Source organism: Gossypium hirsutum, chromosome D03 (genome assembly GCF_007990345.1).
Source record: "Gossypium hirsutum isolate 1008001.06 chromosome D03, Gossypium_hirsutum_v2.1, whole genome shotgun sequence".
NCBI classification, from domain to species: Eukaryota; Viridiplantae; Streptophyta; class Magnoliopsida; order Malvales; family Malvaceae; genus Gossypium; species Gossypium hirsutum.
This window is the reverse complement of record NC_053439.1, coordinates 46,016,535-46,088,471: the sequence shown is the minus strand read 5'-3', so window position 1 is coordinate 46,088,471 and position 71,937 is coordinate 46,016,535. Positions and strand designations below refer to the sequence as shown.

The 71,937-nt window shown below is 32.9% G+C and overlaps 6 protein-coding genes, 1 non-coding gene and 2 pseudogenes across 7 annotated transcripts; 4 read left to right on the top strand and 5 right to left on the bottom strand.

Annotated features, from left to right (window-relative positions):
• Nucleotides 1–8,174: 8,174 nt before the first annotated feature.
• LOC107949961 (uncharacterized) lies at nucleotides 8,175–9,027 on the bottom strand. Its single transcript, XM_016884716.1, has 3 exons — nucleotides 8,769–9,027; nucleotides 8,614–8,666; nucleotides 8,175–8,465 (listed from the first exon to the last, which is right to left on the bottom strand). Exons 1-3 carry the CDS (start codon nucleotides 9,025–9,027, stop codon nucleotides 8,175–8,177), a joined length of 603 nt encoding a protein of 200 aa, XP_016740205.1.
• Nucleotides 9,028–27,043: 18,016 nt separating this feature from the next.
• On the top strand, nucleotides 27,044–27,125 carry TRNAS-AGA (transfer RNA serine (anticodon AGA)). Its single transcript has one exon. It is a non-coding gene; the product is annotated as a tRNA-Ser (tRNA).
• Nucleotides 27,126–27,820: 695 nt separating this feature from the next.
• Nucleotides 27,821–29,815, bottom strand: LOC107950236 (D-inositol 3-phosphate glycosyltransferase 1). The gene has a single exon (XM_041090267.1). It carries the CDS (start codon nucleotides 29,697–29,699, stop codon nucleotides 28,251–28,253), a length of 1,449 nt encoding a protein of 482 aa, XP_040946201.1. The 5' UTR covers nucleotides 29,700–29,815; the 3' UTR covers nucleotides 27,821–28,250.
• Nucleotides 29,816–30,442: 627 nt separating this feature from the next.
• Nucleotides 30,443–31,949, bottom strand: LOC107950872 (uncharacterized; annotated as a pseudogene).
• A 4,365-nt stretch (nucleotides 31,950–36,314) lies between these two features.
• LOC107950235 (glutathione S-transferase U7) lies at nucleotides 36,315–37,626 on the top strand. The gene is made up of 2 exons (XM_016885046.2): nucleotides 36,315–36,826; nucleotides 37,113–37,626. Exons 1-2 carry the CDS (start codon nucleotides 36,473–36,475, stop codon nucleotides 37,467–37,469), a joined length of 711 nt encoding a protein of 236 aa, XP_016740535.2. The 5' UTR covers nucleotides 36,315–36,472; the 3' UTR covers nucleotides 37,470–37,626.
• Nucleotides 37,627–40,422: 2,796 nt separating this feature from the next.
• Nucleotides 40,423–43,165, top strand: LOC107950232 (glutathione S-transferase U7). Its single transcript, XM_041090266.1, has 2 exons — nucleotides 40,423–40,989; nucleotides 41,491–43,165. The coding sequence occupies exons 1-2, from the start codon at nucleotides 40,954–40,956 to the stop codon at nucleotides 41,842–41,844; spliced, it is 390 nt and encodes a 129-aa protein (XP_040946200.1). The 5' UTR covers nucleotides 40,423–40,953; the 3' UTR covers nucleotides 41,845–43,165.
• LOC107950233 (universal stress protein PHOS32) lies at nucleotides 42,934–44,520 on the bottom strand. The gene is made up of 3 exons (XM_016885045.2): nucleotides 43,932–44,520; nucleotides 43,601–43,829; nucleotides 42,934–43,269 (listed from the first exon to the last, which is right to left on the bottom strand). Exons 1-3 carry the CDS (start codon nucleotides 44,104–44,106, stop codon nucleotides 43,194–43,196), a joined length of 480 nt encoding a protein of 159 aa, XP_016740534.1. The 5' UTR covers nucleotides 44,107–44,520; the 3' UTR covers nucleotides 42,934–43,193.
• A 1,945-nt stretch (nucleotides 44,521–46,465) lies between these two features.
• Nucleotides 46,466–47,896, bottom strand: LOC107950234 (universal stress protein PHOS34-like; annotated as a pseudogene).
• Nucleotides 47,897–58,979: 11,083 nt separating this feature from the next.
• Nucleotides 58,980–61,805, top strand: LOC107950231 (uncharacterized). Its single transcript, XM_016885044.2, has 4 exons — nucleotides 58,980–59,932; nucleotides 60,027–60,149; nucleotides 60,237–60,528; nucleotides 61,294–61,805. Exons 1-4 carry the CDS (start codon nucleotides 59,636–59,638, stop codon nucleotides 61,512–61,514), a joined length of 933 nt encoding a protein of 310 aa, XP_016740533.1. The 5' UTR covers nucleotides 58,980–59,635; the 3' UTR covers nucleotides 61,515–61,805.
• The last annotated feature ends 10,132 nt before the right edge of the window (nucleotides 61,806–71,937 follow it).

Here is a 71,937-nt window from a genome sequence, read left to right as displayed (position 1 = left end):
TTGCTTGATCCGGGCCACGACTCGTTGCTCACTAATCTTCGTGACGCTCGTTGGCTTCTCTTTTAAGAAAGTTCAGCGGTTCTCGAATAATCTTTGTCATCTCAAATTCTCAGACAACGGAGCAATGGTCGTGTAGTCCTTCATTAAACTATCATCCTTCTCTTATCACGTTTTCTTGGACCATATTTGGACAACCGTATTATTATCCTATTTATCAAGAAACTCATTTCCTTATGACAAGCTTTCTATTTAATAACCGAACGTGAATCAACACCTCTTTTTATGATGAAAGTGCAATGCAATCATAAAAAAAAAACAGGTTAGTACAAAACAAGCAAGAATAAATAGAACACCAATTCGAGTGAATACTAGGGGTTCGAAGTGGTTCTACCTAGAGTGGGCTCCTAAGGTTCACTACATGAGGTTTGGCTCTAAAGTAAGGGTACCCGAACCAGCAGATTCCTCGATCTTCACCCATTATAGGCTCATATAGACCGAGTTCGGTTTAGGGGAATACATTTTCCTATGGCTGTACGGAGATGAAAATCTCACGAAGACATAGGTACAGATGTATCTTGAAAGCAATCCACTATCCTGCACGGAGGTGAAAACCTCACGAAGGACTAGCTTCTCACTCCCACTTAAAAGGGTGTGACCAACGGTCATGCAATGCAATGTGCAGAAAGACACCAAAATTTAAACCAACACCGCAATTATAAAACATAATGACAATTGTAATGAATACGAATGAAATGCAATGAAAGGATCGTAAATTTAAACCAAATTTTCAACTTTCGACAAAAAGCAATCAACTCGTGGCTTAACTCTCTTATTTTGGAAATCTCCCCAGTGGAGTCGCTAAGCTGTTGACAAGACACCATTTTTTTGATTGAAAACGGGTTCGACTTGGGTTTTGAAAAATGAAAACGAAAACGGGAGTCGCCACCAATCCTTTTTGATGAGGTGTGATCGGATCACCTCAAAAAGTGGTTGTTTTTAATAAACGATTTAATTTTATTAAAACAACGATTTTGGTCCACGAAATTCAGAAAAACGGGTTCGGGAGTCGGTTACGCACAAGGAAGGATTAGCACCTTCGATACGCCCAAAATTGGTACCTAGTTGATTACTTAATGTCTTAGTGTCAAAAAACTGAAAACTTTAGAGAGATTTAAAATACGATCTTTAAAAAAAACTCGGATGACATGGATTGAAATTCGAGAGGATATTTGGCTATTTGGTTAAACGAGAAATCGAAGCCCAGCACCTTAGGGTACGTTCCTCAAATTTCCAAACGCAAAACATTACCTTATTTTAAAATTTTTAAAAGGATATTTAGCCATTTGGTTGAATGAGAAAAATCGACACCCAGCACCTTAAGGCATGTTTTCTCGAATTTCCCAAACGCAAAACATTGCCTTATTTTAAAAATTTTTAAAAGGATATTAAGCCGTTTGGTTGAACGAGAAAAATCGACACCCAGCACCTTAGGGCATGTTTTCTCGAATTTCCAAACGCAAAACATTGCCTTATTTTGAAATTTTTAAAAGGATATTTAGCCATTTGGTTGAATGAGAAAAACCGACACCCAGCACATTAGGGCACATTTTCTTGAATTTCCAGACGCAAAACATTGCCTTATTTTAAAATTTTTAAAAGGATATTAAGCCATTTGGTTGAACGAGAAAAATCGACACCCAGCACCTTAGGGCACGTTTTCTCGAATTTCCAAACGCAAAACATTGCCTTATTTTGAAAATTTTCCTTTTGAAGTATAGTGTTAATATGCATAATGGGATAATAAATATGATAATGTGAACAAAGATAACAAAAACGAATAATAAAATAAATCATGCATATACCATAGCAAATAAATAAATAAATGAACTAAAGCGTAAAAAATGGACATATAAATAAATACATAAATGAACATAAAAAAAAAACAATAAAGGGAAGTAGATGAAAATTATAACATATGGATATGTGTATGTACATATAAGGGAAATATATATGTATGTATATACATAAAATTATAAAAATATGAAAAATATATATGTTTTAAAGTTATTAAATATAAAGTTTATGTAAGTATATATATATGTATATTTATGAAAATGAAATATAGACATGTATGTTAATTAAAAATATAAGAAAAATATAATTATGTATATACATATACGAATATAAATAAGTTATAAAATATATCTATATATATGTATGTAAGCATTTATATAATGATAATAATAAGACACATATATCTAAAATTTCATAAGTAAATATAAATAAAAACATAACAATAATACTAATAGTAATACTTATAATAATAGTAATAATAAAAGATGATAACATATTAAAATAATGAAGAAAATAATAAAAATGCTGAAAAAGGGCTAAATCGAAATAAAAGCAAACAATACGGGGCGAAATCGAAATAAAAAAGACAAAAGGGACTAAATTATGACGCGCGCAAAAGAAGGGGGTCCAAAACTGCAAATAAACCAAAGCCCCCAAAACGCAGCGCCACTGTAGACTAAATAAAAACAAAAATAAAATTGCAGGGCTAAATTAAAAATAAGAGAAAATAACGAAAAAGGATCAAATTCTAATACGCTGCAAAAATCAGGGGGACTGCACGCGCAATTAATCCATTAGAAGAAAACACGCGGATCCTCCCCTTCGGGTCGGATCACCGCCCGGGTCAGGGCCAAAACGACGTCGTTTTGGTACTTGACCCCTAATGGTAAAACGGCGTCGTTTTGATATATTATAAAATCACAAATTTTTTACAAAAACCCTCATTTCTGTCAAAATAAAATAAAAAAACCCTAAACTCTCCTTTTCTTTCCCCTCCTTCATCCGGCCATGGATTCCAGCTAAAAGCTCCGGCGCGCCTCCGGCCATCGGCGCCGTCGCGCTGGCCACTGTACACGGTGGCCGGAAAATGTAAAAAAGGTATTTTTTGCTTTTTTTAATGTTTTATATTTCTATAGTTTTTAAAAATAAAAGAAAAATACAAATCAAAATAAAGAAAACAAACAGTTTTAAAAGGAAGAAAAAATAAAGGAAAAATAAAGAAATAAAAGGGAAAATAGAGCTTATACCGAAAAAGAGGTTTTTGAATCTGTTTTCTTTGCCTTTTTATTTCTTGAAATCATGAAATAGGGGCCGAACCCCATTGTTTTACAATCATCGATTTTTATAACCGAAAGCAAAGAGAAAGAAGAAGAAACCCCCCCCCCCCCGATTTTGTGGTCTGTTTCTGTCTTCCTTGGTTGTGTGTTTTCCAGGTGCAAGTGGCGACGTGACCATGGCGGTGGTAGGTCAGAGGCGGCGGTGGCAGGGCAAGTGGGCTAGGTGCGGTGGCTAGGGTTAGGGGGCTAGGGTTTTTCTTTTGTTTTTTTCTGTTATTGTTTTCTGATTTGGGCTGAAATTTTTTTATTGGGTTTGGGTTGGTTATTTGTTATTGGGCTGATTGGGTTTTGGGTTTAGTTTGTTGGTATGGGCCTGGGCAAAATGGGCTTGTACAATAATAATAATAATAATAATAATAATAATAATAATAATAATAATAATAATGGACGTGTAAATAAATAAATAAATGAACACCAAGTGAAGCAATTATAACAACAAAGAAAATAAATAAAAATTATAAATTATAAATATATATATGTACATATAAGAAAAATATATACGTATGTGAATTATAAAAAATAAAAAAAAAATATACATATAAAATATACATATTTTAAAATGTAAAATATATATATAAAAGTATGTATATAGAATTATGAAACATAGAAAATATATAAATGTATGTAGATATATATATTTATAAAAATTAAAAAATATGTTCGTACATGTATATATAATTAGATCTAAAATTAAAAAGTATAAATGAACAACCAATAATAATAATTATTATAACAACAACAACAACAACAACAACAACAACAACAACAACAACAACAACAACAACAATAATAATAATAATAATAAAATCTAATTTGCTTACAAAATAACTAAAATAATAACACAAACAGGCTAAATCGAATCTTGGAACAAAATTCGGGGTTCAAAACGCAAATAAACAAAAAAAAAGATCCCTAGGGACCAAAATATAATGCGCCCAAAGAACGGATGGCTGATTGAGCAAATATTCCCATCGTTATGCGCAGCGTTTTGGCGCGGGCTAAAATGAAAAGCATAGAAAATTACGTGGCCAAATTTAAAAAACAAAAAGGACACTATTGCATGACGACGCAAAAGTAAAGGGACCTTACGCGCAAATGTCCCAAAAGTCCAAAACGCGCGGATCCTCACGATCAGGTCGGGTCGACGCGCGAACCCTAGGGTGATACAACGCCGTTTTAGGGCTATAGTGACGAGCCTTAAACGACACCATTTAGCGGGTCCTTAAAAGTCAAGTTAAAAAAAACTTAATTTCCCATCACTTTTCAAAAAAAAAATGAGTGTTTCCTCTTTCAAACCCTCATCTCTCCGACCTTTGGTTCCAAACGACGGCCATCGTATCAACCACCAAGGCTCCGCTGTAGGCGGTGGTCAGAGCGAAAAAATGGGTTTTTTGAACCCCGCTTCAAAAATCGAATGAAGGCCGAGCCTTCATGGACCAAAGCCTAAAGGGAAAGATCCCCGCGCCTTCTCTCGATCCAGACTCGGCGACGGAGAACCACATTCCTACAGCGCGGTCACGGGGCGTCTCCAGTAAGTCCCTTTGTTTTCTATATGTTATATACGTAGAAGAATAAACAAAAAAAAAGATAGAGTTTAAAAAAATCTGAAAATCGAAATGAGAAAACACCAGAAATCACCTTTAAGTTTTTTTTGCTTTTTATTTTCTGAGAATCGTCTGAAAAAAAAGAAAAAGAAGAAGCCTCATACAACGATCAAATTCGGCTTTTATAGTCGATGTTACATGTTACCTCTATTATTTTTCTTTAGTGTTTCTGTTGTTTGCGTGTCTTGCAGGAGTAGTTGACGGGCAGGTGAGTCGGTGGCGACGTGACCGTGGCGGCAATGGCAGAAGCTAGAGCGACAGCAGACGCTAGGAGCCCCTAGGGACGTGCGGCGCCTTAGCTAGGGTTTTAACTTTTCTGAAACCTAGCTTTGATTTCTGTTGGGCTTTGCTGTAATGGGCTTGTTTGGGTTTGGGCTTTGTTTTATTTGGGTTTGGCATTTGGGCTTGTAATGGGTTTCGAGTTTGGGCCAGGGACTTTGGGTATGTTGGATCAACATTGTGATTGGGTTTCTTTTTTTTGTTGTGCTGGTATGGGCTTGGGCAAAATGGGCTTGTAATGAGAACAGAGCAAAGACTAAGAAAGACCAATTTTGCCTGGTCTTACCGATTCTTTACTTCTTCTAGTGCTTTTCTTCTTCAAGTAGCTTCATTTTAGTCCACCGCCTTGTTGCTTCGATCCACTCTATTGCAACTTTGAAAAGAGATATGACTTGTGGCTTCAATCCACTCTGTTGTGACTTTAAGGGGGTGAGGTTTGTGGTTTTAGTCTGTTCCACTGACACTTCAGGGAGTTAAGACTTGTTGTGGTATATTTAATCTGACCTATTGCAACTTCAGGGGGATAAGGTTTGTTACTTCAACCTACTCTACTGTAACTTCAAAGAGATAAGGTTTGTGGCTTTAATCTACTCCACTACAACTTCAGGGAGATAAGATTTGTAACTCGTCTTTAATCTGCTCCACTATAACTTCAGAGAGATAATATTTGATTTATTTTTAACTCGCTCCACTGCAATTTCAGGAAGATAAGGTTTGATATAATCTGCTCTACTGTAACTTTAGAGAGAAAATATTTGATATGATCTGCTCTACTGCAACTTCAGAGAGATAAGATTTGTAATCTATAGCTTCAATCTGCTCTACTGCAACTTCAGAAAGATAAGATTTGTGATCTTTAGCTTCAATTTACTCTACTGCAACTTCAGAGAGATAAGATTTGTTATCTTCAGTCTGCTCTATTGCAATTTCAAGGAGATAAGACTAATGGCTTCAATCTGCTCTACTGCAACTTCAGAGAGATAAGATTCACCATGATGACTTTAATCCTTCCCACTGTAACTTCAGGGGTAGAGGATTCGTGGTTTCACTGATCTGTTCTCTAAGGAACATGACCTGTAGAATCCATTTTATGGACCTATTTATGCCTAGTGATTAGTATGTTATGATCAGAATGAATCAAATGCTCCTCACTAGATGTTTATGAATGATATTTGCTGAAAGCAGAACATTATTTTTCGAGAATGATCCCTCTTCAATTCTTTGGTTGTCATTACTCGTTATTCATCAGAATTCTATTGCTGATGTGTTACTATGCCTTCTAGGTTAGCTGGTATCTTTAACAGAAAATCCAAAGAAATAGTCACAATTTAGACTATTCTTTCTCAAATGTTTCCAACCTTTAGGTTTAGAGAGTTCTAAACAATAATCCCGTTTTAGGTCCTCGTACTACTTAGAAGCTTTCAGAGTAATATGCAAAACTCCTTTAATGAAAGTATTATTGGTCCAATAATCGTTATTTCAATGCAAAATGCTTGAAAAAGGTCATAATGATGGACAGAGCTGAAATTTTATTGAGAGCAAAGCTCGAAACGAACAAATTATCAATGATAATAAGAACAAAAAAGAATTGATTTGGAACATGTATGTTGAAAAAGAAAGAGGTATTCCAAGAACAACAAATAGTATGAAGATTAAGTGCCCCAGATATCGCAGCTTTAACTTCTCTGTACAAACTTTTTGAAGACCTTTCTGAGTTTGACATGTGTTAGAAGATCTATAGTACTTTGTTGATGCCCCAAGATGTCACCTATCCTTTCTTGTTGATTCAGGTATAGCATATCACCACATGCTCCAATCTGGCTAAAAAATTGAGCTATTTCGATCACCTCATACCCTATTCTGATCTGAAATTTGAGCTACCCCTTTCGGATTTTCAACACAAATCTCCTTTGGTCTCAAGGTGCCCTTTGCGGGTTTTCACCTCGGCCTTTTTTTTAGGATTCAAAGCGCCCTTTGTGGGTTTTCACTTTGGTCCCTTTCTTTCTTCAGGTGAAGTATTTCTTAACCGAGTCTGAGTTCACAGGGTTTGGCAGGCTTTTACCATCCATCTCACTCAAAATCAAAGCTTCTCCAGAAAAGGCATTCTTTACAACATAAGGTCCTTTCCAATTTGACATCCATTTCCCTCTAAAGTCCTTTTGTAGAGGAAGCATCTTTTTCAACACCAGGTCTCCCTCATTAAATTCTCTAGGACGAACCCTTTTGTTATAGGCTCGCATCATTTGTTTCTGATACATCTGATCGTGACGAATAACTTTTAGCCTCTTTTCTTCTATCAGGTTCAGTTGTTCATATCGAGATTGAATCCATTCGGCCTCATCTAATTTTAGTTAAGCTAACACTCGAAAAGAAGGGATCTCAACTTCAATGGGTAACACTGCCTCCATCCCGTAAACTAGAGCAAAAGGTGTTGCCCCAGTAGAAGTCCTAATAGATGTTCGATATGCAAGGAGAGCGAAAGGTAATTTCTCATGCCAGTCCTTGTAGGTTTCAGTAATTTTCCCTACAATTTTCTTGATATTTTTGTTAGCCGCCTCTACTGCACCATTCATTTTTGGGTGATAAGGTGACGAATTATGGTGTCTGATCTTGAATTGACTACAAACTTCCGCTATTAAGCTGTTGTTCAAATTTAGCGCATTGTCAGATATAATTCTTTGAGGCATCCCATATCGACATATAATCTCCCTTTTCAAAAACTTGCTAACTGCTGAGTTCGTGACATTAGCATATGAAGCAGCCTCCACCCATTTAGTGAATAGTCAATAACCATAAAAATAAAGCGACGCCCATTAGAAGACTTTGGTGATATTGGCCCGATGACATCCATCCCCCAAATGGAGAAAGGCCACGAAGAAGTCATAATGTGAATAGGCGAAGGTGGTGCATGCATTTTGTCACCATAAATTTGGCATTTATGACACTTTTTGGCATAATTAATGCAATCTCCTTCCATGGTGTACCAATAGTACCCAAATCTCATAATCTGTCTGGCCATCGTGAAGCTGTTGGAATGCGTTCCACAGATACCTTCATGAACTTCTTCCAAAATTTTCTTGGCCTCCACAGCATCTACACATCACAACAATACTTGATCCTTTCCCCTCTTATACAAAATCTCTCCATCTAGGACATAATCAATGGCCAGTCTCCTCAATGTCCTCTTATCATTCTCCGTCGCATGGTCGGGGTATTCTCGATTCTTTACATATTGTAGTATGTCTTGGTACCATGGATGATCATCATTTTTCTCTTCCTCGATACTGTAGCAAGGAGCTGGTGTCTCATGAATACTGATTTGAATAGGCTTCTTGTCTTCTAGTTTGTTCACTTTGATTATAGAAGCTAGAGTGGCCAAAGCATCAGCCATCTGATTTTCGCGGGAGATAACAAAAAGTGATACTGTCAAACTCCTCGATCAATTTCAGAACCAATTTTCGATAGCGGATTAACTTTGAGTCTCTCGTTTCCCATTCCCCTTTGAGTTGGTATATTACCAATGTAGAGTCTCCGTATACCTCTAGTATCTTAATTTTTCGTTCTATGGCTGCCCGGATGCCCATAATGCAAGCTTCATATTCAGCCATATTATTAGTGCAATCAAAATCTAATTTACTGGTAAAAGGATAATGATCTCTATTTGAGGACACAAGGACTGCCCCAATTTTATTACCTACAACATTCGAAGCTCCGTCAAAGTTTAGCTTCCAAGGGTGATTTTCGTGGGAATCCTCTTTAGCGGTTGCCACATACATCAAATCCTCATTCGAGAAATCAAAATTCAGAGGTTCGTAGTCTTCTAAAGCTTTGCTGGCCAAAAATTCTGCTATTGTGCTCCCTTTGATAGCCTTCTGATTTATGTAGACTATATCAAACTCGGAGAGTAGGATTTGCCACCTAGCCATCCTCCCGTTTAACGCAGTTGAATCCATCATATACTTTAGAGGGTATAACTTTGAAATTAACCAAGTCGTATGATAGAGCATGTATTGCCTCAATCTCCGTGTCGTCCAGACCAGGGCACAGCATAATTTTTCAATGTGCGAGTATCTCATTTCACAGTCCGTGAGTTTCTTACTGAGATAGTATATCGCATTTTCCTTCCTCCTCGTTTCGTCATGCTGGCCTAGCACACATCCCATGGAGTTGTCAAACACTGTTAAATACAGAATTAGTAGTCTATCTGGACTAGGTGGCGCCAACATTGGAGCATTGGACAAGTACTATTTTTCCTTGTCAAAAGCCTCCTGGCATTTTTCATTCCACACATCTGGATTATATTTCTTTAGAAGACGGAATATGGGGTCACATTTCTCGGTCAATTACGAAATGAACCGAGCAATATAATTTAGTCTCCCTAAGAAACCTCGAACTTCTTTCTGAGTACGTGGTGGAGGTAAATCTCGAATTACCTTGACTTTGTCTGGGTCGATTTTGATCCCTTTTTCACTGACTACAAACCCTAGAAGCTTTCCTGACCTAGCTCCAAAGATACATTTGGCTGGATTAAGTTTGAGTTGGAACTTTCTTAATCTTAAGAACAACCTTCTTAAGACTTGCACATGCTCTCTTTCTGTTTGGGATTTTGCAATCATGTCGTCAACATATACTTCAATTTCCTTATGCATCATATCGTGGAAGAGGGTCACCATAGCTCTCTGGTATATGACTCCCGCATTTTTCAACCCGAATGGCATCACTTTATAACAAAAAGTCCCCTATAGGGTTATGAATGTGGTTTTCTGCATATATTCAGGATGCATCTTGATTTGGTTATATCCTGAGAAACTATCCATGAAGGAAAATAGTGAGTGTCCTACAGTGTTATCCACCAGGGTGTCGATGTGAGGCAAGGGAAAATTATCTTTTGCGCTAGCCTTATTCAAATCTCTGTAAACTACACACATTCATACCTTTCCATTTTTCTTAAGGACGAGTACAATATTTTCTACCCATTCTAAGTATTTGACCTCTTGTAGGAACCCAGCATCGAATTACTTTTGAACCTCCTCCTTCATTTTTAATACTACGTCAGGCCTCATCCTCCGAAGTTTTTGCTGAACTGGCTTGCAATCCTCCTTTATAGGAAGACGGTGAACTACAATATCGGTATCTAACCCAGGCATATCTTGGTATGACCATGCGAAGACGTCTTTGAACTCTCGAAGCAACTCAATGAAGTTTTGTTTTGCTTCTTTAGTTATTATGCATGTTCCGATCTTCACCACCTTTCCCTCCTCTAGTGTTACAGTCTCCACTGTCTCCTTGTGAGGTAGGATTTGTTTCTCCTCCTGTTCTATCATCCTCAATAAGTCCGGAGATAGGTTACAATCTATGTTATCTTCAAAGTCCTGAGATCCCTCTAACACATATCCCGTTCAAAAGGATTTCTGAGTCCATAGTGGAGTCACTCATGTCATTGATATCTGATGACTTGTTATAGGTACCAAAGAATATACAAAGAATGTATGAATTTAAGAAAACTTATTTATATGGTATGATTATAAATTAATGAAAGAATTATTTGGAAGAAAATCTAAGAGAATGAAAGAATCCAAAATGACTATTCGTGCAAAAAATAATGAAATAATCTTGAAAGAATATCCGTTCAAAAATAATTGCAAATATATATTTCATTAAAATAACGATGTTCAGGCACATGCCCATTTCACAAAAAGTTCTCATTGTCTCTAGGCTAAAACAACAAGCATGTTTTGAATATTACTCTATGAAAGCTCTAAAAACTTCAGGTATTTTCTTCTGCAGTCCAATTCTTTAGAACACTCCCAGGCTCATAAGGACGGATATCTAACATAATCCCCTCTTCATTCGTATCTCATGTATGGCATTGATGCCCTCTTCCCTCGGCACACTTCTCTCGAGATGAATGATCCCCCCTAAACAAAGGTTTTGGATATATGGGGAATTATCATTGGTTTCTATTTAATCTCCTCTCCACTTAGGCGTGCTCTTCTTCTTTCTTGCCTTTTTTCTAGCTACTTCTTTCTTTGCTTTATGTCTGGCTTATATCCTAAGCCAAAGCAATCTTGTTTTTCTTTCAGTACTGGAGCCTCAATTCTTCCTTGGAGACACCTCCCTAATCCTCTTCCGGGTAAAACTCCTTTTCCCACCAGTAATTGTAACCCCATCTTCGTGGTCTTAGATATTTTTGGTATCGAAATTTTACTCACCTCAAAAATAAATATTGTGTTTATAAACTCCAAAGATCGAAAGGAGCATTCAACTATTTCATCATTAGTTTCCATGTAAGGCACATCATTAACTACACCCGCTATGATATCTTCCTCGGCGTTTATTGTCACCAGCCGACCCCCTAACACCAACTTCAACTTCAACTTCAACTTTTGGTGTAACGATGATGGTACTGCCCCAGCCGAATGTATCCATGGCCTCCCTAATAAGCAATTATAGGATGGCTTGATATCCATTACGAGAAAATCCACCTCGTAAACAGTTGGACCGATCAGTAAGGGTATTTCGATTCTCCCTATGACCTTTCTTTCTGTGCCATCGAATGCCCTAACTATATTTTTCCATGTCTTCATATGCGAACTATCCACAGGTAGTTTGTTAAGCGTGGATAAGGGAAATACATTTAATGTTGACCCATTATCTATCAAAACTCCTGGTAAAGTATACTCTTTGCATCGGGTGGTAATATGCAAAGCCTTAGTAGACCCCATGCCTCCTGTAATGGCCTAAATTTAAGGTTATCGGAACAGTGGTTTTGGGACCACAAATCTGATGAGGTAAATTTTATTTTTATTATATTTCTATGGCCTACAATTTCACGAAAATACTTCGTGAAAATTTCGTTCAAAAATTTCGATGTTTGGGCACTCAATTTAGTCAAAAGGACTAAATTGTAAAAAGTACAAAAGTTGAGTTCTATATGTTAGAGGTGTCCAATTGTTATGAAATTTTAAATTGGATGTCTTTATATGATAATTAGACCATTGGTTAAGTTGGTGGACAAAAATGGACATGGTTAGGCATGTTTCCAAAGTTTTTCATTAAGGGCATTTTAGTCATTTACTTATTAAAATGAATTAAAAACAAAATTAAAAGCCAATTTTTGATCATCTTCTTCATTAGGCCAAATTTAGGAAGGGGAGAGGCCATATTTAGGGTTTTCAAGCTTCCAAGCTTCATAGTAAGTGATCCCAATCCCCGTTTTTAATGCTATTTACGTTTTTGAGATCTCGATAGCTTAATTTAGCTTATTCTAGCAATAATTTAACCTGAGGTTTATATTTGGAAAAATACCCATAGGTGAAAAGTGTTTATTTTGATGTTCTATGACAGAATATGAAGCTAGAAATTATGTTAAACAACTTTTGCTAGCCGATTTTAAGCAAAAACGAGTAAGTTGACATAATCGGTAAAAATCCCTAATGTACATAAGTGTTAGAGTGAGAATTTGATGTTGTCATAGAAGAGAAAAATGTTCAACATGTTATATAACATAAGAATATAAGATGAAGCTTACTTTCCGAACTTTGGGGCAAAAGCGTAATTATGTAAAAGTTTAGGGGCAAAATCATAATTTTTCCAAAGTTAGAGTCGAGGGCTATTTTGATAAATGTGAGTATTAAATGAGTTAAATTTGCTATTTTAGATCAATAAGAACGAAACTCGAGGTCAGACAAAGGAAAGAATAAAGTTGAAAGCTAAGTTAATGAATTTGGCTATATTTTGTACTGAGGTAAGTTTACGGTAAATAAATACAATATTTCAATAATTATCATTAAAATTGTTATTTTCCAGTAATTATGCATTTATTTTATGAATTTATTTATTGTTGACTCAAGTATGAGATGACAGAGAATCGGTGTTAAAAAGACCCGTTGAAACATGAGAAATGTATCGGATACAAATGTCATGACATTTGGGTAAATAGGTCCCATGTAAGATCATGTCTGGGACATGGCGTTGACACTGAGATGAGAGGTCCCCGTTAAGACCATGTCTGGGACATGGCATGGGCACCGATATGAGAACATCCCATGTAAGACCATATCTGGGACATGGCTTTGGAATGTTATTATCAGAAAAGACCAAGTATCCTTATTATTCCAATGTGGCTCAACGGGCTAGTAAACGAATAATGTTAATGAAAGTTCATTTAAAAGCATAAATGGCAAACTCAGATGAGTTATAAGATTTAAGAACTTACTATATTATCAATTGATACTCAATGTTTCAACAAGAGAAGAATAAGTTACGATCATGAGTTAACTAAGTAAACCAGTAAGAGAACGAGAATGAGATTAAATAAAGAGTAAACTAGAGATCTTGACATTTGTGTTTAATTATTTGTGTTAAATGTTGTTATTTATTTGCTAGTAAACTTACTAAGCTTATGCTTACTTCTTTTATTTTTCTTTCTCTTATAGTATTGTAAAGCTACTTTCGGGAACTTAAAGACGTCGGAGATCGTCCACACTATCAACGACAACAACTCGGTATTTTATGATGAACCATGTTTGGGTTATGGCATGTATAGGGACTTAGTTATTTTGAATGTTTATATTTATGATTTTGCTAAAGAATGATATGTAAGTATTTGATGATGAATGGTTGTTAAAATGGCTAAGTATGAAGGTGTTTGTTGTTACAAATGTTTAGGTGATAAATCATGCATAGAAATCATGAAAGAGTAAAAATTGCAAAGAAATAGATTTCAAGCAGCAACAGTGACGTGACTTTGAAAAATCACCTAGGATAGTATAAAATGAATTAGAAGGTGAATGATATATATAATTAAATCTTATTAAGTCTAATTTCATATAAAAATAATGGTGTAGCAAAATGAATTTTATATTTTAAGATATGTGAGTTTTAGTTAGACAGGGTTAGAACTATTTTTGGAGACCTCTGTTCTGAGTTTAGAAAATCATTAAAAATTGTACAAAAATTTTTATGAGTTTTAGTTTATATTTCTAGATTCATTATTGATTCTATTTTATGTAGAAACAAGTGAGAACACCATATGAAAATCCTACAATGAGAAAGCTTATTTTTAGTGACAAGAGGCCAGGATAGTCGAGTGGTGAAATATGGGAGATTTAACTAATAAACTGTACTAATTGACTGAACCAAAAATTCTGAAAATTTTATGGTAAGAAGACATATGAGTCTAGTTTTAGGAAAAAATTACGGACTTAAATTTTGAATTTTTTAGCTCGAGTTATAATTAAATTAGTAACTGCTAAGCAGGTGGACAGCTTTGTTGTGAATAGTAAAATTAATTTCAAAAGTAAAATTTTATGCCCCGAATTTTTAAGTTAAGTAAAGTAATACCTCGAGCTCGACTCTGGAAACGGTCTCGGGTAAGGGGTGTTACACCTCCAGTTGGTATCTCATCATCATTAAAGAAGATGAAATTGTCGGGACTTATGTTATTGACCAGCCGATCTAACTTGTTAACAGAGATGTCATTGGCCACATAGGTTTCATTTAGCACTTTCATCAATGCCCTTCGATGCACCTCTGAACTTAAGAACAAGGCTAGCACGGATATGCGAGCTGGTTGCTTATACAATTGCTCCATAACACTATATTCGCTGTGCTTCAGAAATTTGAGGAATTCCTTGGCTTCTTCCTTTTTCACGGGCTCGACAATAGGTAACACAGTCTCGACTGTTTTTTCTTTCTTTTGCTCAATTACTATGACCTTTCCTTTTACCGGCTCGGCTAGAGGACTTATCAAATTGTAGCGTTTCCCACTACGCGTATGAGAACCCATGCCATGATCCTCATTTGCAGTACTGGCCGAAATTTCCTTTCCTTGGACGGTCGTGTTGTACTCATAGTTCCACGGGACTTTCTTGTTATCCTTGTAAGAGAAGGCTGCGGGATTCTGGATTATTATTTTTGGCATTATCGGTATTCCCATCTTGTTATTCCTTGGTCATGAGATGATGACCACAGGATGGTTTACTTTCGGAACTCTTGTCGTTGGTTCCGACCCACATATGCTTCTTTCTTCCTGGACTTCTTCGTAGAATTCCATTTCTTTGTCATCTATCATGCCTTGCACCAAGTCTCGGAATTCTATGCACTCTTGGATTTCGTACCCTTTTTATGATGAAACTTGCAATAATTTCTCGTCTCCTTGCATCTCACTTCTACATTCAAACTGATTAACCCCCTTTCTAAAACTTTCTTCCAAACCCATTTCAAAAGAGTTCTTATTTCTGCAATATCTGCATTGAGTTTTCTTCCCACGTTTCCACTTATCATGTTTACCCCCTTATCAGCATGGTTAGGCAATGGATTCCCCGTATTGGGCGAATCATCAATCTTGACAATGCCCATGCTGATTAGCCTTTCAACCAACTTTTTGAAGGCTGTGTAATTTTCTATTGAATGCCCCGTATTCCCCGCATGATAGTCGTATTGTGCATTCGCATCATACCACTTGGGGTACGGAGGTTGCAGGGGCTTTAAATAAAAAGGGGAAACCATGTGTGCATCGAACAAACTTTGTTACAACTCCTTATATGGCATCAGAATTGGTGTAAACTGGGGCTTCTCAGTGTTTTGTCTTATGCCCGACTCCTGTCTTGATGAACCTTGTTGGTTAGTAGCGACCTTTCTTGGTTGGTTCACTATGATCGATTTCGAGTAACCTTTGTTATATGTACTCATGTTATTCACGTCATTCTCCTTTTTCTTCGAAGCCAACCTTCGGTTACTTTCTCCAACATCGATCTTCCTACTCTTTATGGCGTTTTCAATCATTTCACCATTCGTAACTATGTCAGAAAAGCTTTTTGTGGCACTTCCCAACATGTGTGTAATAAATGGTGCCTTCAGTGTGTTAATAAAGAGTATTGTCATTTCCCTTTCCAGGAGCGGTGGCTGAACTTGAACGGCGACTTCCCTCCATCTTTATGCGTATTGCCTAAAACTTTTAATAGGCTTATTCTCCATATTTTGCAGGGTGATTCTATCAGGGACCATATCTGCTACATGACTGTATTACTTCATAAATGCTTGAGCTAAGTCCCTCCATGAACTAATCTTGGTACGGCTTAATTGATTGTACCACTTAGATGCTGCCCCTGTGAGGCAATCTTGAAAGCAATGTATAAGCAGTTGGTCGTTGTTAACATAGTCATACGCCTACAAAACATGGTAATATGAGCTTTAGGGCAACTGGTCCCATTGTATTTCTCAAATTTTGGCATTTTAAACTTGTGGGGAAGTACCAAATTCGGGACCAAGCTCAAATCTTTAGCATCAATTCTGTAATGGCCCAAATTTAAGATTATCGGAACAGTGGTTTCGGGACCACAAATCCGATGAGGAAAATTTTATTTTTCTTATATTTTTATGGTATATGATTTCAAAAAATGATTTCATGAAAATTTCGTTTGAAAATTTTGACGTTTGGGCACTCAATTTAGTCAAAAGGACTAAATTGTAAAAAGTGCAAAAGTTGAGTTCTACATGTTGAGGTGTCCAATTGTTATGAAACTTTAAATTGGAGGTCTTTATATGGTAATTAGACTATTGGTTAAGTTGTTAGACAAAAATGGACATGAGATAAGTGAAATAGGAAATTTTTAAGTTAGGGACAATTTGGTAATCTAGTAATTAAAATGAATTAAAAGGGAAAAAGATGACAAATTATGCTCATCTTCTTTATTTGGAAGAAATCAGCAAGGGGGTAAGCCATATTTAGGGTTTTCAAGCTTCTAAGTTCCATAGTAAGTGATCCCAAGCCCCGTTTTTAATGTTCTTTACGTTTTTGAGTCCCGGTAGCTTAATTTAGCTTATTCTAGCAATAATTTAACCTAGGGTTTATATTTGGAAAAATACCCATAGGTGAAAAGTGTTTATTTTAATTTTTTATGATCGAATATGAAGCTAGAAATTATGTTAAACAACTTTTGTTAGCCGATTTTAAGCAAAAACGAGTAAGTTGATATAATCGGTAAAAATCTCTAATGTACATAAGTAAGTGTTAGAGTGAGAATTCGATGTTATCATAGAAGAGAAAAATGTTCAGCATGTCATAAAACATAAGAAAATGAGATGAAGTTTAATTTTCGAGCCTTGGGGCAAAAATGTAATTATGCAAAAGTTTAGGGGTAAAATCATAATTTTGAAAAAGTTAGAGTCGAGGGCTGTTTTGATGAATGTGAGTATTAAATAAGTTAAATTTTCTATTTTAGATCAAGAAGAACAAAACTCGAGGTTAGACAAAAGAAAGAATAAAGTTGAAGACTAAGTTGGTGAATTGGGCTATATTCAGTACCGAGGTAAGTTTACAGTAAATAAATACAATATTTCAATAATTATTATTAATATTGTTATTTTCCAGCAATTATGAATTTATTTTATGAATTTATTTAATGTTGATCCAAGCATGAAATGATAGAGAATTAAAATTAAAAAGTCCCGTTGATACATAAGGATGGTACTGGATACGAATGTCATGACATTTGGGTAAAGAGGTCCCATGTAAGACCATGTCTGGGACATGGCGTTGGAACCGAGATGAGAGGTCCCATGTAAGACCATGTCTGGGACATGGCATTGGCACCGAGATGAGAGGTCCCCCGTAAGACCATGTCTGGAACATGGCTTTGGCATGTCATTATCAGAAGAGACCCGAGTATCCTTATTGTTCCAATGTAGCTCAACGGGCTAAATAACGAATCATGTTCAGGAAAGTTCAGTTAAAAAACATAAATGGCAAGTTCAGGTAAGTTATAAGAGTTAAGAACTTATTATATTATCAATTGATATTCAACGATACAGCAAGAGAGAAGTAAGTTATGCACACAAGTATACTAAGTAAACAAGCAAGAGAACTAGAATGAGATTAACTAAAGAGTAAACTAGAGATATAGACACTTGAGTTTAATTATCTGAGTTAAATATTGTTATTTATTTGCTAGTAAACTTACTAAGCTTTATGCTTACGTCTTTTATTTCTCTTTCTCTTATAGTATTGCAAGGTTACTTCAAGGATCCTAAAGAAGTCTGAGATCGTCCACACTATCAACCACAACAACTCGGTATTTTTATGTTGAACCATGTTTAGTATGGCATGTATAGGGATTTAGTTATTTTAAATGTTTGTATTTATGATCTTGCTAAAGAATGATGTGTAAGTATTTGATGATGAATGGTTGCTAAAATGGTTAAGTATGGAAGTGTTTGTTGTTATAAGAGTCTAAGTGATAAACTATGCATGGAAATCATAAAAGGGTAAAATTTTGCAAAGAAACAGAATTCAGGCAGCAACAGTGATGTGAATTTTAAAAATCACCTAGGATAGTATAAAATGAATTAAAGAGTGAATGATATATGGATTTAAATCTTGTTGAGTCTATTTTCACATAAAAATAACAGTGTAGCAAAAGGAATTTTATATTTTAAGATATGTGAATTTTGATGAGACAGGGTCAGAACAGTTTTTGGTGACCCCTATTTTGAGTTTAGAAAATCATTAAAAATTGTACAAAAATATTTATGAGTTGTAGTTTATATGTATAGATTCCTTATTGAGTCTATTTTCTGTATAATCAAGCGGTAGCACTATATGAAAATCTCACAATGAGAAATTTTATTTTAGTGATAAGAGGTCAGGGTAGTTGATTGGTGAAACAGGGTAGAATTTAACTAATAAACTGTACTAATTGGCTAAACCAAAAATCCTAAAAATTTTATGGTAGGAAGATATATGAGTCTAGCTTTAGTGAAAATTTACGGAGTTAAATTTTGAGTTCCGTATCTCAAGTTATAATTAATTTAGTAACTGCTGCGCGATTGGATAGATTGCTGTATATAGTGAAATTAATTTTTAAAACAAGTTTTTATGCTTCGAGTTAGTAAGATAAGATAAGTAATGCCTCGTGCTCGACTCCGGAAACGGTCTCGAGTAAGGGGTGTTACAAATTCCTTGATAATTCTCAATATTTTCCATTGCCTTAAATTTTTCTTTGAGCAATTTACATATTTCATCTAGTTGTTTTGGCAATTCTTCCTTGATTTTCTCCTTCTCAGTCACTTCGTCGAAATCGGGGAAAATGGGATTGGTAGGGTTTTCTCCGGGGTTGGAACCTAATCCGGTTTGGAAGTTCATTGGCATTGAAGTACCAGCCTGAAACTGTTGAGGCTTGATTGTGACAGAGGACCTGCGTGGGTGTACATCAGCTTGGGGCTGTGCATGCGGAGGAGTAAAGCTTGGAGGGTAGAGGGGTCCATCATTATCTCTTTCTTCAACATTAACTATGGGGTCTTTTTCCCCCAGCCAACAGCTGAGTTAACTGAGTCATCATGCTCTTCTGGGACTCCATCATCTTTTCCACCATATCTTGCTGAATTTTTTCTAGCCGCTCTTACATTTGGTCTTGCATATCTTTTTGAAGCTGTTCGAGCCTTTCCAATCTTTGATCTATGTTTTTCGATTTTGCCTGAGTACCGTAAGGGTTTTGGTTTTTCAGTTTAACTGAAATAATTTTTTTTAATCAATTAGACTCTTTTGATGGACTTTAATGAATGTAATGTAATGCAGATGCATAAAGTAAATGCAAAAAGACATCGATTCTAATTCAATTTCCTTTAGAAAACTTTACTAGAAAACAAAATTCTTTACATAAAATAGATTACATATATGGTTTTGTCCTAATGCTCAGAACTTTAATTTTCTTAAGTAGTGAAGCAAGCTCTTTCCCCCGGTCTGATTCCAATTCGTACTTCAAACTCAATATATTGGCCTGCACCGCCAAAGTCTGTAGGTGATCAGCTACCTTCCGAACTTGGGCCACAGCTTCTCTCATAGTGTGATATCTGTTTCTAACTTGATTTTGACAAAAGTGGAGTTGTTCTTTCTGACGCTCTTCATTGGCTTCAAAGAATTCAATCCGTTGTTCACAGCTTTGTAATGCCCCCTTTAATTATTCTATTCTTCTTTTCATTTCCTCGATCTTGCTCAAACTTGCTCTTAACTCTACCACCGTATTACGATTTCGATAATGATGAAGAGATTCTTCAATCTCAACCACTCTGGCTTTTAGCTCACCTTTTTCACTTCGACTCTCTGACAAGCTCTTTTCTAAAGTCTCGTTTCGCATTTGAGTCTCCTGAAATTTCCTCTCCCACCTATCAGCCTTAATATTTTCCTCTCGAATCTTTTGACGCTACTGTTCTGAAGTTTTCCCTAACCCAGTGGTTCTCATTGATAAATGAAACTTCTTGTAATTTGCTTTCAAACTGTTTAAATCCTCCTCGGTTTTATTCTTCCCTTTTCTCAATTTCTAACCTCTGAACATCAATATCTAATCTTAAATGCATTTTTTCCATCTCCAACTGTTCTATCTTCTTTCCCAGCTCTGAATTTCTCTTTTCAAAATCTTGTTTTATGATTTCTATTTCAGATGGGACCTTTTGCAGATATTCCTCCATCGGTCGAACACCTTCCTGACTTGGCCCAAGGATAGTCATTGATCATTTTACTCCACCATCCACTATATTCGGGGGTCACCATCGGTCCTACAGCAAATCTCTTTATTCGGTGAACTTGTTTCCAAGCATTGGTCATCTCTCCATTCTTTTTCTTGTAACCATCATCTTTATATGAAAATTCGCACTGAGCTAGTCCTTGGGTTGCGGGTACGAATTGTCTTGACCTATACAGCTTTAGTACCACCAACGACGCATAGCCAACAGCTCCCCAAATCCCAAATAAAAGGACCCAGTCGAAGTCCCCACATTGATACAAGATCTCATCAGACACCATCCAATGAGCTTTCCATTCAACATCTTCATCTTTGAGATTTTGAAGAATCGCCATCCATCTTTCCTCAATAATGTTGTCACGTCTCGGTGTCGCTACTAATTCTTTCAATGGAGAATAATTCTCGAAAAATACTCTATAGGAAACTTTATCTACTTTCCAGAAGTGACTATGGAACCACACTAACAAGAGCTGTGCACATCCAATGAATCTTCCTTCACCCGCGCTTCGACACACATTTAAAGATCTAAATGTCTCGGCTAAAATGGCTAGGACAGGTGTGACTCTCTTGTCTAGTTGATCAAACAAATCTGTAACTGCTTCGTCTATGTACCCCAGTGCTCTAGGAAAAATCAACAGCCAATAAATGCTCAAAGCAAAAACATCGACTTTTTTCTTCATATCAGGGTGTGCTAAAATCAAATCACGCAAACTTTTCCAGGGAATACATTTGCTTTCTCATTTTTGTTTGATCCGCACTGTAACCCATAGCTCACTCATTCCTAATATATTCATTAACTTCTTTACAAAATTTGGGATGTTGACGGCTTTAGAATAGACTTTATCTGCTTGAATCCTTGGGCAACATAGCAAAACTGTATATTCCTCTATAGTAGGCACTAAGTCTACCTCCCCAAAAGTGAAGCAGCTATAAGCGGAATTCCAAAATTGGGTCAGAGCTCGAAACAAATGCTCGTCCACCTTAATATCAAACAAATAGGGCAAATCACCATAATTATAGTAAAATAACTGTTTGACTTCATCATCCCACTGGGCCCATATCTCTTTCAACTTCTGGAGATTGTTCTGAGTTACACTGATATAAGTGAAGTCCCATAGTTCTTATGTGTACCCCTCTGTCAAGCTATCACCCTTCTCAAGTTGCGTTTTTTCTGACCACACTCGGACTACGGCATTATCTTCCATTTTATCAAGAAATTCATTCTCCATGGCTAGCTCTCTACTTAGTAATCAAACGCGAATCGATACCTTTTATGATGAAAATGTCATGCAAACATGATTAAAACAAAATAAGTCAGTACATTTAAGACAAAAATTTAGAGTAATCAATAAATCATAAACAAATTATCTACTTGGTCTACCACTAAGGGTATGGTTATTAGGGCTCACTATATGTGGTTCGGTTCTAAAGAAGGGGTACCTGAACCAGCAGATTCCTCAATCTTCACCCATTATAGGCTCATATGGACCGAGTTCAGTTCAGGGGAATACATTTCCCTATGGCTGCACGGAGATGAAAACCTCACGAAGACATAGGTACGGATGTATCCCGGAAGCGATCTACTATCCTACACGGAGATGAAAACCTCACGAAAGACTAGTTTCTCACTCCCACTTAGAAGGGTAATATCAACTGATCATGCAATGCAATGTGCAGAAAGATATCACAACTCAAACCAACACAGCAATTATAAACCACAATGATGGAGATCGTAATAAAAGCGAATGAAATGCAACGAAAGGATCGTACATTAAAACCAAGTTTCCAATTTTCGATATAAAGACAAAAAAGTAATCAACTTGTGGCTTGACTCACTTATTTTGTCCCCAGTGGAGTCGTCAAGCTGTTGACACCATTTTTTGATAAAACGGGGTTCGAATTTAATTTTAAAAACGAAAATGAAAATGGGAGTCACCACCAATCCTTTTATTTAGGTGTGATCGGATCACCTCATAATTAAATCATTTTAATAAAAATTTAAATTTACTAAAACGATAATTTTTGGTCTTATAAAATCCAGAAACTCGGGTTCAGAAGTCGGTTACGCATGAGGAAGGGTTAGCACCCTCGACACGCCCAAAATTGGTACCTTGTTGATTAATTAGTGTCTTAATATAAAAAATGTGCAAAGATTTTAAAATACGATCCTTGTATTAAAAACTTGTATAAATCAAATTACCCGTTATGACCCTCTCATTTCGGAGAGAAAATGTCACACCCAATTAGTTATGGCATGAGATTTCACCTCATCAAAAATGAGATTGTCCAAAAAAAACTCGTGCAATAAAATTTAAAAGGATATTTAATTGTTTAAGTCAGATGAAGAAATCGCAGCCCAATACGTTAGGGCACAATTTCTCAAAATTCTAAACATTTAATATTGCCTTTATTATTTTTTAGAAAAAATCCTCTTCTCGAGAAAACAACGTGTCATATCCAATGCGTTAGGACACAACGTATTGAATTCCCGATAATGAGCTTTTTATTTATGTTTTTTGATTAAAAATCATTCTCGATTATTTAGTTTCAATGAAGAAAATTGGGATCCAATACGTTAGGGCTCAATCCTCTCGAAGATCCTAAATACTGAGTATTGCTTTTATTTCCAAAATTTTATTTTTTACGAATCTGGGTAAAAATTGATGTAATGGAATAACAATTATGATAATGTAAGTAAAAATAATACGAGCAAAAACAAAAAGATGAATAAATAATAAGAGAAATATATATATAAAAATCAATCATGTAAATAATAACAAGTAAATAAACAAATAAAAACTAAAACATTTAAATAATAATAATAATGGACATGTAAATAAATAAATAAATGAACACCAAGTAAAGCAATTATAACAACAATGAAAATAGATAAAAATTATAAAATATAAAATATAAAAATATATATGTATATATAAGAAAATATATAAAAGTATGTGGATATATATATTTATAAAAATTAAAAATATGTTCGTACATGTATATATAATTAGATCTAAAATTAAAAAGTATAAATGAGCAACCAATAATAATAATAATAATAATAATAATAATAATAATATCTAATTTGCTTACAAAATAACTAAAATAATAAAACAAATAGGCTAAATCGAATCTTGGAACAAAATTCGGGGTTCAAAACGCAAATAAACAAAAAGAAAGGGATCCCCAGTAGAGGTGCTCATGGGCCGGGCGGCCCGGCCCGGCCCGATGGCCAGCTCGAAATATGGGAGGGTTTGGGTAAAAATATAGGCCCGAAATATGGGCTTGGGCAAAAAAATGAGGCCCGATTAAAAAACGGGCCGAGCCTCGGGCACCACTTTTTTGGCCCGGGCCCGGCCCGGCCCAAATATAATAAATATTTTTATTTTTTTAATTTTAAAATACTTTTAAAATACTTTTTTAAAATTTTTTAAATTTTTAAATTTTTTAAAATACTTTTAAATTTTTTTTTAATTTTAAAATATTTTTAAAATATTTTGTTATTTTTGTTTTAATTTTTAAAATAAATTTTTGGTATTTATTTAAAAAACGGGCCGGGCCTGGGCTTATGAATTTTTTCTCGGGCCGGGCCTGGGCAAAATTCTAGGCCCATATTTCGGGCCGAGCTGGGCTCGGGCCTAGGACTTGGGCCAAAATTTTTTTTGGGCCCGGCCCGGCCCATGAGCACCTCTAATCCCCAGGGACCAAAATATAATGCGCCCAAATAACGGAGGGCTGATTGAGCAAATATTCCCATAGTTATGCGCAGCGTTTTGGCTCGGGCTAAAATGAAAGCGTTGAAAATTACGTGGCCAAATTTAAAAAAACAAAAAGGACCTCATTGCACGACGGCTCAAAAGTAAAGGGACTTTATGCGCAAATGTCCCAAACCTCCAAACATGTGGATCCTCACGATCAGGTCGGGTCGACGCGCGGACCCTAAGATGATACGACACCGTTTTAGGGCTATTGTGACCAGCCCTAAACGACACCGTTTAGCTCGTCCTTAAAAGTCAAGTTTTAAAAAAAAACTTAATTTCCCATCACTTTTCAAAAAAAAATGAGAGTTTCTTCTCTCAAACCCTCCTCTCTCTGGCCTTTGGTTCCAAACGACGGCCACCGTATCAGCCGCCAAGGCTCCGCCGCAGGCGGTGGTCAGAGCAAAAAAATGGGTTTTTTGAACCTCGATTCAAAGACCGAATGAAGGCCGAGCCTTCATGGACCAAAGCCCAAAGGGAAAGATCCCTGCGCCCTCTCTCGGTCCAGACTTAACGACGGAGAACCACCCTTCGACAGCGCGATCACGGGGCGTCTCCGGTAAGTCCTTTTGTTTTCTATATGTTATATACGTAGAGGAATAAACACACAAAAAAAAGATAGAGTTTAAAAAAATCTGAAAACCGAAATGAAAAAACACCAAAAATCACCTTTAAGTTTTTTTTCTTTTTATTTTCTGAGAATCGTCTGAAAAAAAGAAAAAGAAGAAGCCTCATACAACGATGAAATTCGACTTTTATAGCCGATGTTACATGTTATCTCTATTATTTTTCTTGCGTGTTTCTGTTGTTTGCGTGTCTTGCAGGAGTAGTTGACGGGCAGGTGAGTCGGTGGCTTCGTGACCGTGGTGGCAGTGGCAGAAGCTAGAGCGACGGCAGACGCTAGGAGCCCCTAGGGACGTGCGCCGCCTTAGCTAGGGTTTTAGCTTTTCTGAAACCCCAGCTTGACTTCTGTTGGGCTTTACTATAATGGGCTTGTTTGGGTTTGGGCTTTGTTTTATTTGGGTTTGGCATTTGGGCTTGTAATGGGTTTCGAGTTTGGGCCAGGACTTTGGGTATGTTGGGTCAACATTGTGATTGGGTTTCTGTTTTTTTGTTTTGCTTGTATGGGCCCGGGCAAAATGGTCTTGTAACAGTGACTATTGTTCAAGGGCATTAGCAGCATCCCGGATAACAGCTGAAGATGTTATTTTCTTGTATTATTGGCTATGAACTGCAAGAAATGTTCTGGTGTTTGAAATTTAGAATCAGGCAGATCCTTGAATTGAAAGGGTCGAAGCCAAGGGACTAGGTCTTGTTGTAAGAACTATAATTTTCTTGTATCAATGATTCAAAGGCCATCACCAAATATGCTAATTGGCACAGTATCCCTATATGATTTATGAATCTATATGCTGCAAAGCCCCATGATCCTAGTGCCATATGAGCCTATTTAAAATGAAAACGGCAGGATCTGGCTTCGTTAACAAAGATATATGCCCACATCAACTTGAAATAAATAACATCTTCCATGCATTAGTTCTATTTTCATTGTCAGTTAATGTTATACATGAAGTTCCCTAATTTCAAATGCTTTTCTAACTTTGAATAAAAGGAGTGCTTTACAAATAGGAAGCAAGAATGAGTTATTCCAATGGAGAAGAACCTATGTTAATGTCTAGAACTTTTAAGTAATTTGTCGGTATTTAGTACTGTGACTAACCATGTCTTGGAAAGGGTATATTACCAGATTCTTGGAGCATGACCCAAGGTCCAAATTTGATTATATGATTAGGTGGGGGGGATGCACATGAATGCAAGGTAAGATGTGTATATAAGATTGTTTTTTTATTGATTATTTGTTTGTATCAAAATACAGAGTAAACTTGGAATTTAGTCTCTTACTTCGATTTTTAAGAATTTAGTACTTTTATTTTTCAGATTTAAATATTTAAGCCCACTTATTACTACCGTTAAATTTTTGCATTAAATTCTCTAATGTGATATTTTGAAATTAAAAAAAATTCACATAGTAGTCATGTAATAACAAAAATAATGTTGAAAATACTGATTATAAATTTTTCGTAAAAATACTCATTTAAACTTGTCATGATAAAATAATTCTTTTGTTAGAATAGTGTTCGTAAAAGAAATTGACATGAGCATTTTGATTTAAATAGTTTACAATATTAACTATCTAGACTAACTAATGACTATAAAAGTAGAGACAAAATAATGTCAAAAATTAAAGTATATAGATTAAATCTCAAGTTTTAGCATAGTTTAGGACCAAAACTAAATTTGATCACTATCTTATAAAGTAAAAAAAAAAGTAATACAAACCTAAAGGAACTAGAAGTCACGTGTCAATCTCTAAAGCAATTAGGGCATTGAAATTGTATATAACAATGTAATATTTTAATTAATAATATATATTTGGACTAATTAATAATATTATAAAAATATAGAGACCAAATCTTATTAAAATTAAAATACAAAGTTTAAATCTTAATTTTAGGTATAATAGAGACATCAAACTAAAATTTAGCAAATTTTTTAATATACATTTAAAAAAAAACCGCTTGAATGCTTACGTGTTAACGAAGGAAGGCACAAAAACTTAAAAATAAAACTTTAAGAAGGTTAGTTAAAAATTAGTTTTAAAAGTTATTTATTTAAAAATAACAGCAGAGGTGGGCGTGCCGGAGTGGTTATCGGGCATGACTAGAAATCATGTGGGCTCTGCCCGCGCAGGTTCGAATCCTGCCGCTCACGCTTTGTTAAGTTTTTCCTTTATTGAACTCTCAGCTTCTTGCAGTCTGTCCACTACATTTACAGCTTCATTTATTTTTGTCATTTTACATGGAAAGGAAAGCGTTAAGAGTTGTCCAAGAATTAATCTCGAAATTGATGTGAACTGAAAATTAAATATCGAATCAATACTAATATTATGGATTCCATGAAAAAGAAAATCAAATAATGTTTGATCAATCTTGTAGAAGTTGAGAATACATTTCATCTTGGTCATTATCTTACAAGTCATTTTATTTTGTTGAGGGTTGAGAATACATTCCAGCTGGGCTTTAATGTATGACATTTTGCAGGGATTAACTTCTCAATTTCCACAAAGTAGAGGGTTCCTTATCAAAGGTTAATATCAAAGCTTGAGATTCAAAATGCTACCTCTTTGATATGAATCAAAGTTGCCCAGCAAAAGTTTGAAGAATACAGATAATATCCTTTTCCATTGTTCATATACAAGGATTCCCTTTTCCAAGTAGAAATAAAAATAGCAACAAAATATTTCCAATGGCAGTGACAGTGAGCAACAGTGCTAATTGTACTCCTATAATTTTTTTCATATATTTAGAGAATCAAACCTCATATACATATTTAAATTTGTATCCATTATGAAATTTCTTTGCAGCAAAACCCCATTTTTTCTTGAAGATATTGCATACAATTCAACTTACATTTCCTGCCTAAAATTTATAGATACACAATCTATGTTCATACATGTCAGCTTCCATTATATGTCTGGCTGAAAAGAAAATATAGCCCCATAAGTTCAAAACACTAAAAGAAGTTTATCACAAAATTTTCAACAAAAATATTTAATATACATCCATGTCATGGACCTTCAGGAAAACAAGCAGTTTGGCTTTGTTGAAAATTTTCTTAATTCCCTCGATCTCCGAACGGTCAGGAATCCGGATCTATGTTCCCGTAACTTTTTATTCTCCTTAAAAGTACAGTATCCAACATCCATCCTTATGCATGTTCAAATATGAGCACGGTATAGTCTGAACAATCCCATGTTGAACACACATACTTATATTTAACAGTTACTCGAGTTTAAGTAACATAGTCAGATACCACATGAATATGAGACCAACATTGCTACTTTTGGTATTTGCAATATTGTTCCCTTGATATGCATAGAAACAGTCTTTCATATGCAGCTGCCATTTTGGTTGCTGTGAACAATTGCAGCCCTCTTTGCCTAGCAGCCTTGCCTTTATTCTCCAACACCACTCTGCCATCATTCCAAACTTTATACAGAGTCTTTTTCAAGGGCTCCACACTAGGTGAGAAAGTGTAACCTGATTCTGGTCCAACGATTACCGACCCCGTGATGCTGGCGACTCGTGTAGCCATTACCGGTTTCCCAGAGAGCATTGCTTCCAACAGAGTATGATCCAATCCTTGTGCTCGGAGAGTCGGATTCACGAAAATATCGATTGCATTATAGAACTTGGCTAGTTGAGCTTGTTCCAATGGACCCAAAACAAGTATATTGGCTCCTAGAGCTTTGTATCTAGCACCCCATGGACCATCACCAGCAACAAGAACAGTAACACTTTGTTGGAACTTGTTGTTTTCCATGAAGATTTGCTTTAAAGCTTCATGTATCAAAGGGTGCCCTTTGTCTTTCACCAACCTCCCTGCAATTCCCAATACCAATGACCTACTTTTCGAGATGCCGAACTTCCGTTTAAAATCGATTCCAAGAGAGAGTTCGGGTCTGAAAATCTCCTCATCGACTCCGTTGAGGATGATGTGGACTCGTTCTTCCGGGATCATGTATATCCTTTTTAGGACATCCCCAGCATGATCACTTGTAGCAACATGGTGAGAATATCTTTGAAAAAACCTCACCTCTTCCACAACTTTCATCGCTCTTTCGGTCATCATGGTAGCCTGTCGTTCTTCCGGACTACGGAGAAGCTCTTGGATGATATCCGAATGAATGGTTTCATAAGCGATTCCGTGCCAACTAACAGCTAGATTGGGCACATTCTTCGCTCGAGTATGAAACAGCCCGACGCTCTCGGTGTGGATGACATCAAATGGTCTCCCAGTCGAGTTTTGAGCTCGGAATTGCTCCCATACAACAGCTTGGTCCAAATATCCACCAGATGTTGGCCTTGAAAGGTGAAAAACCAAGTTGGGAAATGGATACGTAGGAAAAGTGGAATTTGGTGAAGAAGTGGTGAAAATGTGCAATTCATGGCCTCTTTTGGCAAGAGCAAGGTGTAGGGTCAAAGCATGCCTTTCAAGCCCACCTGCATGAGACCTGTGAGGCCATTTCTTCACAAAAACACCAATTTTAAGGATCTGAGAGGGAGGACCAGCAGGAAAAGAAAGAACATTCCAAGCATAAGGGAATGTAAGCAAATCAATGCTTTCCTTTGCCTTTTGCATCATTATAACGTTCATGGAATAACATTTGCTGGAAAACTGACACCAACAGAAGATTGAAATGAAGGAAAATACAGAAAGGGTTGCAATTATGCGGTACAAACTATGGAACCTGAACATGGTACTTACAATCTGATCCTTTGCCATGAAAATGGAAAGCTTCAATAAAAAATTTATTTTTCCCTATCAAAACCTGTAAAGAGTTTAACAAGTTATTAGGCAAGGTGGAATTCAAGGAACTGGCACATGGGGTTTGAGCAGAAGCCGTGTGATCAGCCATTTTCGAAGGACTTTGCTTTTAAGGAGTAAATAAATAAATCAGGCTTAGCAAAGTTATCATTGAAAATCCCATTGACTAAATGGATTAATTTAATCTATTCTTCTTGATTTCCAAGATGCAACAAAGGGAATCTCGAAATGTTGCAGCCCCAAATGCTCAAGCACTGATTTTAATATAATAAGAAAATTAAGGGTAAAACTAGAGACTCTAGGATTCAAATTCCATTTTGTCTCCTCAACTCCAAAAATGAGTAAATAAAGAACAACCCAATTAACTAAATAGTTGACTTACTGAGGCCAATTTTTAGCATCAATTTTTTAACAAAAAGAATAAATTTACTTTTTGATCTCACTTAGAGAATTAATTCTCAATTTTTAGTATATGCCTCCATGGTAGTTTTACCAAAATCAAGTGCCATCTAAGTGATGGTAAAAAACCATAAACCGCCGTTGCCGGGGATCGAACCCGGGTCGCCCGCGTGACAGGCGGGAATACTCACCACTATACTACATCGACAAGGTTGATACAAGCCTTAAAGTTTATTTATTTATATTAATAAATAGTTTGAATATTATAAAGCTGGTTTCAGAAAAGAAAAGTAAAACTAGCTATATGAGTGGCATTATGCTTAACAAAAGAGATACCACATTATTGAAGAGAATCCAGTTGATTCTTGCATTTTCACAAAGTCTGAATATGGAAAAACCAACATTGATATCCCTATATGTTTAATAAAATGGATTTGGGTATTTGCAATATGCTTCCTTTGACATGCACAGAAACAGTCTTTCATATGCAGCCGTCATTTTGGTGGCAGTGAACAATTTCAACCCTCTTTCCCATCCTTCCAAACTCTATACAGCGTCTTTTTCAAGGACTCCACTGTGGGTGAGAACGTGTAACCCAGTTCTGGTCCCACAATCACTGACCCTGTGAGACTGGCAACTCGTGTAGTCATCACTGGTTTCCCACTGAGTATTGCTTCCAATGGAGTTTGATCCAGTCCTTGACCTCGGAGCGTCGGGTGCACGAAAATATCGATGGCGTTATAAAACCTTGCTAAATCAGCTCGTCCCAATGGACCCAAAACAAGTATGTTGGCACCAAGGTCTTTGTATCTAGCACCCCATGGATCATCACCAGCTATCACAAGAACAACACTTTGTTGGAATCAGTTGTTCTCCATGAATATTTCTTTCAATGCTTGGAATATCAAAGGGTACCCTTTGTCTTTCACCAACCTCCCTGACATTCCCAAAATCAATGACCCGTTTTGTGGAATGCCAAGTTCGTGTTTAAGCTCGTTTCCTAGGGACAACTCGGGCCTGAAAATCGCCTCATCGACTCCATTGAGAATGATGTGCACTCGTTCTTCGGGATCATGTAAATCCTTTTGAGTATATCCCCAGCATGATCACTTGTAGCAACATGGTGGGAATATCTCGGGAAGAACCGGACCTCTTCGACGACTCTCATAACCTTCTTGGTCACCATAGCAGCCTGTTGTTCTTCGGGTGCTCTTAAAAGCTCTTGGATTATATCGGAATGAATGGATTCATATGCAATTCCATGCCAGGTAACAGCTAGGTTGGTCACGTCCTTTGCTTGGGCATGCATCAGCCCGACGCTCTCGGTGTGAACAATGTCGAACGGTGTAGCGGTCGAGTTTTGAGTTCGAAACTGGCTCCACACCACGGTCTGGTTCAAATATCCACCAACTGTTGGTTCGGAAAGGTGAAAAACTAGATTGGGAATGGATGTATTTGGAGAAGAGGTGGTGAAAATGTGCACTTGATGGCCTCTTTTGGCAAGTGCAAGGTGTAGGGTCAAGGCATGCCTTTCAAGCCCACCTGCATGAGAACTTTGAGGCCATTTCTTGACAAAAAGTGCAATTTTAAGAGTCTGAGGAGGATGGTCTGAAGGGAAATAAAGAAGATTCCAAGAAGAAGGGAATGTGAGTAAATCAATCACGGGCTTTTGAAATGAATAGCAATTGCTGGAAAGCTGGCACTTATAAAGGATTGGGATGAAAGAAAATGCTGCAAGGATTGCAATTATGAAGCAGAAATTATGAAACTTTAACATAGTACTAATAGTGTGATACTTTAAACCATGAAAATGATTGAACAAATGAAAAGTTGTAAACAAAAAAAAACCATTGAATCAAGACTCAGAACCAGAGTCTAAAATACATGGGGATAAGTTTATGATTGAAGTAACTATGCACATGGGTTTGAACTAGCATACGAGACCATGGATCGGTCCATGATATCAGGATTGCTTTTCAAGTGTGTAAAAACAAAAACTTCACATATCACTGAAAATCAGGGTGACTAAACCCACTAATTTAATCCATTTCTAAGTAATATTATTTCCGTAAAACAAAAGCTAAGTTGATTTTCAAAACCACAAGTTAAGAATTATTATCATATGTAGCTTATATTATTGTTTGTGTATGGTTTTAAATGCTAGTGGATTCACTTTCTCGCCAATACCTCGTAGATGTAATTTGGCCCATTTTCAAATCCTTCAATTTTCAAGTTTGTAACATGTAATTTATTTATTTTATTTTATTTGATATAATCATTTCATCCTTTATTTATTGATTATGTAATTTATATTATATGAAAATTAAATCTATGATACTATAATATAAATATTAAAAGTTGTTAAGTTTTTTATATTTAGAAATTTAAAGTATATACAATTGTTAAATATTAAATAATTTTTAAAAAATAAAATATGAAATTTAAATTAATCATTTATAAATATAAAAAAGGCTTGAGTAAAATTTTATATTTATATTTCAAGTTGGACAAGACTTGAATAATTACGTATGATATTAATAAAATGCAACGATTCAATTTAATCCAACCTGATCCATAAACATCACAAGAATACTTAATATTATACTGCCATGATACTATTGAAATGAGAAATTTTTATATTTAGGTTATTTTTATAAACAAAGCACTTCAAATTGATTGTTAATGTCAACTAGGTTTTACCTTTGGTTGAGGTTTTTATATCTAATTCATAATTATTGAGTTTACTTTTTATAATAATTTATTTTAATTATTTAATAGGTGGAAATTAAAAAGAAATTATTAGTTTAAATGAAGCAATTTTTTAAATACAAATACCTAAAATTATTCATAGTCCCTCTCTAACATTTCAATAGGAAGATAAATACGTTTTAACGTGCTCAAACCCACGTCCTCTTACATAAATAATAATATCAATAACAACCGAATTAAGATTCGGTCAACTAAATGAAAGATTTAAGCATCCATGAGCAAAAATTATAAAATATTGCACTAGGTAAATAGGTTTAGGTCAAGATTTGTGCTCTTGGGATAAGAGGAGTGGATTGTCGTAAAACCTAAGTTAAGGATAACAAGATTAAGAATACAATTAGGAGGCTGTTTTACCTCAATAATATAAAAAAATTTCAAATAATAATAATTAATCTAATACAAGTTTTTTAGAGTGGAGAGAGAAATCCCACTTCCCCTATCGCTCAATCAAACTAAATTTGATTTAGAAACGGAAAGTGTTGAAATTAAAATCGGCTCAAATTGATCAAATTTTAGCCAATCTGTTTATATTTAGTAAATTTTATATTTCATTTCAATGTAAATTTCGATTGGTATCGATTATATTAGTACATACTAAATGGTTTAGTTTGTACTAATTGAAATATGGTGTTCTGAGTAAAAGAAATTTAAAATATATTTCTTTAATCAGTATATAATGTTCCAATTGGTACGTAGCGATATAATTGATATCAATTAAAATTTATACCTAAATAAAATTTAAAATTTATTATTATGATTTATTACTACAACAGAATGTTCCAACCGATATAAACGATATCGAAACTGATTTTGGTTCCAACATTCCGTCGACGAAATGATTATAAATCAATTTTTGGTTTGATTGTTTTAAATCATAATTTCTTTTATTTCTTTGACAGGTACATGGTGGGATTTGTGGTTGAAAATGCAAAAATCGGTTCCATTGAACCCATTTCTCTCTGCACTTTAAAATTTTTTGTACAAAATTGGTTATTATTAAAAGAATATGTATAATTTTGCAATTTTTTAAAAAATTTGGGGTAAAAACGCCTAATTAGGAAGATAAAAGAAAGCCTAGTCAACACTTTAAACCATATTATAATAAGTTGAAACTCAAGAGTACAATATTATTTATTTAAAAATGATCTAGAAAGTAGAGGTTTCACATGTGAGCTTGTAAAAATATAATATTTTAACTATAAAATTGATTATTTTAGTTAATCTCGGCACAGATAAAAAATAGTATAATAATAAATTTAGTCTTTAATTTTTATATATTATAATAATTTAGTCATAATTTCAAAAATTTGACTCTCAAAATTTACAAAAAAACTCAATTTTTCTTAATTTTTTAAAATATAAAAATACACAAATATTTTCAAAGAAATATAATAATAAATTTTTAATATAAATTAAAAATATTGATAACGAGAAATAACAATATATAAATTTAAAAATATAAAAATGAATTTATCTTTTATATTAATATAATAAAAAATCCCCCAGCCCCACCCACAACCGTCCCCCTCCCTCTCCCTTTCTGCTGCTGCTGCATTTTTGTTATACCTCAATTTGCAGATAATGAAATCCATATCACAGCACAAGGTGTCTGCAGTGCTAAGAAGGTGAAAAAGCAGGGCACAGTAATGAACACTATCAACTCCATATCACTGCAATTCTCTGAAGATTTTGTTTCTTGTATGACTACAGATTTCTAACTTTTTCAAAGTGGGTTGTCTTTACATCTATCAAAGCCCCCATTAAACAAAGAGGAAAGGGAACAGACACAAAGCACAACACTTCCATTGAAAATCTTTAATATTTTCTTACTTTTTTTAGAAACCCTTCTAACCATTTAAGTTTGTTATCTTCATTTTTCATGTCAGGAACTATCTTGGTTTCTGCTACTCTCAAAACCATTTATTCAAAGAAGATTCATCTCCACCCCCATCTTTATCTCTCGGAATAGCCTCCAACTTGCTCTCAAGGTCCTTGCCGAAAGAGGAAACTATCTAGACGAACCTGTTAAGGGGGTCTGTGGTGGGGAATGGGGAGAGGGTGGGGGATTTTTATTTTATTTAATATTAATATTAATATTAATATTAATATTAATATTAATATAAAATTTAAATTTATTATTATAATTTTTTTGAAAATATTTATGTATTTTTATATATATCTTCTAAAATTTTTAGAATTAGGATCAATTTGAAATCATTTGTAAATTTTGAGGATTAAATTTTTAAAATTATGATTAAATTGATTTAATATGTAAGAGTTGAGGACAAAACTTATTATTATACCATTTTTTATCTGCCACGTCAACTTCCTGTTTGTGATTTTAACATGAGTGATAAAAATGATCAAACTATTAGATTCTTGAGTTGGATGGTACTAAAGCTATCTAATTGATTCAAGAAAATGTAGTTTATCAGCATTACTCAGTTATGGCACGTGCCATTAAGAAGCTATTATAACTTTCCTGGATGGTTAAAGTTATTCATACTTTCAGAGAGGGCAATAAAATAGCTGATAGGCTAGCCTTAATGGCGTTCTCAAGACCGTTGGGTAGGTATGCTTTTATGCAACCGCCAGATGAAGTCCTCTTATTCTGGAATGTCTTGGCACCATATAGTTTAGTTATGATTTAATCATTATTCTTGTACAAAAAAAATGACCGAACTATATAAGGTGGATGTTTAAATTGCAAATATTTTATTTTAAGCGCCTAAAATGATTTTTTTTATAGTTGAGTAACTATCATTGTAGTTTATTTAATAGATTATTATTTTCTTATGGTTTAATCATTAGTTAGTTATAAACTAATTATAAATGATAATTTTTAATCATTCACATAACTTATTTATAGCAAAAAGAATGAAATTTTGTTGCCGAAGAGATATTATCGTTTTATAAAAAATTTATTTATCTTTTTAATTTCCTAATTATTTTTATTTTATGTATAATTTTTTTATGAGATATGTATTAAATAAGCTTTTTCATACTTTATCGGCAACAATCACATAATTTCTCATTTGATGTTATTAGTGTATTATGGTGATGGATTGAGCTCAAGGATGATCTTTTAAGAAGGAGAGACATCTTCGAATATTCTTGCACTCTTGCAAGACTAAAACAAACGTGAATTAAAGAGTATTTCAATTTGCATTTTGAAATTCTCAGTAAATTTACCTTAACAGCTAAAATTTTGATATTTTGGCATAATCATATAACACAATTAATATTTAAAATCAAGAAGAAAAAAGAAGGAAGTAGTCAGCCTTGGGTCGTCAACCAATCAATCCAACCCAATGAGCCAGCGCCACCATCGTTATCTTTGTGCCACCAATCATGGGAACGAAGACTTAAGCATATATATAGACTTAAGCTAATCCAAAACAAAATAAAGTGAATGATTTTGATTCTCAATGTCATCCACTTAGACTGCATTGTGCAATTCAAGGGGCTGAGATTGTAGTGCCTTTTTTTACGGCCGAGATTCATGCAATGATCTCTTCATGTTGGAACTTCATCAGCTATAAGAGGGATAGGCATAAGAAGCAATGAAGTGGCGAACCATTCTCAGTTCAAAAACCATGGGGGATGATGAAGAAGTGAAGGTATTTGGGATGTGGGCAAGCCCTTACAGTCGCAGGGTTGAACTGGCCTTGAAACTAAAGGGAATACCATATGAATACATTGAAGAAGATTTATCCAACAAGAGCGCCTTGCTTATCCAACATAATCCAGTTCATCAAAAAATCCCAGTCCTTGTTCATAATGGGAAATCAATACCAGAATCACTTGTAATCTTAGAGTACATCGATGAAACCTGGAGGAACAATCCAATTCTTTTGTCTCAAGATCCTTACGATAGAGCCATGGCTCGGTTCTGGGCTAAGTTCATTGACGAAAAGGTACAATGAACCTGTGTTAAACGTTTTTTTGTTTTACACCTCTCAATCCTGCTTGGGTTGTATAATTTGGGTAAGTTGAATTTAAATTTTAAAATTTACAGATTATTTTTATCATTTCTAAGGAAGAATCATTTTGGGTTTTAGTCTTTTCTATTATAGGTTATTTTCGAATTAGACAAATTTAAGTCGCTAACTTTTTATGATCAAATCAAGTTGAGTTGAGTTTAGGATTCAACCGGTCTAAACCAATGGGATATAATAAGTTTAAGAGTTCCATTATTTGCAGATACTGAGCACAACAAGGAAGGTTAGTTTTACCACAGGAAAGGAACAAGAGCATGCAATTGAAGAAGTAACTGAGCAGCTAAAACTGCTGGAGAATGAAGTGAAAGGGAAAGCCTATTTTGGAGGTGAGGGTATTGGATATGTTGATATCGTTGCCAATTTCTTGGTATTCTGGTTTGGAAACCTGCAAGAGGCTTTGGGAATCAATATCTTCTCGCAACACAAATTTCCATTCATATTTGAATGGATCCAAAAGCAGCTCAAGATCGATATGGTGGACGAATGCCGGATTCCCAAGGACAAACATCTCACTTACATCCAAACTCGACTCGCAGCCTTCAAGTCTGCATCCAAGTAAAAGCCTTTAGAATAAAAGAAATGGTAACATAGTAAATAAGCAAATAAAATGTTAAATATGAAGTTGTAAGGTTTTCGATTATATATATATATTATATATGTGTGTGTGATTATATTTAAAGCACAATCTGCCACCTCGATGCTAAAGGACCTATAAATAAATATCCCTAGATGTATTAAATATAATTAGAACTATTATTATTTTGAAATAAAATATAATTAAAATTATAAATCTTCCAAAGATTAACTTCTCTTTGATCAAGTGCAGGGAAATCAAGCTTTACAGTGGCTTTCGGCTAATTCCTTGAGTTTACAATGTTGACAACATTGGTTTGTCCAAAGTTTGTGTTGAGATTGACCCGATTAAGTAACAAGTAAAACAAAATAGCAGAATAAATTGAGAAATTGAACATACAAATTTAACGTAAATTTTTTTTTCAAAGAGGATAAAAAAAATAAGGGGAAAAATAATTTTATTATAATGACAAAAGAACGAATAGTACAAAAGATGAAGATAAAAACTAAACATTAAAAACCCGAAAATAAATAACCCTCAAGACGTAAACACAAAATTCTCTAAATGTGTTATGAGTTCTAATTTCTAATGGGTGTATTTTCTAAAGTTGTAAAATAACCTATTTATAGGCTAAATTCATAGGTCAAATAATAATAAAATAATCTAGACTAATCAGAGTTTGATTGAAACAAATAAACCGCATTTAACTGAAAGATTATTTCTCAAATTTAACTAAAATAAGAGTCATTCTCAACCGTTTGTGATTGCACCTTAACATTCTCTTGTTAGAAAGCATGACGAATCTATAATTGTCATTGAGGATCTTGATCGGCATTTGTCGGAAAAATCAATGAGCATGAGTGGGTGGGATTTTAACCTCTAGTTGCAGCGAAGAAATAGTGATGATGGCCTCCACAATGAACATTATTGAGCGAGAATGGGTGGAGGAAATCATTAGATGAAATTGGTGAAGCGGATGGGGGGCTTTGGTAAGTAAGTAACAAATGCGATTAAAATAAATATCCCTAAATTAAGAATTGGTGATGTTTGCTCAAGGAGTTCTTCCAGTCCTTGGAGAACGGCGGTGCCATGGTGGATGACGGCGGTCCCTCGTCAAGCATACATTTCGGGTTTGCTCTAAGAGAGAGGCAATGTTTTGAAGATTTATAATTTTAATTAAGTTAAATATATTTCAGGATATTTACTTATAACTACTTATGTTTTGCTCATTACAGTGGTGACAAATTAGCATTATATAATTACTATATATAAAATTATAATATTTTTCTGATTTTTTTAGAGTTAAAATTTATATTTTCTTTTTATTTGATTTCGCGATTTTAAATTTGTTACTTAAATAAATTTTTATATTTTAAAAATGTCTTATAATTAAGGGTGTAATTAGGGGCTGGCGGCGGCTTTAATTCCTCTTAAAATGAAATTCTTTTCATTTAGATTTGTTTAATCTTTAAAAATTAATTAATTGCTAATGTGGTGTACGTTTGGATTGCCACATTAGCAACATTAACAAATGTTAACTTTTTTGCAAAGTTGGAGGGCTAAATAAGACAATATCCCTTAATTAATTTGAATCGGTCCAATTGTTTTTGAATTGTATAAATTTTGAGAATCCTAAAAATTTTTTTGGGTGATTTTAGTTTGAGTTGGTTTGATTTTAGGATTGGATCTTTTTGAGTTTGAGTTATTTAGATTTGAAGGTCGTGTATTTTGAGTTCATGTCATTTTAGATTCGGTTTGAATTTGAATCTTTTCAAGTTTGGATCAATTTGAGTTTAGATTGATCTAGTGTGAATTGTTAACTTTTTAGGTTAAATTATGTTATTTGTCCTTCTACTTTGTGAAAATTGTGGATTTAGTCTCAGTACTTTAATTTGATCAATTTTAGTCCCTATACTTATTGAATCGGTTAATTTTAGTCATTGTACTTTTCAAATTTTGAAATTTCAATCTTGATGCAAATGACATTTATTTCTATTTTAGTAAGTAATATGTGGAAATAAAAAAACTGACATGACAATACATATATGGTAATATATTTACAGCATCAGATTTTAAAAATAGTATAACTTTAATGAATTTGACACTAAATTTTAAAAATTTTAGAAAGTACATAAACTAAAAACCATTAAATTAAAGTAAAAGAATTAAATTCACAATTTGGATTAGGACAAGATTTAGTTCGAATGAAGAAGCTAAGGGGCAGGAGCTTTTACCCAGGGGAGAAAGTAGAGGGGCTAGCAGAGACCCCGGTCCTCCCTAAAATAGAAAATTTTTTATTTAGGCCTTTTAAAATTTTTAAAATTTTAAATTAGTAAAGGTAAAATTTCACTTTGGCCCCCAAAAATATAAAAATTTGATTTAATCCTTTAAAATTATAAAAATATAAGATATTAAAATGACGAAATTGTCTGTTTATTATGTAAAAATTACAATCTAACTTATTTGGCTCTCTAACTTTTAGCCCTCTATTTAATTTTTCACTGCTTTTAGTCCTTGAATTTGTATTTCCTATCAAATCACCCCAAAATAGATAAAAAAATTTAATGTTTTTTTTAACTTACTTGACGTGACATGTATGTGAATTGCCACATGGATAACATGTTAGTATTTAATTAAATTTTTAAAATTTTTAAATACTATTTTTTAAAAACTTATAGTTTTTAAATAATTTTAATGATTTTAAAATTTTAAAATATCTTTATTTGAATTTTTAAAATTTTAAAAAATAATTAATGCTGACATGTGATCCATGCATTAATCCACATGTATGTCATGTCAACAAAATTAAAAAACATTAACTTTTCCATCTATTTTGAAGTGATTTGACAAAAAATACAAATTAAAAAATTAAAAGAGGCGAAAAATTAAATATATTGCTAAAATGATTCTTTTTGTAGAGTTGGAGGGGCAAAAAAAAATCATCATTCCTTTTAAATTTGAATAAAAAATTGAGAAACATCCATCCCTATGCAAATGGGGGTCATCATTTTTAGTGTCAAGTGGCAAAGCTTCGATGATTACTATTGCATAGTTAGAAAAACCCCAAATATTTGGATTATTCATATTGGAATCATTCAAGAATCGGCTTTATGGTACTTGAAAATTGAGTTATAAAAAAGGGCAAAAAAATCATTGAATCCCAAAGCCATCCATATAGACTGAAACAACAACAATGGGGGAAGAAGTGAAGCTTCACGGTATGTGGGCAAGCCCATTCAGCCGAAGAGTGGAACTAGCACTCAAACTCAAAGCCATACCCTACCAATACATTGAAGAAGATTTGTCAAACAAGACCCCTTCGCTTCTACATTATAATCCCGTTCATAAGAAAGTTCCAGTTTTAGTGCACAACGATAAACCAGTTGCCGAATCAATGGTCATTATCGAGTACATGGATGAGACCTAGGAAAACAACCCCTTTTTGCCTAGGGATCCTTATGAAAGAGCAATGGCTCGCTTCTATGCTAAATTCATTGACGATAAGGTATATCAAATTTCAACCCTTTTCTCATTCAACAATAGTTTGGTCAAATTGTATAAAAGGTGCATGTGTTATACGTTTTTGACATATCTAATTTTCTACTTATTTAGCACATTAGCTAAGAGTGTTGACCTTATTCCCAGGATCGATAGGATAGTTGTGTCATGTGTGCATGTAGGTGAAGCTAGGGAGGCAAAACCAGAGACCTTTTTCCCAATAATGTGTGTTTTCAATCATGTGAACTCCTTAAAATCATGGCTTATATTTTTTTTAAACATATAAAAAAAACATTTATCCAGTTGTACAAAAATGCCATTTAATCATATATTTTACAAAAACAAACTATATTAAATTGTTTGATGGAGAACAAAAATTGACTTCCAAGACTCAAATATAAAAAAAGAAGGATATTTTGAAAAATAAAGAGAATATAGATAATGAAGAAAGAGTGCATATCCTTGTATATCATTTGAGCTAAAGATGCAAAGTGATTACATTTTGCAGCTTTTGCCAACACTGGCGAAGTTGGGTCAAACTGCAGGGAAGGAAAAAGAAGAGACCATTGAAGAAATTCATGAGCAGCTGAAAGTCCTTGAAGATGAGCTGAAAGGGAAGCAATTTTTTGGAGGGCAGAGAATTGGGTACCTTGATATTGTTGCAATGATTTTAGTGTGGCTTCATCTTACAGGATCGATTACTGGACAAAAAGTATTAAGCACTGAGAAATTTCCACTGATTTATGAATGGATAGAAAGGGTGATGAAAATGGAGGTGGTGAATGAATGCTTGATCCCAGAAGAGAAACGTCAAGATTGGATTCAACTCGCCCAAAGAGCCCCCAAAACTGCTTCCAACTGATTTAAAAAATAATAATAATAACTCTCACCACCATGGTAATCATAATTGTGAATTTTCTACTTTTGTTTATGGTTTGTTCCTTCAATTTGTTTGAGATTATCAAACAATAAAAGATTTTATTTACCGTATCATAAAAAATTTAAAAATATTAACTCTATTAAATAGCAAATTATATCTTTTAAATAGTAAATCAATTCATTTAATAGCACAAGGACTAAATTGATCCATTTAATTGTAGAGAAATTAATTTGATCAAATCTCAATAGGGAACTCTAAATTACATTCCCCTAAAAAAGGCTAAGAAAATATCATATGGATCAAAGAAATAAATTCGATAAGTACAATTTCTAAATGAAAAAAGAAAAAATTAAGCCTAGAAAGAGTTTCAACAAAATTTAGGAGGTTTTTTTAGGGATAGCATTGCAGGATTTCCTTTCTGTCAGATTCCACAAAATTACAAAAAGTGAGATTGGGGAATGAGTAAAACAAGGCAGAAACCTGAATCGGCAATAACAATCCCAACCCATTTGCCCTTTCTCCAACCAACATACAAAATCTAATCTATATTATTCGGATTTATACAAATTATACAAAGATATATTTAATTAAGCAAAAAAAAAAAACTCTAAAACATAATCATACAAACAAAAGTTTAATAGTTTGAAAGAGAAAGGATTATATGAAATAGTGATGTCACATTATTTTTTACTAATTATTTAATATTATTTCAGCATCTTTTTTCATGTTATTAACACATCATTTTAGTATTTTTTTTAACTTTAATTCTGAACCCTTAAACCTCAAACTTGAAGCCTTCCAAGGCCGATGGTTTAAAGTCTAGGGTTCAAAATTTAAGGTTCAAGGTTCTAGAGCCAGAGAGCAGGATCTAGGATCCATGGTCCAAGATCTAGGATTTTAGGGTATAGGTCCAAATTAAAAAAAAAATTACTAAAATGATGTATTAATGACATGAAAAAAAAATGCTAAAATGATGTTAAATAATTGGTAAGAGATACAGGACAATGTAACAACTCTATTTCATACAATCCTTTCCCTAGCTTCAAGAGTCAAATAAATAACAATAAAAGATAGTGAAACATGGTTACTTAAATGCGAACCATGAACAATGTCCATGTCCATACAAAGTTTGTTTATTTATGGAAACAGCACTGGAGCTGATCCTAATCAAGCACTCTCAGGATCTGAGTACAACCCGAGAACCAAGATGTCCATACATACATACATACATACATACATAAATCACCCACATAGAAATAGAAACAAGGAACATCGATTATTTTCAAAGATACATTACTTTTGCAGAATACTGAGATCAAAATCCATGAGCACTAGGATCCTTTAACAATTGTTACTGGACAAGTTGCATTTACCATCACATGGTGGCTCACACTTCCAATCAGTACCCTAATTTCAATCAAAACCACAACCTCGGAATCAAAAAAGGAAAATGATGACAAGAGCAAGAAACAGTTGATCCATTTATGTTACAATCCAACCCGTCGGACCATGGACGGAAATTGGAATTGTTTTCTTTAGATGTCCATTAATTTTTCAAGGTTTTGTAATTGGCAAGAGTGTAAGTAAATTCCAACTCAGAACTTTACGTATAAAAGAGTGCACTCTGCAATAAGTAAATCAAAGACTATATCTATCTAAATGAATGACTAGACCCAAAGTAGTTTCACCCTTGAACACATATTTCGATTTCCCAGGAAGAAGATAAAGATTGAATTACCTTTGAATGGTGCCAAGGCCTCTGCTGCCCATGACCAAACAATCAAGCTTCAAATCTGCAACAGATTCACATATTTTATCCCTGGCATCACCCCAGTAAATCTTTGTGACAATATTCACCTCTTTCTGCCTTGAAGCCGTATCAACCAAGTCTAAAACCTCAGGATCAGGTTCCACCTCATAATGTTTCATCACTTCCTTCTCTCTGAACTCCGATAATGGAATCAAAGCTACAAATAAAAGATCACCCAAGTCAAAGATCGTCAAAATACCAATGACCCATAGTTCTAAAACTTGATCAAAAACGGAAGTGGAGTATGGCAGTGACTTACGTGAGCCACTGGTGAACCAAAGAAGGTTACGAGACTCGTCGCTCTGATTGGGTTTGACGTGGATGAGGTAAAGGGTATCTCCTTTGTCTACCAGATTGTCGGTTGACCATTTAAGAGCTGCTTTGCTTCCCTTGGAGAAATCCATTGCTACACCGATTTGCCTATCTTTTGTCATCTTCTTTTTCTTGAGAAATTAAACCCAGAAATGAACAACAAGATTTGATCACAGGGACTAGGTCTTCAAATCTAAGCACACAGTTTGGAGGAACAAAGAGAAAGCTACCAGATGCTCAGCCTCTTCTTCTTCTTCTTTTTTGTGAAGACCAAGGCATTTATTCGATGTGTATTTTGTTGGATTGGCTTGCCAGGTTCTTATTGGAATACAAATTAAAACGATTAAGAATTATATGAAACTCTCATTCCATCTTATCTCTATCGCTATTTAATAGAAAAATCATAAAAAAAAAACATTTTTCTACTATAAAGAAATAGGAATGACATAGATCTCGAACAAGTTTTTTGCATAAATTTATTTATTTATTTTTATAAATATTATTATTACAGCAGTATTTTTATATCATCTTTAAATAAAAGAGTTACAAGATCAAATATGTATTTTATAGTCAACTGCATGTTTGTTATCATTTTACTTATATTCATTATTTTAAAATTTTAAAAAGAATATACTTTTAATATAAAATATTTTATTTCAGTAACAAAATCTAATTTAAATAATGAGAATAATTTATATTATAATAATCCTAAATATCTTAATTTTTGGGCATAAATGAAATAAAACCATGTGATCATTTTTTATTATATATTATTTAACTCATTTTAATTTTAATTTTAATTAAATTATTTTGTAAAATAAATAATTAAATTTTGAAAAAAAAAGAAACACAAATGTTATTGTATATGGATGTGTATAATAAAGATTTTATGTGTTTGAAAATTAATGATATCATTTTATTTCATGATTTTCATTGATATATAAAAGTAAAAATTATTTTAATATAAGTTATTCTCTTAAATAAATTTTTAATAAAGTAAAAAATAAATTAGTAATGTGATTTAAATCAATGTTGTAAGGGTAAGAGGTTGAGCTAATCTGAAATAGATAATTCCCGAATATATTACTTTCTTTATATTTCAAATGATTAAAATTTTGATATCTCTCTATGATAATTAATTTATTATTTGTTAACTTGAATTGATTGTCTTTAACGAAACAAATCAAAGCTCAAATTTTTTTAAATTTTTTAAAGTTACTAGACTTACAATTGGATTGAATTAACGAAATAAATATTTTTTTTATTAAGCAGTTGAATTAGCTATTTTTCAAAATTCGAGTTGTTTTGCTTCTTCTTGTTGTTCATTTTTTTTCATTAAACCAAACCTAGAGACAATGTTGAAAAGGGTCACAAAAAACTGCAAAAGGAACAAATTACACAATATGTAAATTTAAGAGTACAATTTTTTAGATTTAAGACTAAATTGACATAATATATAAATGATGAGGGTTAAAATTGTTATTATGCTAATTTTAAAAACTACTGTGTCACTTTTCATTAGTCATTTGATGGTTGGTAACAAAAAGAAAAAAATCGGATAGTTGAATGATTATTTTGTAACTTTTCATAGTTAGGTGATCAAGAAAGAAACTTACTTATAGTTGGGTTATATTGCCAATGTAGTTTACCCAAAATTTTATGTAATAAATTTATAAAAACAGATATAAAAATTGGGAAAATTATCTCATACATAGGTTGTGGAGTTCTATTAAAACTTCACAAGCGCGTTGAGAGTCTAACATGTATATTATGGGTGAATATTTAGTACATTGATAATGCACTTTTTTTATTCCATAGACAACTTTAAAAAATTGACTATACCCCTATAAGACACTTGTCACTCTCTTGACTTTGCTAGCGGAGTCTAAATACTAGAGGCAATATATCAAATAAACTCTCGTGTATTATAGAGTTAGTAAAAAAAATTATATATATAATCAAATCATCTTACGTAAAAGTACCATGGAGACTATTGTACTAGAATTTGGATTGCATTTTGTCCCATTTACTAAAAAAATGTGCAAATTAGTCTATATACGCTAAATCAAAAGGCAAATCGGTCTTTTCTATTTTAAGCTTTATCCATTTGTACTGTTAAAAATTGGCGTAACTGCCAAAATAACCAAGCAATGACACGTGGTGTGCCACGTTTTAATAGAAGGACTAATTTACTCTTTAATTTGACGTACAATAACTAATTTGCTCATTTTTTAAATAGATGGGGCAAATTGCAATCCGACTCCTAATACAAAAACCAGTACTCTTACCAATCATCTTATTGTATGTATGTATGTATTTTTCAGAGTTTATATTAAAAAAAAAAGAAATACCTTCAAAATAATATTGGATGAGTACAGCTATAGTTATACAATTTTTTTTTTGATGATTTAGTAAATTAAAACTCCGTTAATGGACAACATTGAAATCAAATGCTTAAATATATGAGTAAATAGATGCATAGATATTAATAGTTTCTGAAGTAAAATAAATAACAATAAAAGATTGTAGAACATGGTTACTTTAATCCAAACCATGGACAATGTCGCAACATGTGGAACTGATCTTAATTAAGCAGTCTCTCAGGATCCGAGTACAATCTGAGAATCAAGATGTCCATACATACATACATAAATCACTCACATAGAAATAGAAACAAGGCACATTAATTATTTCCAAAGATGCATATACTATTGCAGAAAAGTAATTTCAGACATTTGTGATCAAAATCCATGAGCACTAGGATCCTTCACAATTGTTACAGGACAAGTTGCATTTACCATCATATAATTGCTCACACTTCCGATCAGTACCCTAATTTCAATCAAAATCACAATATCAGAACTAAAAAAGAATGATGACAACAAGAGCAAGGAACAATATGTTACAATTCGACCTGAAATTGTTCTTTGTAGATGTTTCAAGGTTTTGTTATTGACAAGAGTTTTTCAATAAATTCGAATTATAGTAACAAAGACTCCATTTCTGAAATCTGTATCAAAGACAGGGCTCATAACAATTTAATCAATATATGTACCTAGATGAATGATTAGTTTCACCCTTGAAAACATATTTTTCAGTTTCCCAGGAAGATGGTAAAGATTGAATTACCTTTGAATGGTGCCAAGGCCTCTGCTGCCCATTACCAAACAGTCAAGCTTCAAGTCTTCAACGGATTCACATATTTTATCCCTGGCATCACCCCAGTAAATCTTAGCCACAAGAGTCCCCTGTAATCAAATTTTGTGAGCAAACTCAGATAAAAAAAAAAGAAAAGAAAAAGTAAAAATACAAAACAAAACAGCCTGGGAAAACCTGTTTCTGCCTGGAAGTAATATCAACCAAATCCAAAATCTCAGGATCAGGTTCCACCTCATAATGTTTCATCACTTCCTTCTCTCTGAACTCCGATAATGGAATCAAAGCTACAAATAAAAGATCACCCAAGTCAAATATCGTCAAAATACAAATGACCCATAGCATAAAAAAGGAAAAGTGGAGTATGGGAATGAGATACGTGAGCCGGTGGTAGACCAAAGAAGGTTGCGAGACTCGTCGCTCTAATGGGGTTTGACATGGATGAGGTAAAGGGTATCCCCTTGGTTTAACAGATTGTCGATGGACCATTTCAGAGCTGCTTTGCTTCCCTTGGAGTAATCCACTGCTACACCGATTTTCTTATCTTTTGTCATCTTTATGAAAATCAAACCCAGAAAAGAATAGCAAGATTTGATGGCAGGGAGTAGGTGTTGAAATCTAAGCACACAGTTTTGAGATCAAAGGAGAAGCTATGAGAATGAAATGCTTAAGTGTTTATTGTTTTCAAGGCCAAGGCAGAAAATAGTCAATATCTCGTTATTAACAATCCAAGTTGTATTAAGAAGTGGTTCCCACACCCACCAGCCATAGGCTCATCCTTAATGCCAGCACAGTCTGGAGTTGAGGCTGACTCCACGATTAGATAAACCAGCTGCAGCCCCACCTACCGCTCCTCTCTTTTGAGATGAAAAGAGTGTAGATATTAAAATTAGTTAAACTTCTGGAATTAAAAAAAAGTGTAATTTTTTCAAATTTATTTTTTAAATAATATTTAAGTACACTTGTAAAATTCTTACTCCCAATTATAAACTCTCTTCTTTTAATTCCAATGAGTACATAATAATTATCCTTTTTATAAGCAACTCCAGAACATGAGGCTCACATGGATTTTTTCTCTTGGTCTTTTTGGTTTGATTGAGTTCCACATTGCCATAGAACTTTTCTAGTCATTTACGAAACAAAAAGTTGTGTATTAAGAAATTTGGGATTGGAGTTTTTTAGTTTGAATTTTGGAGAAAATAAATAAGTTTTTCTTGGAGAAAACAATAGAGGCAATTCAATTATTTTTTATGTTTTGTGGTTTAGGATTGTATTTAGAATTTGTATATATTCAAGGTTTCTATTGTGTTTGAGGTTTGACTAACAAGTTTAAGAGTCGAAAAACAATATAAGAATTTTAAGTTTGAGACTAGGTGTTGAGTAGGAACTTAGGGCTGCTAATCTTTCCTTCATCGTTCTACAAGGTACTTGTAGGGAGGAAGGTCCTCAGTCCGGTAATGTCACATTATCGGCAAATCCAGACATGGTGATCGTGTAGTCGAACAGGTGGTAAGACTATTGTACGTGGATTGTCATCAAGTGTGGTACTACTCTAATATTCTCTTTACTAAGGTAGCACGAAATTGTTACGCTTTAGTGGTCCCTTTGTGGTCTTCTCTTGAAGGTGAGTGCATTATTGCTAAGAGTGGTGGCTTGGGAGACAAGACGTTTGGGTGACTAGTCATAGACTGACCAACAGGGTGATATACAATGGGGATCGTCCTGAATGATCTTCAAATAAGGGTCATCTGTAGACATCTCATGGTGCCACATGTCTACACCGAGTAGCAGGGATGGATCCAGTGGGCACGGGATGGCGGTCGCCCCCTTGAAATTTTCAGGTTTTTGAATTTTATATATAAATTATTATGTATTTTAGATTTGATGTCCATATTGTATAACATTCACCGCCATTGGCCAAATTGTATTTCATATAATTCGTCCCCTTAAGCCATAAGGTTATACTTTATATTAACAAAGTATTTTTCAATTTTTAATTATATAACTTTAATAATAATCAAATATTAATGTATGATGGGCCTTGAAAGACTAAATTTAGGGGCCCAATATGGACTTTAAAGTCAAATTCCAAAATTAATTGATTTGTCTCATACCCATACATATTAGGTTAGTGATTTTCTTGTATTTTGATTTGTCTATCTTGCTAAGAAATTATCTTCCTTTGGTAATTACCGACATTGCCGAGAGAAAAAATATTTTGATGCCGAGACTAAGAGCACAGAGTAAAAAAATACAAATTATCTTTCTCTCAACTCTTTACGCAAAAGACCTCTTAGTAAATAATTTTGCACAAATTATATTCTTTATTTATTTGACTTTTTTTTCTCTTTCCTAATATGTTGTTTAATACATTATTACAGTCTTCGATTTTTTTTATTAAATTATAGTCAACAAAAAGATTGAATCTTTTTTCAAGAAAAGGGTGTTAGAAAACAATAATGATCAATTAATTCCTCAACCTTTTATTATTTTAGAGAAAAATCAAATATCGGATCTTCCTAAGCTCCTGAACAGATATTAGGTCTTCTCAATCTCCAACTCCTAAACGCGATATTGAGTCTTCCCAAGCTCTTGAATGAGATACTAGGTCTTCTCAATCCCAAGATCCTAAACGAGATATCGATTCTTTCCAAGCTCATAAATGATGTACAAGCCCAAATTTGCCCGGGGCCTAAAAACCCAATACACCACAACCCAAACAGCAAACCTAAACAATTACTAACCCAAACCCAGCCCAATAACCTACCAGCCCAAACACACCCAATCCAAAACAACTACGCAGCCCAAACCCGAGGCCCAATATCCAAACCCCTAAAAAACCAAAGTCAAATTAGGGTTTCAACTTTTCTGAAACCCTAGCTCCTGGCCGCCACCTACTTCTGACATTTGCTCTTCTGCCGTCGCCGCACCCTAGCCTCCAGACCTGGCGCCGCCCATCAATCACCTGCAAAGAAGAAAATCATGCAAAGAACAGTAACAAATAGAGAAAAAGAAAAAGAAGACTAAAATAACATGTAAAATTGGCTATAAAAGCTGAGTATCATCTCTATAACAGGGATCTCCCTTTTTTCACGAACATGAAATAAAAACAAAAACGAAAAAAGATTTGAGAAATGTTTTTTTTATATATTTCGGCCCTTTTTGGAGAAAAAAATAAAAAAGCAACAAAATTTCTAAGGTGATATTTTCGTTATTTTGTTAGTTATTTTTTTCTTTTTATTTCGAAATAACGCATAAAATAAAAGAAAGAGAAGCCTTTTTACCTTTTTTTTTACCGTCGCCAGAGTGCCTAGAGGCTGAGGGTTTACATCGGAGAGAAAAAGGGGAAATTTTTAGGGCGGCGCTGATGACCGGTGGCCGGCGCGGTGGCCAACGGCCGGACCCTTGGCCGGTTTCTTGGAGAGCAAAGAGAGAGAAGGGAGGTTTTAGGAAATTTTTTTGTTGAAAGAGGAGAAAAATGATTTTTTTTGTAAAATTTTTAATTTATATAGGATGTTAAAATAGCGCCATTTTGGAGGGGTTCAGAAAGCCCCAAAACGACGTCGTTTTGACATGGATCGGACCCTACCCGACCCGAACCGCTTAGGATCCGCGTGTTTTTTGGACAAAAGGGGTTATTTGCACCCCCAGTCCTTCCGCTTTTGAGGCTAGTTACAATTGGGTCCTATCCCTTTGTACGTTTTTTTAATTTTGCCACAGATTTTTCATTTTTTCTTTCAATTTGGTCCTTAGACCGTTTAAGAAGGAAAACGCATGGAACGACGCCATTTAAAGGGTTGGGAATAATTGCCCATCCGGTCCTCGTCCGTTTCCAGCGCTTCCCATTGGGTCCTCTTTTTCTTTATTTAAAATTTATACCTTTTAAATCTCATTGTATACTGATTTAGTCCATTTTTTTTTTGTTATCTTTGTTATTTTAGTTATTATCATTCTCATATATATTTACTTTATATTTTTTAGTTTATGTACATATTTATATATCTATATACATATTATTTCTTTCTTTCTTTCTTTCTTTCATGAATATAGATATATACTTGTATATATATATTTTTATATACATAGTTTTTATATGCATATACGTATATATACATACTTACATATACTCTTATATTTAATAAGCTTAAAATATATATATATCTTTTTCATATTTTTATAATTCTATATATATACATACATGTACATATATTTTTATATTTTATAATTTTTGTCTATTTTCTTTATTTTTATTATTGTTTGACTTGATGTTCATTTATTTATTTGCTTATATGCCCATTATTATCCTAAAAAATGTTTTAGCTTTTATTTGTTTATTTACTTGTTATGGTATATACATAATTGATTTATTTTCTTTTTTATTTTATTTTTATTTGTTTTTGCTCGTATTATTTTTACTTGCATTATCATACTTGTTATTCCGTCATATATAATTTTTACCCAAATTCGTAAAAAGAGAAAATTTTGAAAATAAAGGCAATACTCAGTATTTGGGATCTTTGAGAGGATTGAGCTTAGACCTGTCCATGGGCCGGGCCGGGTTCGGGCCGGGCCCAGAAAAAAATTGGCCCGACTATTAGGCCCAGGCCTGGCCCTGCCCAAAATATGGGCCTAAAATTTTGCCCAGGCCCATCCCGGGAAAAAAATAAGCCCGAGCCCGGCCCGGCCTGGCCCGATTTTTAATAAACACAAAAAAAATATTTTAAAAAAAATATTTTTTAAAAGTATTTTAAAATTAAAAAATAAAAATAAAAAATATATATTTATTATATTCGGGCCAGGTCGGGCCGGGCTCGGGCCAAAAAAGTTGAGCCCGAGCCCGGCCCATTTTTTAAACGAGCCTCATTTTTTGCCCAAGCCCATATTTCAGGCCTATATTTTTACCCTAACCCTCCCATATTTCGGGCGGGTCGTCGAGCCGCTCTAATTGAGCCCTAACATATTGGGTTCCAATTTTCTTCGTTGAATCTAAATAATCGAGAATGCTCTTTAATCAAATAAATAAATAAAAAGCTCATTATTGGGAATTCAATATGTTGTGTCCTAACACATTGGATATGACACGTTGTTTTCTCGAGATGAGGATTTTTCTAAAAAATAATAAAGGCAATATTCAATATTTAGAATTTTGAGAAATTGTGCTCTAACGTATTGGGCTGCGATTTCTTCATCTGACTTAAACAATTGAATATTCTTTTAAATTTTATTGCACGAGTTTTTTTGGACAAACTCATTTTTGAGGATATGAAATATCATGCCCTAACTCATTGGGTATGACATTTTCTCTCTCCGAAATGAGAAGGTCTTAACATGCAATTTGATTTATACAAGTTTTTAATACAAGGATTGTATTTCAAATCTCTTTAGAGTTTTCAATTTTCGACACTAAGACATTAATTAATCAACTAGGTACCAGTTTTGGGCGTGACGAGGGTGTTAATCCTTCCTAGTACGTAACCGACTCCCGAACCCGTTTTTCTAAATTTCGTGGACCAAAATCGTTGTTTTAATAAAATTAAATTATTTATTAAAAACAACCACTTTTCAAGGTAGCCTAATCACACCTTATCAAAAAAGATTGGTGGTGACTCCCGTTTTCGTTTTCGTTTTCAAAATCCAAGTCGACGCCCTTTTCATCCAAAAATGGTGTCAACAAACGAGATATCAGGTTTTCTCAAGTTCTTGAACGTCCTCGTAAGGTGTTGAGGGTCGAAACAAAGGAATTTGATGCTTTTTCTTTAGAGCGTGATCTGAGACTTCAAATAATTATTTGGGATTACTCTCCAATTCAACAGGACAAAGTCCGTCGAGCTTACATTAAGTTTGTGCCATATTAACCGATTCCTCCAAGTGAGGCTCCAACATCTCCTCAGTGTATTAACAAGAATGGACGTTGATTTCTCCCATCTTGGCACAAGTTATTTGCGGATTGGCTTGAGTTTTTACCAAGTAAGAATGTCGCATATTCCTTCCTTATTTTCTCTTCAACAAGCCATTTGGGCATCAAAGAAATACTTTTACAAATCAAGGATTTCGGTAAGGTTAATGAAGGATCTAAATGTCCTTTTGTTAATCATGTCACACTAGTTATTCTTTTTTTGCATGCTGAAAAGAAATATTTAATATTATATAGTGTGATTTTTTTTACAGTTAAATCATTCATGCTTTAAAAAAAATTAAATTGATATGTTTGATAAGAAAAAAAAGTATCCGAGAAGAATTGATACTTTTTTACGTTAAAAAAAAGGTAGTTCGAATTTAAAAATTTTGTAACGAAAGAAATTGATGGTATTTGTAATAGAAGGACCAATTTGCCCGTTTTTAAGTAGAGGGAATAAAATGCAATCCAACTCTTAATACAAGGACCTTCATAGTACTTTTACTGTTACAGTGAAGTTTTAGTCTAATGATAAAACAAGAAACTAAAATATCAAATCATATATAATTGGTTGTTCAACATTTATTTTTTTGAATTACAATAATAAGACAAAACCCAAATAATAAATGCAACTAGTGCAACTTGAACCAAGGCCACACCTAAGACGATGAACATCCTTAACCATTAGGCCATCACATTGTTTAACATTTTTCATTTCACATTTATTAACGAGGTTCGTTGTTCAACATTTTTCATTTCACATTTATTAATATTTAGTAGTCACATGAAATCTCGATTAAAACTAAGAATTAAATTCCCTAAATTGTTTTTTTTTATCCATAACACTCAAATTCTAAAATTTATTAAAAAAAATATCAAAATACTTATGACTTGATCCAACGATTAAATCGAGATCTCTTGTGCTAGTCCACCTCTTTGCAAACAAGAGGGGGTGCGGGAGAATGATGGCAGCAACACCATGGGTTTGTGTTAGAACTTTTGGGCTTAGACCTTTTATTTTGGCCCATTAAATAAACTTCAAGACTTAGGGCAATGGTCTTCTGAAAAACTGAAGGAAAGAACTATACCAGGGCCCATTAATAGAAAAAGGATTAACAAATATTGAGAAGGTCAAATTTTGATTATAATCTCTTTACTATTATCATGTTTGTAACTTAATCCTTATACTTTGATTAGACTATTTTGACCCTTCTAGAGCGTGAGGAATTAGGCCAAAGAATAATGTTAAAAAACCCTTAGCTATGATATCGTTTTGTCAATTAAGTCTTTATTTGGTTGACATTGATATTGTTGCTAATTTAGGAGAATGTAAATTCAAACACGTTAAAGTGTGTTTATCTTCCTATTTAAGAGTTGGGAGGGGTTATGAGTAATTCTAGTCATTGTATAAAAAGACTATGACAATATTTTATTCAAATGATAAATTTAATCCTTATACTATCACCAAATTGGGGGTTTAATCCCTTCGCCTTTATTTGTTAAAAAGAAATTCAACCCTAGCCCAATTCTCCTCTAATTATGGTGATAGTCTTTTGGGGTTTGTAAATCCACTAATTATGGTGATAGTCTTTTGGGGTTTGTAAATCCATATTTTTCTATTGTTTTCTAAACCTTAAATTCAGACTAAAATTCTAAATATTTAAAAATCCTTAAAATTTTCTAACCCAATTACATGGCTTTTTTATCTCAATAATACAAAAAAAAAAGCTTAAATGGTATGCCCATGAGATTATTTATCAAAATGGTACTTTTGCTACAGTGTTCTGCTGGTGCCACCTAACAAATTAGCGATATTGAATTGAAATGTGATAACTTGAAATATTTAAAGACTTAATATGTAAATTTTTCATTTTAATTTATTGCTGGAAAAAAGGCTTTTAGGTGCTTCCAAAAATATTTCATTCCACATTTATTAATATTTAGTAGTCTCATTTTTATTCTCTTTCAATACCAAAAATAAAGAGGCTTATTATTAATTAGTCCAAAAGGTTTTTTTTTTATTGAAGAGTATTTTTGTAAAAAATTCTATTAAAATTGGAAATAAATTTTATTTGCTTTTCAAAAAATAAAAATTTTTGTTCAAATAATTTTTATAAATTATTTTTCGAAAATTATTCCAGCTGGAATAAAATAATTTGAAAAAAAATTATTTTTACTAAAAATAAATAAAATTTATTTCTAGTTGGAATCAGGTTTTCTATAAAAGTACTTTTTGGTAGAAAATCTTTTTTGGACTAATTGGTAATAAGCCTGTCTATTTTTGGTGTTGAAGGAGAATAAAAAAAAATTAAATAAGAAGGGGTTATGAAGAATTTAACCTTTTTGAAGTTTGTCTTCACCCTGCGACACCCTAAAAGCTTTTTTCCATCAATCAATTAAAATGGAAAATTTCCTTATTAGGTCCCTAAATGTCTTAGGTCATCACATTTCAGTCCAGTACCGCCAATTTGTCAGGCGGCTCCAACAAAATACTGTAACAAACATACCATTTTGGTAAATAATCTAATGGACATACTATTTAAATTATTAATTTTTTTTGTATTATTCAGGTAAAAAAAGCCGAATTACATTGATTCCACCCAAAATACCAACACTATATGACAAAATTCCATAAATTGTTCCAATCCAAAAGATAAAGTAGGAATTGAATTTCCTAAATTCTAGAATAACTCAAGGAATTTCTCAAGGGGACTATATTGGGTTTTCTCTTTGGGGCCCCAAGGGCATCTTTGAAATATCTTAAATGATCACTGAATCTCTACGAAGTGTAGGATTCTTGACATATGCATTTCATTCTTACAATTTATACAACAAATAGAAATCTAACTTCTTAAATCCATATTCCTAAGCGGAGGAGCGTAAACGAAATCCTTAAATCCTTCTAGTTGAAACCTTGTTTAAAATGTTTAAAATTTTCAAAATTCCTAAACCTAAACAATTGAAACACCTAAAATTTTCTAGCCAAATAATTAAGTTGATTCGATTCAATTCAAAGATTTCTTTCTAACAAACATGCAGATCAAACTTCAAACAACATTTACCAACTACAAACATCCAAAATACTCAAAACCCAAGCTCATGGAATTTCCTCTATTGAAAACCCAAGCCCATGGAATTTTCCCAAAACATATGTATATTTTTACATTTTTTTAAATTCAAATTGAAAACCTCAATCTCCCTTAATTACAAATTACAATTTTTTTTACCGTAAATGGCTTCAAAACTCTCATACTAATTCAGAAAAACAGTCAAATAAAAAATATGAAAAAAAAAGTCAATTGAGTCTTAACTTGATTGGTTTAGGCATTGTTATCAATACAGGAGGATGTGAGTTGGGGAGGGGTTATAGGTAATTCTAGGCATTGTGTCAAAAAAAACCCAGATATAATAAGAATTTATAATGAGATTGTTAAAAAAAACACACAGAAAAATAATCCTTGTCAACATCACGTTCTGGACTGGTTTTAAAAAAAATCTATTAGAAGGCTGACAAATCTTTTGACTTAAAATATCCTTGTAAAATGATTAACGATATTAAGAATTTGGATTATTTCCTCGCACCAATAATGGCAGAAGCTCGATAAATGATCGAAAACAATCAAATAAATGTAAAATGTCCCCTTTTAACAAATTCGACTAATTTCTCGCACCAATAATAACAAGAAGACCATAAATGGTAAATAAAAGGATCAAATCTCAAATTTAGTAATCGTAGAGATTCAAAAACCATAATTTGGGGTATGAAATGAAGGGTAAAAGTTATATAAGGATGGAAATAAAGATTTGAACATAAATCTTGTATGGGTGATTGAATTGTGAAAACTTAAAAGAGAAAGTGAGGTAAAGATTGAAGATAAGCAGAAAGTTAAGAAGTGATAAAAGGTGTGAAATTGGAGATGTAAGAAGAAGGGAATGTACTGATAGGATATCAAAATCATGATCTTCCAAAACCAACTAAAGGTTCCAATCATAGTGCAATAATGAAACCCATTTCATCTAACTCTTTTTTATACATCCAACCAAACCATTCATTCTCACCTAATCCATTTATTAGTTGACTAACTGCCCAACCTTAAAATTATATATATTTTAATTTAATTAATCAAAATGAAAAGCAAAGCACTCAAAAAGTAGACAATCTTATATATATATATATATTAAGAAAGTCCACTTAGTATTACAAATTGATCTCCTCTCCTCTTTCTTAATGGCTAAATGTAAAAAATAAAATAAAATAAAAAATTCTTTATTTTAGATGTCAAAAGTAATGCTTTTGCTTTGTTTATGGTTGAGAAAACTGAATTGGACAGTTCAATTATGTTCAAAAATATAAATTCATAATAATTTAAAAATTATGAAAAATTAAGTTAACAATTATATTTACAAAAAAATGAGAAAGCCTATTTTTAGTTTAAAAAATAAAAAACAATAAAACAAACAAAAATTCAAAAACCGAGGTTTACCTGTTCTTAATTTAGGTTCCGTTTTATTTCACTGAAAATGGTTTTCAGAAAATATTTTTTTATGTTTGTTTCCTGAAAAACAACTTGGTTAATAGAAAATAAGTCTTTTTTCCTGTAAAATGACTTACCATTTTGAGAAGCGTGAGTTATTTTCTAAAAAAACAATTCTTTTATGGGTAATTTTATTTTTATATAAAAATTAACTTAAGTCGGACTTATAATTATTATATTATTAATATTTTTTTATTTTTAAAAATATTTAAAATTAATAAAATATTATAATTTTCAATATTATTAAACTTACATATTTAATTATCTATATCTAATCATATAATAAATTATTAATATAATTTAATATTTTAATAAATTATTTAATATTTCAATTTTATTTTAATAGTAAATTTAAAAAAATTTACAATGAATATATTTATGTCGTATTTTTTAAAAGAAAAAAAAAGAAAATCTTATATGTATATTTGTTTCATTAAAAATATTTTACACAAATTTATCCAAACACCAGAAAATATCAAATTTTTCATAAAATTAAGTAATTTTTTATAAATCAATTTTTAAAAATCATTTTCAGTGAAACAAACGAAACCTTATTTTTAGTTTCTCAATTTTCTATTTTACCAATTTTGACGTATGCACTAATTTTTTTTAACGTATAAGAATTCTTGAACAACGGGTTTTATTTCATTCAAGAAAAAATATAAAAAATAAAAATATATATTTAAAAAAACTAAAGATAAAATTGAATCAAAATATAATGAAAAAGTATAATTAAAAAAATTGGATTGTAGTGGTTTATGATTTTGCATAATGATTTATTTAACCCTTTAACTTTTACAAAAAAAATTATTTTATTTTTTTATTTAAATTTTAGCCTCTTTTAACTTTTAAACTTGCATCGTTTGTCAAATTACTCCAGGATGGATGATAAAATTAACGTTTGTTAACTTTGATAACATGACATGCACGCGAATGCCACATCAACAATTAAATAATTTTTTAAAATCTAAAAAATAAAAAAATAATGATAAAAATCATAAAAAAAGTTTTTAAATATTTTTTAAAATAATTAATTATTGATGTGATATACACGTGGAAACCAGGTCAACAAAGTTAAGAGACGTTAATTTTTCCATCCGTTTTAAGGTAATTTAATAAATAATACAAGTTGAAAGACTAAAACAATAAAAAAATTAAATAAAGGGGGAAGAGTGACCAAAATTAGACTTGTTCTCTAGCTATTTTTATAATTGGATTTATATAATTAAAAAATTGAGATGGGTTTAATGGTCTCAAATGTCAAAACATAATAAAAGTGCATTAACACCAAATTTGTAACTCATTCAACAACTCTATTTAAATTTTGGATCTCCTTTTTTGGAAGAACCTACCAATCCTCACATTTAATAATTTAACCAAAAGAATACAACTCCCTAACAAATGGCAGGTGTGTTTACCATATAACGTAGTTGGACCAAAGTCTACTCTCCCAACCTGCTAGAGTTCTTATATCACCATTTTCAATACATATTTATACTTTGAATTTTAATCCCTCTTCTTTTAATTCTTCAAATTTAATCCTTTTCACTTTACCTGATTTTAATTTTTAATTCAAACAAGTAAATGGTAGCTTGCCTCGTTCCTTAATTATCTGGTTTGGGTTTTGATACTTGTTCATGAGAATAGAGCATATAGAGAGACTGAGTTTAGGGCTAATTTTTTTTAAAATCAGATATGTGGATAGATTAAATTGATGAAACTAAATTTGATAGTGATTGAAAGCATAATTAGACAAAAAAAGAAGGCTATGCAATCTCATCCTTATTCTTTACTCAACTTGTCCTTGTTTTTTTATTAGAGAAAGCCCTGTTTGGCCGATTCTATAATATGATTCCTTATAACATCAGTTAAGAAGTCCCATAGGAATCTCTTCTTTGTCTATTTATTTAATGTTCTTTGTGTGTGTGTGTGTGTTTCAGGCAATAATTGTATCTTGTCCACCCAGCAACTCCAATAGCAACATCATCAAACCCCTTCAACTGATTTTTTTTTTAAATTTTGGGTTCCATTTTTCAAAGCCCAGAGCTCTGTAGATTTTCATTTATGATGGCTGTTGTTGACCTACACAACTGTGAGTTATTGATTCCTTCCGATAACTTTGATGGTCTTTCAATGGAAAAGAACAATACCAACAACAACAAAAGCAGGGCTTACTTATTTGGCTCATCCGAGTTTGGCTCCGAGTTGAGTTCACCTATTGGGTCGGATCAGTTGAGTTCAAGCTCGACGGAGAGCAGTAATAGTGAAGAAGAAGAAGAAGAAGAAGAAGACTGTTTTATCGGTGAGTTCACTCGCCAGATGGCTCAGTACATGGTTCAAGATGAAGATAAACATGAAAAGGTATTTAACGAAGATTCGATTATTTCTTCTGGGTATTCTTTAAAAAAATTTTAAAAAATAGCTTATCTTTTATTTTTAATTTTTCTCATTTCAGTCCTCTGGTTCAACTATGGTTGGGAAATTTGAAAATATGAAAATACACGAAGAAACAGCAAGATATTACCATGGATTTCAATCAAAACAAGCACTTATTGATGGTCAAATAAGAGCTATCCAAGTAAGAATGAATGATTTCTCTTTTTTCGTTCTTCTTTTTGGACTTAAAAGAAAATTGAAGTGATTTTACTTGTTATGAATATTACAGTTTTACAAGCTGAAACAAGAGCAAGCAATGAAGCAAAGGGAACAAAAGCCAAAAACTAAGCATTGTCAAAGCAAAGGAATAGCTATTGGAGGGTTCAAAAATGGCCAAAAACTTGCCCCCACCTCTAATAATCCCTGGTACTTTCTGAACCAACAACAACAAAGCAACCAACAAACCGGTTCTGATATGAGGGCCGTTTTCCTTAATGGATCCGGTTCCAGAACTGGTTCTTGTGGAACCGGTGTCTTCTTGCCTCGTGGAACAACTCCTGGCAATTCACTCAAGAAACAAGGTAAATAAAATAAGTTACCTTCTTTGTTCTTAGTTTGGGTTTGAATTTACGTTGAGATACTGGATATCGAAAAAATATAGGGTTTAGGATTTAGACAAAATAGTTTGGTTGGATTAGTTGGGGGTAGTTAAAGTGTTCAGTGGACTATCAGTTATCCCTTAGGATTTGCACTTTTTCTCACATATTGTGTTTCCAAAGTCTCCATGGTCACCTACTTTTTGGACATGTTTGAGTATGAGTCAGCTTTAAAATTTATCACTTGCATCTACCACTTAATGAGCTTACAAGTGCGAAGAATTAGTTATTAGGTCACTCTGATAAATATCTTGAAAAATTAAAAATAAAAGATAAAAAAGTTTGATGTTTATCTCTTACTTAGGTCTTAATCAATTTAATCAAATCTTCCATCACTTAAATTTGTTTTTTTCTTTTGTTTCTTTCCAAACATAATAGAAGTAGGTTTGAGGTTTAAGGTTTAGTTAAATTTTTTTATCTTATATAATATAAATATTAATAATATATATTAAGAGTGAATCAAGTTGTTCGATTCGATTATGAAAATCGACCTGCATAATTGAATTAACCACCATAATTAACTTCTTATCAGTGAAGTCACTTTGTTCAGCTTACTAGTTGCAATCCATTGTTACTGTACCCAATTTTTGTTTGAATATTTTGATAGTAGCTAAACTGTTAAATTTTGGATTTGTCAGTCCCTACATTAGATATCCCATTCTCATGTACCTTGGATTTTGTTTTGATTAGGAAGCCCCGCAGTTCTAATTCCTGCAAGAGTAGTTCAGGCCTTGAAGCTCCACTTTGAGAAAACAGGGGTTCCATCAAGGTTCAATACCAATGCTTTTTATCCACTTAATGCAGCGGCTTCTTCTATGAGTAGGCCGCAAAAAGGTCAGTCGGAGGCGGCCGTGCCGGCTACAAACCACCACCATCAAGAAATGAATCTACCTCAAGAATGGACTTATTAACAACCCTCAGTGGATTGTTTTGGTTTCTAATTCTTCAATGTAAGATAAAGGAAGGGAACAAAAATAAGTTGCCAAGCAGAATAAAAAGGAAGGAAATGTAGGGAATCTAAACAAGAAAAGAATAGGACAAATTAATGTTGCTATTTAGGTTAGGAATGTGTATTTTCCCTTGTTTTGTATAATCAAGTTAGATGGGAAAAATAAAACTGTGTTATGAAAAAGATTGGTACAGTCTTTCTTGTACCTTCCTCCGGCTGGCTTTTTGTAATAAAAATCAGCTATTTCAGCTAATATTAAATTTGCTTTACATGATATCTCTCTCTCTAAATCTTTTTCATAGGCAAAAGTCATTGATTTTACACATGATGGAAACTAAACAAAATTACTAGTGGAAATCATCATGACATGCACTACTATCTGATGTTTTTAAGGTTATCAACAAAGGCTGAACGTGTGGGTTACTAATAACGTATACAGATCCCAATATCAATAAAACTCTTCTTGTGTAAGGTGATAGGAGGAGACATTATGTGATGTTCCATTACCTGTTCTTATGGTTACTGTTATTATGCAGTCCATGCAAATTGTTTGGAATGGCTCGGTTATGGAATGTGGTGTATGGCAAGGTGATCCGATTTCTTCATATGGATGGAGAAGTTAGGGCAGGCTATCCATTTAGTTGTTTTTTCAGGTCAGTGACCACCAACTTATCCCATATCCCATCTTTTCATTGTCGATAACTTGTTTCTTTTCTGTAATGCAGATACTCATCAAGCTGGCCTTATTTGGAGCATCCTTTATCTGCTTGGTTATCTTTTCGGGTTATCCAATTAATATCTAAATGACTCAAATTTTCTTCTCATCAAACACACATAACTTTTAATATTTAAGAGACAAATCTTGTTATTGTGAATACTGACAACTCTTAACTATAACCAAGTGGTATAATTTTTGAATCACTTGTGATTATTCAATTATAACTTTTGGATTTTTATCAAATGGTTGGATGGTGATAAGGATTTGTTGCTTGTGAAGAATGTATATGCACTTTGCACTAGGGTGGGATCTAAGAGAGCGAAACTTTTAAATCCGAATGACTTTTCTTTTAATATAAAAAATGTCAATTCTTCTCGGATACATTTTTTTTCCTTATCAAACAAATAGGCATTTGCTATTGCCGCCTGACGTATCGGCGACATCAGACTGAAATGTGGTGACCTAAAATATTTAGGGGCCTAATATGTAAATCCTATTTTGATTGACAGCTGAAAAAAAGCTTGAAGGGTGCCACCTGACAGCATGGCGGCACCAACCTTTTGAATAGGGTAAATTGCCTTATAAACCTCCCTTATTTATTATTATTTTTTATTCCCCTTTAACACCAAAATACAAACTGCTCCGGTGCCGAAAAGCAAGCCATGTAATCTCCCTGCTCCATCGCCGTAAATACAAACTGCTCTTTCTCTAGTTTCTTTGCCCCACTGAAAAATGGGATAAGTTTTGTAGACAAGGAAATCACAATGAAGTCGAGCTACTTGCTCCTCACCTCAAAATTCTCTCATCTCAATAACTTGTTTGAAGATGAGGATATCTTTTGTGATTAAGTTAATTATGCAAATTGAGGTAGCGGAGATAAAAAAAAAAAACAAAGAGAAGACAACCATTTTTGTAAGCATTTATGTCTATTAGAAATGTTTTGTTTGACAATGTAGTTTTTGCAAGCATTTGTTAGAAATGTTCGGAGAAAGTAGAGAAATGGCAGTTTGTATTTTCTTTTATCTAGGGCAGTTTTGTTTATTATTTGCTTCATAACCTTATTTAGGTAATAAGCAAATAATAAACACCGGAGCAGTTTGTATTTTAGTGTTAAAAGGGAAATAAAATAATAATAAATAAGAGAGATTTATGAAGAAATTTACCCTATTTAAAATTTGGTGCAACCACACTATCACGCGGCACCTTAAAGCCTTTTCTTTGCTGCCAATCAAAACGGGATATTTTCATATCAAGCCCCTGAATGTTTTAGATCATCCCATTTTAGTATAGTGCTATAACAAATGCCTATTGTTGTAATTAATCTATTTTCATACTTTTTTGTAATTAATTATTTTTTTATATTATTTGGATAAAAAATCCAAAAGATATAACTCTATTTGAGCTTTTATTTGATATTGTGACAATATATAATTTTAATGTGATGAGATTTAATTAACAATTAAATAGATAAATTTATATAAAGTAGATTGAATTTGTGGACATGACATGAATGTTGAAATCATCAAAATAGTGATGGACGGTAAGATTTCCTGTTTCATAAGCCTATCGACAACCAAATCTATTAGTTGGGCATGAGAAGGTACAAGGATTGGTAAATAACATCAGGATCAATGAAATCATTATAACTATCTGCAGCCTACCTTCAGACGTGTCTAGGCATTTTTATTATAAAAAAATGGTCAAATATCACTTTCATCCTTCTACTATGCCTAAAAATTAAGATTTAATCTTTATAAAGGAAGATCATTTACCTTGACACGTGTCTAAGCCTACCTTTTCTTTTCTTTTTCTTTCATAGGAAAATGGTCAAATAGCACTTTTGTATCCCTCATTATGCTTAAAACTAAGATTTAATCTTTACACTTAAATTCTACCATAATTTTGTCCCTATTTTTTTATAATATTTAGTCCAAATCACATATATAATGTAACGACCCGAAAGTCAATGGTGTCGGAAATTGCGATTACGAGACCTCGATGTCGTAAATCAAGTCTGTAAATATTAAATAGGGATATTTACAGAGTTAATATTTAGATGAATTGAAATTGGAATAGTTAATTTATCCGAAATTGTGTTAATTAAGGCCCAAAGACTAAATTATAAAGTCTAATCGTTATACATTTTTAATTAGAAAATGACTTGGGGACTTAAATTACAATTATCCAAAAGGCCAAAATGCCAATTATCTTAAATAATTTAAGACTTGTTTAGTTAAAATTTAGTTAATTAAGTTTAACCAATAAGTTAATCATGTATAGATAGTAAATTTAATGGAAGGAAAGAGAAGATACTATCATATTCTTCTTCAAAACTGTGAAAACCAAAGAGTAAAAGAAAGAAGAAAGCTTTTAAGGTTCAACCATTCGACCCGTAAATTGGTATGTGCAATTAAGTCATTTTCTTGTAATTTTTATAGATCTGAGGTCATGAGAGCTTAATTTAGCTAGCCCATGTACCAATTTGTAAAATTATTAAAGTTTTATAAAGTTTCCATTGTTGATTTCTTGAATAATTAGGTGTTAAATTGATAGAAATTAAGCTTAGTTTAAGAAAAAAAAAGACTAAATTATAAAGCTTAATTGTTAGTTTTGTACATTAAAGACCAAATTGAATAAAATATAAAATTGACATCAAATTTAAGTAGGAATAAGAACTTGGATGTCCCTAATGAGTAATTCTAAAATCAAATTTCAATCCAAAGCTTTAAATTGGAAGTTGTCGAAACCACTTTTTGAATTCGAAAAAACGGGAATCGACTTAAAAAGGAAAATGGGAGTCGCCACCGATCCTTTATTGAGGTGTGATTGGCTCACCTTGAAAATGATTTTAGTCTGCGAAATTTGAGAAAACAGGTTCGGGAGTCCGTTACGCACGAGGAAGGGTTAGCACCCTCGTGACGCCCAAAATTGGTACCGAATTGATTGTTTAATGTCTTAATGTCGAAATTTTGAAAAGATTTTTAAATTCGATCATTTTATCTTGAATAAAATAAATTGGATGATAAGATTCACTTATTCCAAAGAATAAATTGTCACACTCAGTAAGTTAGAGTGCAATATTTCAAATCTTCAAAGTTAAGTTTATCCTTTGACTTTTAAAACCTATGCATTTTGAGAAGGATATCAGATTATTTGGGTCAAATGAGAAAATCAAAACCCAGTAAGTTAGGGTTCGATTTCACAAAATTTCTAAATATCGAACATTGCCTTTATTTTTAAAATTCTCGTCTCGAGAAAATAACATGTCATATCCAATGCGTTAGGACACAACGTGTCGAATTCCCGAGAATGGGTTTTTATTTGAAATTTGTATGTTTGAAAATTTTCGGTTATTTAGATTCGACGAGGAACATTGGAACCCAATACGTTAGGGCTCAATTCTCTCGAGGATTCTAAACTTTGAGTATTTTGAAAATTTTTGAATAAGTTGGTTTTGATACTCAAATGATATTAAGCATAACCTTTTAAACGAATAAAGTATGATGGAGCAATAATGTACATCGTGAAGTGATAATTCATTTAAATTTAAATTTAAATTTCATATCCCACATTGTACAACATTCAAAGATTAAACGAATAATTAACCAACTTCAAAGATCTACTACATGAATAATAATATTTAGATGAATTTTGAAACAAATGTTATGAAAATTAAGGTACGTAATAATATACATGTATTAATTTAAATAAGTAATGCACAGGGATTGAAAAACTTTATAAAAAATAATGATCTATATAATAATATGTAAAAGTTGAAATATACAAAATATGGAGGAAGATATATGTATTTTTTTAAAAAAATAATTATGTACATATATATAATAATATTACGTTTTAAAAAAACTTTTACACAAATAAAAAATATATAATGAGTGAAATTAAAGAAAAATATTATAGAATAAAAATTTTAAAGAACGCATATATGATATAACGAATTTACATAAAAAAATGATTAATCAAAGTGATAATGAATATATAACAAGACATAATACAAAATAAATTTTAAAATAATAGTATATAATAGATTTTTTTTAAAAATGTATGATAAATTAAAAATAATAACTAAAAATAATAATATATCTTAAAATTATATTAAATAACTTAAAATCAATGTCAAACGGATGTTAAAATATACTATAAATAAATTTAAAATAGATACCAATCCAATTTAATTATGCTATTAAAAACTAAATTTGAATTGAAACTTAATTTAAAGTACAAAAAAAATAATAAAAGGTTTAGTTGTTGTAAAAAACAATAAACATTTACAAAATTAAATGAAATACTAAAAAATAAGAATAATAAAAAAGGTAATCGCATTAAAATTACAACATTCAAAGGACTAAATTTACAATCAATTCAAAACTAAGGACTAAAGTAACAATTAAGCGCACAACTTCAAGAATTCAAATCCAGAGAACAAAAACGCCACCGTTTGATCTTGGACCAAAATGAAATCAGAATAAAAAATGCGGCACAAATTAAAGAAATTCAAGAAAATCAAATTGAAACTATACAGAACACAGAGGTGCTCGCCGCGCAAATAGACCAAAAAACCAAAACGCGCGGATCCTGCCCTCCGGTCAGGTCACCGCGCGGCTTGCTGAGGTTAGTTGGCCAATACGACACCATTTAAGGGCCACTGAAACAGGCCCTAAACGGTGCCATTTTACGCGCTATAAAAGGCCCCTATTGAAACCTTAAAAAAAAAGAAAAGTTTGTTGAAGACAGACCCTAGCCTCTACCCTCTGCGCCGCTTGAGCAACGAATGCCTCCCCCCCTCGCCTATTCAATCTTGGCTTGAACGGAGGGGGATTTGGTGACGCACCGAACCAGGTAAAGTTTCTAAACCCTTCCCCTTTCTCTTTTATTTCTTTCCCCTTTTTTATATACAATGGATCAAAACAGAAAGAAAAAAAAATCGAAATAAAAAGAACTCTGGTCACCTTAAGAGATTCAGATTTGCGTTTGAAAATTTTTATTCTTTTTATTGATTTTGTATCCAATATGTGTGAAAGAAGAGGACCTTTGCAGTGTTGGAATCGGTCCTATATAGCCAACCCGAAAAAAGAAAGAAAAATAAATAAAAATAAATAACATCCCTTTTTTACTATCTGTTCTTTCCTCTTTTTTGTGTTTTTGTTGTTTGTTTATTTGCTGCGTAGGTACGGCGTACGGAGGCGTGCGTGGCTGGGGTGACGTGGCGCGGAGCGTACGGAGGCTGGTCGCGGAAGGCTTGGCTGTGGCGCATGAATCTTCTTAGGGTTTTCTGTTTCTGGTTTTGTTTTGGGCTGCGTTATGATTGGGCTAGGGGTATTTAGGTTTGGTTATAATTTTGGGCTAGACATTGGGTTAAAATGATTTGGGCCACGTTTGGCCCATGTATTTGGACTGTGGACTTTTAATTATATATATTTTATTTGGGTTTTAATAATTGTATCGGGCTGGACAAATTGGGCCTATTACAGAAGTTATGTTTGTCTCAAATTTAGGGACTAAATTAAATAAATTTTGAAATAAACTTGATTTTGTGATTGATTTTGATTTGAATGGAATTTGATAATATTTTTTTATGATTTTATTTAGCTAAATTTGACACAAAATCGTCAAATAAGAAAGGAAAATTGAAAGTCGACGACGAATAGCTCGGAGTTTCAGTTTGTATTTCTATTACCCGAGATCGATCTAATTATTGCATATTCATGACATTATGCATTATGTAATGTTGATGTAAGTTGTTAATGGTTATTGAGTTGAAATGCTACGATTGAAATGAATATCGAGATAGGGACTAAATTGAATAGAATAGAAAATTATGTGACATAACTAATATAGGGAGTTAGTATGAAATTGAGCTGAAATATGTTATACTATATGATGAAATGATGAATTGGTGTAGAATTGAGAATGATGAGATATGAATTGAACTATGTGATGAAATTGAAATTGGTTACTCTATTAACTGTACAGGTTTATACTTCAATATATTCGATGATGTACTTACGTGCCAATATATTTACTTTGGTATATCTGATGGTTCACTTACGTGTCAGTATATTTGCTTCGGTTTATTCGACGATGCACTACATGTGCCAGTATAATGGCTTCGATTCATCTGATGATGCACCCCAGATTGAGATGAAGGGTGACTAATTCACGTATCTGTTTTGGGTCTATGTTGGTTAATAGGGCTATAAACGAATGAATTGCTTAAATGATATGTGAAGTGATATATGAAATTGAATTATAATATGCAAAAAGAATTGAAAACGAGCCAACGGATGGAGTGCGAATGAGAGAGCCAATGGGCCCAAAAATAGCTAAAAATTAAGAAAAAGCTTGAAAATGATCCTCACGATCTGAAAAAATTGTTAAAACTCTTTTAAAAGAAAACTCAAGAGAAGTTTTTAAAAAGAAAACTTAAAGAGAATTTTATTAACTCAAAGTGAACAATGAATGAATTAATTGAATTGTGTACAATGAATATGTCTTTATATAGGCCTTGGGTAAGGTTTTTTGGCTAGGGCTTGGCTTGGCCCGACCCAAAATTTCAATAAAAAAACTCTGTTGTTTTTGCTTTTGTTTTTCCATGTTTTGTTGTTGTTTTCCCACATTTTCCCACTATTTTGCTACCATTTTACTATTATGTTACTACTATTTTGTTGTTAATATTTGGATATGGTACAAAACTTGTTTTATTGTTAATTTTTCTTAGAGGCATTTGTTTGTTAAGTTGTACTTATCTTAATGTTATTTAAGTATAAATAATTTTTTTAAAATTTTTTAAAATTTGTTGGGAAATATTTATTTTAATATTTTTAGTGTATTTGGTGTATTATGTTTTTTAAAATTTTTACATAAAAATAAAATTAAAAAAATTAACACGGTCGGGTTGGGCTCGAGTTTTAGCATTTTTATTTGGGCCAAGCTTGGGCAAAAATTTAGGCTTATTTTTTGGTTCAGATCCAAGCCTAACATTCAGGCCTCAAAATTTTGTTAGAGCCCAACCCGAGCCCATCACATGGACAACTCTAATTGAAACTCTAGTTAATCTAACCAACAAGTAGTTTTAAACTAAACTTTCTTATTGACATAAAACTCCTAAATAACTTAAAATACTTAAAATTTATCCAAAATTTGGAATAAATAAATAATTTAATAAATACAATATTGAGTTCATATATAATAAAAAATAAGCCTAAAACTCAAACCCAATATGATTTAAACTTGAATTAAAAGCCTGAAACTTGTAATTTCCTGTAATAATCCCGTTCAGAAATTTTACTTGTCCGGTCTTCATTAAAACAACCATAACTTGAGTTCCCCAACTCGAAATCGAGTGATTCATAGTGAAGTGCAAAGCTAAGAGACAAGTCTTTGATTGATACGAGACATATTGACTCAAAAATGCCTAGATCCCTTCCAAAAATGCACCGTAAGTCAACTGATTATAATATGGCTAGGCGTGTGGGCTTGATTGGGGTCATTAAAGTGTAATGCCTAAGCTTGTTAACATCTTCCATATGAGATTATTATCATGGATTGAGATTTTAAGTCCACGAACAAAATTGGTCCCTTTAAATTCATCCTCGCTCCATATTGAACTCCAAAGTTCATCGTCTTGGATCTTGAACTTTTCTTCTTGAAATTTTTTCATGATAAAGTCTTTAACGAATAAGTTGAATTTTGACTTCAACTACTTGGATTTGGATCTCGCGATTCAACCTTGAGGGAAACTAAGCTCATTACGTTCATGAACTTGAAATTGGGCCTTGAGACTCGTATCAAATGGAAAACCATAACAGTTAAATATAAAATTTGATTAATTTAAGTAAATCAATTAATTTACTAATCGAATCAAATTAATTGATAATCCAATTTTTTTTTCTAAATATATCTTTCATTAAGGGTTTATTTGGTTGAAACAAAAATAATACACACCTCTACGTACCAAAAGTTTAAAAGGTAATTACAAAACTAGTCATTTATGTTTGAGTAAGTTTACATTTTAATCTCCAAATTTTCAATAATTACTAATTAGTCTCTAACAAAATTGATTTATCATGTTATAATTACTCAACAATTAAGGGTGTAACGGCCTTTAATAATGTTGGTACTATAATTTCTTCCATAGTTTCTACAAAAATGTAAAAACTCAATCAAATTAGAAAAAAAAAACATCTGAAACTCCAACAATGGTTTGTTGAAAAATTAAATTTGTTGCATTGTCACCATCTAGAAATTGAGGGAAAGACAATCTCAGGGGAATAATTCAAAATTCCATTTTCGATCATCACTATTATTATCTTGAATTTGTAAAATATTTGGATCAATGGGGCTTGGTTAGGAGCTGATGCCAAAATCAAGAGATTCTATTTCTCCGTCGCTAAAATGAGTTTCAACCTTTCTTTCCAGGTTCCATCTTCCAGTAAATGCTACCTACACTTATCTTCCCATTTTCTCCATTCCTTCATCTATTTCTCCAATCTCGATTTTTTTTTGTAATTTAACCCTTTGTTGATAAATTATGGCCCTCCCAAAAATATAAGTGGCCTCCCCCAAGGTTTAAGATTTTTGCAATTTCCCCCTTTGTATATATACTATAGCCCTCCTAAAAATATTAGTAGGCCCCTTCAATATTTTTATAGTATTAAAAATAATATTAAAAAATTATTCTTGATGAAAGTAAAGGGAAAATTTTCTTGAAGAAGCTAAATTATTTATCATAACTTTTGAAGATATTTTTATTAAATAATAACTTAATATTTATTTAATATTTTATAATTAATATAATAATATACATAAAAAGAAAAAAAATGGACATATTTTTATCATTTTTCTTTTTCATATTCGTGCCTAGCAAGAAAAGAAAAGAAAAATATTATTGACCATTTTTCCTCTAAATTTTAAGTATTAGGTATATTTTTCTTCAAATATTTCTTAGATTTTTAATCTTTAAAGCCTGTTTTACATATATGTACCAATAGTTTATTTTATTTTATCAAGTGTATTAAAAGTTGTCATTAAAGGATATTGATGAAAACTTATAAAATTAAGTGAAATGTGTATGTTTTTGGATGGAAAATGATAAGGAGACGGTTTTTAACTTGTCAGAAGTGTAAAAACAAAACAAAAATAGCTAGATAATGTTATAGTAAGTTTCGACCAAAGTGAAGGGGGAGAGTGAAGGGGAGGAAGAAAACCTTAGTCACTTTGTTTAAAATTATGTCAAATGATAGCTTGTGAATACTACTTCTTTTGAATCAATTGTTTGTATGTTTAAATCGATTGTCATATTGTATAATATCGCTTTTTTTGAATCGAATGTTTATATGTTTAAATCGGTTGTTATGTTGGAATACCGCTTCTTTTGAATTGATTGTTTATATATTTAACTCGATTGTTACGTAGCACGTCTAATTTTGACTTGCCCCCAAGATTAACATCTTGACTCCACCACTGTTTACTATTACCTTCTACTAATTTCACTTGATTTATCGATAGTTGTATATCAGTGTATGTGGGAAATAATTTCCAATTCACCTATGACTGGCCAAGGATGATATTGGTCCAGCCCTTTTCCTTGTTTATCTATCCACAAAGCTTCATCTTGTGTTTCTTCGGTAGTGTAAAAGCTTCGCAAAAG

Excerpts from the sequence above, each read along its gene's own strand:
- LOC107949961 (XM_016884716.1), bottom strand. The coding sequence starts at position 9,027 with ATGGATTCAACTGCGTTAAACGGGAGGATGGCTAGGTGGCAAATCCTA. Across the intron at positions 8,667-8,768 it reads CGGAGCTTCGAATGTTGTAG|CTTGCATTATGGGCATCCGG; the intron begins GTAATAAAATTG and ends CTGAATATGAAG. Across the intron at positions 8,466-8,613 it reads GAAAAATTAAGATACTAGAG|ATGGCTGATGCTTTGGCCAC; the intron begins GTATACGGAGAC and ends CGCGAAAATCAG.
- LOC107950236 (XM_041090267.1), bottom strand. The coding sequence starts at position 29,699 with ATGGCAAAGGATCAGATTGTAAGTACCATGTTCAGGTTCCATAGTTTG.
- LOC107950235 (XM_016885046.2), top strand. The coding sequence starts at position 36,473 with ATGAAGTGGCGAACCATTCTCAGTTCAAAAACCATGGGGGATGATGAA. Across the intron at positions 36,827-37,112 it reads CTAAGTTCATTGACGAAAAG|ATACTGAGCACAACAAGGAA; the intron begins GTACAATGAACC and ends CATTATTTGCAG.
- LOC107950232 (XM_041090266.1), top strand. The coding sequence starts at position 40,954 with ATGGCTCGCTTCTATGCTAAATTCATTGACGATAAG. Across the intron at positions 40,990-41,490 it reads CTAAATTCATTGACGATAAG|CTTTTGCCAACACTGGCGAA; the intron begins GTATATCAAATT and ends TACATTTTGCAG.
- LOC107950233 (XM_016885045.2), bottom strand. The coding sequence starts at position 44,106 with ATGACAAAAGATAGGCAAATCGGTGTAGCAATGGATTTCTCCAAGGGA. Across the intron at positions 43,830-43,931 it reads TTGGTTCACCAGTGGCTCAC|CTTTGATTCCATTATCGGAG; the intron begins GTAAGTCACTGC and ends TTTTATTTGTAG. Across the intron at positions 43,270-43,600 it reads GGCCTTGGCACCATTCAAAG|GGTACTGATTGGAAGTGTGA; the intron begins GTAATTCAATCT and ends GATTGAAATTAG.
- LOC107950231 (XM_016885044.2), top strand. The coding sequence starts at position 59,636 with ATGATGGCTGTTGTTGACCTACACAACTGTGAGTTATTGATTCCTTCC. Across the intron at positions 59,933-60,026 it reads ATGAAGATAAACATGAAAAG|TCCTCTGGTTCAACTATGGT; the intron begins GTATTTAACGAA and ends TTCTCATTTCAG. Across the intron at positions 60,150-60,236 it reads GTCAAATAAGAGCTATCCAA|TTTTACAAGCTGAAACAAGA; the intron begins GTAAGAATGAAT and ends TGAATATTACAG.